The sequence below is a fragment of the Stegodyphus dumicola genome, chromosome 8 (assembly GCF_044657685.1).
Source record: "Stegodyphus dumicola isolate Sdum_Otavi_A_Nest chromosome 8, ASM4465768v1".
Classification (NCBI taxonomy): domain Eukaryota; kingdom Metazoa; phylum Arthropoda; class Arachnida; order Araneae; family Eresidae; genus Stegodyphus; species Stegodyphus dumicola.
The window spans coordinates 89662730-89723068 of record NC_140775.1 but is presented as its reverse complement, the minus strand read 5'-3'; the positions used below and the strand labels follow the sequence as shown (position 1 = coordinate 89723068).

Genomic DNA, 60339 nt, shown 5'->3' with positions numbered 1-60339 from the left:
GCACTCTGAATAATTAATTACTCACCTAACTCCACTAATGAATAATGAAAAATGCTCTTGCAAACAAATTTTTTAATTAATTAAAGCAATATAAATTTCATGCAATATTTAGCAACTTTTGTTTATGATCTTCGCTGCGATTTTCATACCTTCGTAAAACCTTATGCACGCTTTTGTGAAAATCATTTTTATATAAATCTTTGAAAATGTTATTCAACGGCGCTTGTATACAAATGATGCTCAACCATTGTAACCAAATGATGTTAAAACAATTTGCAAGTAAAATCTGATAATGGAAACTTCTTGACCTGAAATGCCATTAGCATTTTTCTGCGATAAACATATTTATGATATACTCAGTGAAACTGATACCTGAATGGATCCCGTTTCTTAATATTTTTGCATTCTTCTTTGTTGAAATAAGAATGAAAGCGAATAATTTTTCTCATTCTACTACCGTTTAAATAATTTCTTTAACAAAACTGGTTGAATGTATCTATGCTTCCAAAGTATTCAATTATTCAACTTTTTACACTGCTTTCCTTCTAAGCGCACGTATTTCAGCATAATTCTTTGAAGCTTAAAAATAAAACGTTTAATGCCTGAATTTTACATGGCGAGAGCTTTATTTCGAAATAATGAATTAAACCTATGAGACTGAACTTTATCTGGGCAGTCTTGTAGACTCATAGGGTTTATTGATGCAGGAGATAGAAAATGTGCAATGCCTTCATCGGGATTCGAACACCGGACATCCAGATGCTAACCGGAAGTGATATTCATTTATCCCTTTTAAAGGGCGACTGAGGATGAGGGGACCCATTCACATATTCATACTTCAAATATGTAAGAAAATAATGGCAGAAAAATCTGACAACTTTTCAAATGAGTTTTTTAATCATCGTCAAAGTTTTACAAAATAAGAAATGGATAATAAAAGAAATTACAAATTCGTGCTTCCAAGTGGTCATATTCGAGTGGAGGACTTATTCAAAATTTGATGGCTCTAGGTACCGTCGTTTTTTCATAATGCGAGAAATATACAAGCATTCATGCAGATTCTTTATTATTTAATTTCTTAAATATAACACAGGGCGATAATATCTGACGGCAACAATCTGAAAAGTGATTCAATGCTTTTACTTATTCTACGCAAAATGCCTTTTCGTGACTAATAGTCCTTCTTGGCCACTGCGCGTTTCGGCTAACAAGAACCTTTATCAGAAGTATGAGTTAAAAAATTAACAAATTTTTTCTCAACATGGCCTAATGACTTCGTATTTGATTTGATTACCGAAGATATCTTATTTACTAAATAAAATAGTAAAAAACTGCTTAAGCTATATCCGCCTTTACGCAGATATACCTGGAGGGTCTACTTCATTAAGATAGCTAATATCCATGCCCTCTACAGTGCGATAATTTAGTTGGCAAAGCCCGAAAACCAATCATCTGAAAACTATTTCAAAATCAGATTTTTTTCAATGTTTTATTTGTTAGAAACATATACATATTTCATAATGAAAGTAAATCAGTTCTATTACACTGTAATCAGAATATACATCATCTATTATTTCATTAATATTTTTTTCATGAAAATGACTTTCAAATACCTTTATTCTGTCATGTGTTACGTGAATTAATGTTGTATTGCATGAAAACATTAATATGGAAATGACTAAACGAACGGAAATGGGCGCTTAACTCCATACAATTATCAGGGAAATATTTAGAGCTTCTCTTTTATGGCAATATTAAGATATTCTTCAGCACATTCCGAACGAAATTTTGCTTTTTTATGAGGAAATTTGGGGATGGCCAACAAAACTGAAGCTAGCAATATATTTAGATAAATATTCTAAAGAATTAAAGTAAAATTTTTTAATAAGATACATGAATTTTTTTTAATTTTGTCTTTTTAGAAGTTACTTTTTTTTTTTTCCGAAATACTTATACTTTTACAGCATATCGATTCTCGTCCATGAAATATTAGTTCAGAAATTACAAAGTTAAAATTGTAATTAAAATTTAAGAGATTTCTTTAATTAGAGTCGTACATTACCTTTTATTTTTAATTGCAAATGGAATATTTAAAATGAAAACTTTTAAAATAATAATTTTTGTAAAATGCGTTTTAAGATACTGTTTTGATTTTTAAAAAAACTAATAGAGATAAAAATGTGTTATTTCCATTTGGCAAGACTATGGATCCCTTTCATATAGAAAAGAGGCGACATATGGCATTAGAAATATCTTTTAGTAATTTCAATAACTCTGCATGCATTTTAATTTATATTAGTTTGATATATTGTTAAAAATTAAATGACGATCTAAGCTATTAAGAAACGCGTTTATTGCTTTTAAATCTAAGAGACAGTAATTTACCATTTCCTGGCCTCAAAAATTCTAACGCCCTCTAAGTATCCTGGAGGACTTATTAATTGAGTTTGAAAGATAAGTGCAAGATCTTATGTTTCGTCGAATGGTAACACTCTGAGAACCTGCTAAGCACAAAGATTCGTATAAAATAAAGTATATATAAAAAAAATCTTAAATTATACTAGTTTATCTAACCTTTATATCTCTGTTATTAAATAATGAAGAATCTGTACATATTGCGTATAAAGTTATCGAATGTTAAAGATTGGTTTCTTTTTTTCCCATGCAGAAACGACTGTATTGCTCTTTTCTAATAGTAACAGCCGAGCAAACAGAATCACAATCAAAACACACGTGACTAAGAATGAAATTGGAATGTCAAATGCCAACAGCAGCTTGATGTATTCTATAAAATACTAAAAATTTGCAGTTTCAAGGCGAATCAGCAAGAAAAGAGCTTAATGAAAATAACATTTTAAATAACCTCTATCAATCATTTATTTACTAAATAAAACATACCACGGTCACGCATTTTTTTGAATCAGAATGATTATTTGAAAGGCAGCGAACAGGTGAAAAAAATTACGATCATTCTAACTATTGTAAATCTGAACGAAACCTGTTCCAAAGATTTTGAAAACGCAAATTTCTTTTGTGTATTTTATTTCTTAGAGGTAATATCTTTTCCTTTCCTTCTTTGTAAAAAGAATAACTTCAGTAAATTTTAATTTGTTGAGCCTTCAACTCGAATGTCAAAATTTTTTTCATCGTTGGAGTAGAATGTGAAGATGATTCAAGCACCCACTTAACAGCTGCTTCGCTGAAAAGAGAAAGAGGAATACTTCTGTGAAAAGAAAGGAATAAAAATTGAAATTAGTGAAATTTTCTTAACTTGATTTATTTTTCAAATACTTTAATTATATTTTTAACAACAGTATTTATGGAATTCTTTTTTTAAGGAAGCAAGTTGTAGTCGAAATTTAGGAGATTAAATTTTCGAGAAATGAGAAGACTGTTTTCATCTGTATGATAATATAACACTGTTTATAAAAGATTTTAACTAGAAACGAAAAGTACGAATGAGTCAAATAATTTTAATTAATTGATCGTAATTAAACTTAGCCTGTTCAGAGTCTTCTATAGCTGTAACTAAAATGCGCATTGATTCAAAATTTTGCAGATGGACAATTCAAAGGATGCGCTGAAAGATTCTGGGGGGGGGGGAGTTTGAAAAAGTCCGCTAAGGCACATTATCGCTAGGCAACTGCATTTATTAAAAAATGTGAAATTGGTTACCTGCATTCTGAGACTGTAATCTGCCCAAAAAATATCCGAAACGCTTGATTCTAATGACAAGTAGAGAATTTCTTTTTTTGTCATTCCAAGTTTCCAAAAAATTGCATTAAATATATCTAACACTAGTCTTGCAAATTATTTAAATCGGATATCATCTGTTTTCTCTTGAGATTGAAAATAATCTTGCACTTAAATTTATATTATGTGTAAATGCCAGCAGCATTCATAACTGATAAGTGATATTAAAATTTTGAAAATATCCGCATTAATGTATCAGCATTCAGCTTTTATCTGAAGTTAAGATGATTAAATAATTTATTAATATAATTTATTTACTGATTATACTCGGAAATACATTATAGTGAAATCTGCAAATATCAAGCCAAACTGAATTATAACTCTAGGATATAAAGTGCTAGGAAACCTTATCTGAAAAAGTTCTTGTTTTGGTATTTCAGAGTTAAATGTAATTAATTAAAATTTTTATTATGCACATTTCACTATTTTAAAGATATACAATATGTAATATTATATATATATGTGTGTGTATATATATTATATAGTACATTAATATGCAAATATTATAGCCAGCTTTCGAATATATGTAATCCTAATTTCCATCCATTAATATTATTTTTTAAGAAAATTGGGGCTGAGCAGCATTTCCTTTATGAAAATTCAAGGCCCTGCTATAAATATTATCGGTTTTCCGATCCACTTATTTATCAGACAAATTGGCTAAAGTTAAGGCATCTTGAATGACCTTAAGCTTGGTTAGTGATAAGTTAAGGCTTGATTGCATCTGTAATTTTTATCAGGTGTATTTGAGTATGAGTCAGTTAACATTAACTCCTTTAAAATGCCCTCTGAGGAGCCATCTTCCCAATTAAACACCAAATGTGTGCTTTGGCAATATTTTAATCTAATCTAATCACCCCACGATCATGGATAAGGTGGGTTGCGCCATGAGCAAATGGAAACTTTTCACTCTCTTACAACGTAACATAAAGGCAATGCAATTGTTCAAACAGAAAGCATTTGGTAAACTTAGCGATAACTTTGTTACTCATATATTTATTCTCCTCACGTATCTCCCCCCCCCCTTTAGTCTTCCCAAGATATGAATTAAGACGCATTTATGGTAACAACTAAAGATATGAAAATATATTTTTAGGTAAAAAAAGAATATTATCGGAAATAATAACTTCAATTCACTTCTTTTTAAACTACAGAATAATTTATTCATACATGCTTTCCTGATATGTTCTGTCTTTATTACCGAAATAGTATACCCAACGGAATTTATGATATAAAGAATTTTTCTTCTTCTACACAGTGCGCCTAGGCCTTCCAGCGGCTGAGCGGTAAAAACACTGAACACTCTTAGTTCGATTCGGGGTTCGAGTTCCGGAGAACGGGCTGGCACAGGGGCGTTTTCGTGTTTTTCCCATGTGTAACATGGATAAGAGACAGTTTCTTTTAAAAAGTCTTCTACGGGGCATCTCTTCCTTTCCTTGTAGTACCAAATACCGAAACAAGTAATAAATAAAAATGATAGTAATAATAATATACAGTGCGCCTTCATTATGTAACTGAAACCACGTCCGGCTGCATCAAATCAAGGAAAGAGCACAGTTTATTTCTCATGTTCCCTGTTCCTGTCATCGTTCTATAACGCTTTCTAAGTTTCAAGAACCAAAATTAAGAGAAAAAAAGGGGTAAAGAAATATGCTAGTGAATATGATATTACAACGAAATCTTCCATCCCCGTTTCCAAAGTTGTTTGCCTTCTTCTAGAGAGTAGTCAACTTATAAAATACGGCTTTTAGTAACACTAACTAAACACACTTTAACACACAATATTTATATTTTCAGAAAATCTTCAGAACCTTCAGAAGTGATCACTATAAGAAGCTTCATTTTATTAGCTATCGAAATGCAATTTTTTTTTCCAAAATTCAGTTATTAACGTTACAGGTCTGCAATAAACATGCTTGATCTGCAAGTAGGGAAAGTATACATATATTTGTCTTAATTTCAGTTTTATGCTCTGATAGTTGTTTCATTTTATATTTCGTATACAATACAGAATTTTAAATACAGAATTTTATTAACTTATTCTACGATAACTCTTCTTAGTCGAAATATTCCGTTTTCTTGCAAAATTTAAACTTTCGTCGTTGTTTACTCATTCTCCAATATTTTCCATAATTCATAAGTATAACATTCTGCCGGTAATTTAATCGCTTTTCCATATTTCCAAGTATTATAACTAAAAGCTCTTTCATAAGCTAATTCTTCTTGCTGACATTATGAGTTTCCCAAAGCGTATACTTAGAACTTACTAGAGTTTTATTATTGAATGTATTTCTGATAGCATAAAAATACCTCCATAACCATAATAGTAATAAAATTCATGTCAACTAATTTATAATTAGGGATAACGGAAAATCATTAATTATAAAATCGGGGAAATTTTTCAAGACACATTTTGATGGGCACACTTCACTAAAATCCGAGTCAGTTCTGAGTATTACGAGACACTTTATCACTTTATTCTACTCGAAAACGTTCAATTACTATCATTCTTTCTACTTACAGATGACATGTGGGAGTTTCTGTACAAATCATTTCTGCTTAAACAGAAATTCCTTACTCACATTTTTAAATAGAAAAAAAAGGGTGTAATTCAGTTTTTACAATTAGAAGCTAGGTAATTCAGTTTTTACAATTAGAAGCTACGTTATTTCTAATTAAAAAATAGGTATGGAGTTTCATTTTTGACGATGAATTCGAATAATATTAGTGCATTAGCTAAATGATCTGCCCTTGACAATTTATGATAAACAAAACGATGCAAAACTCAATGCATTACAACTTATCATATTACATAATTCGAACTCTCTAAAACTTACGTAACATTCCCAGCGTCATTTATGCGTTTAAGTGAATATTTGGTAGATTTAGAGTATCATCATGTTTAATTGTTTAAATGCTATTTTTCCACTTTACTGATTTTTGATTATTAAAATAGTGGTTTTTATTTAAGAGCCACATAAATTAAAATGGAGCTTATCATGGCGAAATTTCCCTAAGATGACCACTCATAAAGGGTACTGGAGTTTACTATAATAATTATAATTAATAAAATAAACAAATATTGGTATTAAACGTCACTTTTCTGAAACGACCGCCTCCACAAAAGATCACAACTATCTGGAATTGTTGATAACGTCTTAGGAGGAGATCACTGTAATTACAAATAAATACCTTCAAGGAATTCTCACTTTTGAATATTTCACTGCTGCGTAGTTTCATAAAGCAAAATTTGCATTTTTTATTTCGCGAATCTAAACATGGTATTTAATTTTTAAATATCTAGATGAAACTACAAGAATTAAAAAAAATCTATTTTTAATGGAATTTATTTGCTGTTTTGAGTATGATTCTTAAACATTTTACTTCAGAAGGTGGTCCGCTAGACTGGTAGGCAAGTGTTTTGACATTATAGTTCATGAAGCTAATTGACAGCGCCTATCTTAATTCTTTCGTATATTTATTTGCTTCAAAAATGTTGAACCTCACGACTGGTAGACATCACAGCTATTGAAAACACCTCTATTAATTTTTTTTTTTTTTTCCTTTTAAGGGACGTCATATTTTTATAAAATATTTTTCCTTAATTAAAACTGAACTACGTATAAAACAAACTATAATAATTATGTACAGTCATTAGATTATTTTGACGTTAGAGACGTGAAAAATGAGCAATGCCCTTCGCAGGGACTCGAACTCGAACCTCTTGAATACTCGCCGAGTGTGCTACCGTTACACCACGAAGACACGCAGAAAGAGGGAAGAAAATACCTTATACACTTCTCCTTTTAAAGAGCGACTGGGTATTAGGGGACCCAATCGCCAAATCCTGGTGGTGAAGAATCATCATCCATCACCTTTTTTAGTCTGGGCGCCATTGTAGAGTCATTGGGGTATTTTGAAGCAGAAAATGTGAAAAATGAGCATTGCTCTCTCCAGAACTCGAACCTCTCAAAAAAGAGCCGAGTTTGCTACCGTTACACCGCGAAGGCATGCTGGAAGAAGGGAGAAAATACGTTATAATTATTTGAAGAATTCTATGCTATTCTGCCAATCAACCGCGTTACATATAATTGAAGTAGCTTGTAAAATGTATTGTATAAAATATTCTAAGTTATTTTCAATAGCTCAGAAATGTGCATGAAATATGCTAATTTTAAAGTTATCGAGAAAGCTTCCGCTGTTTCTATGACGCTCTAATTTCTTTCCCGTCGCAGTCTTGGAACAATACGAAAAATTTTTGGAGTGCCTCAATTCGTTGTGATTTAAATTACTTTGTCCTCAAGAGACAATTTTCTAGCTTTATTTCTTAGGTTAATACAAACTGGTCAAAACCAGAAAATGTTAAGTTTTCGACTGCTTAGACTTCTTAACTTTAGACTGTAACAGTCAAGAAGAAATTTATGCATAACTTTTGAAAATATGTATCTAAAGAACGAATATTGCGAGAATAGTGGAGTTAAGATCCAGAGATAGAAACGTGGAAGATGACACACAGAATATTATTGATTGTCCTCAGTTCTGAAGATAATTTGAAGGATTTTAAAGCTGAAAAGCTGCATTATCCATTTAGAAATTCGTCATTGACAACAGGAATGTTCTCCCGTGGTAATATTAGACCCCATGTTGAAAGCATGATCTTGGAAAACCTTCAAAAGTTGATATCTTAGCCCATTCTCCATTTGCTCTCGATTCATGACAAACTAATAAAATCAACTGATTTCTTTCGACTTCCTGAAAGAGAAATACTTTTGAAAAAAAACGAAGAAAGTTGAACATCTCTGAATTATAAGGAAGCATGCCTTTTACTTCCGAAAGATAAATTTCTCTTGGCATACCATGTAAAATATTAACTGAATATCATAGCGCCAATTTTGATTAAAAATATTAAATCAGTGCTGTTTTATAAAGCAGAAGTTCAGAACACCTTGAGAGATACTAAAACAGTTAGAAATGCTCATAAATTTCACACATTTAAATTAACAGTTAAATTTGTAGAGACATTAGGTTATTTCGGATGCAGGAGAGATATGAAAAATGAGCAATGCCCTCGCCGGTACTCGAACCACGAACCTCTAGAATACGCGCCGAGCGTTCTGACCATTACACTACGAAGGCATGCAAAGAAGGCGGGAGAAATAGCTTATAAACTTACTGAAAACTTTTCAATGATGCAATGTTGATTGATTGAAATATTACCATACAGCTCAGCTTTCAAAACGATCATCAAGAAATTATTTATAACTCATATTATCCAGACACTGGACTTCATACGTGACTATTTCTTACACAATTCACTTGTAACCATTTCGACTAAATTCGTTGAGGTATTAATTGTTATGAAAAGAATTATAAGCTTTTTATTATCTTAATAAAATAATTTAAAGCATTAATTACTATACTAGAGAGTTGTAAGGTATTTAGTATAGTAATGAATGCCTTACCATTTTAGTTATAGATTGTTTTGACAGCTCTTTGATCATTCTCGTGGGTGGATACGTAAAGCTGTATACCTAGACTAGCTGTTCATTAGGGACTACACACTCCCCAACAAACTGAATATTAGACATTTCAAATTTCATACAACTGAGCATTTTATCATTTATGCCACTGAAAAACATTCCTCCTCTCACGCTTCAGAAATCCCAAGCTAAGTTTCATTTCCTTTCCAAAAACATTTTTTGTTGGTTTCAGGTTTCCTTGAATTATATAATAAAGAAAATTTGCAAAACTTTCAGTTCCTGGTATATGCTTGCTTTCTTAAGAAATGTCGATCTATGTATTTTTTTATTTAATAACGGTACATTTCTTCCTTCCACTTAAATGGACGCACATTAATTTGAAATTACATGTTATCTAAAATTAGCAATAATTGTTTAAATAAAACTAAGAACGTAAAAGTCTGAAATGAAAGTAGAAACTTTTCTAGGATAATATGTCTGTCTTTATAATGAATTTGCAATGAAATGTCTATGGAAATACGCATCAAATTATATTCTTTTTTTTTATAAACAATAATTTTAATTCATTTTCATAATTTTATAACCATAAATTATCTTTAAAAAGAGGCAGGGATCACAAGTAGCACGGACGGGAAAGAGAGGGGCTTTACTGCAAGAATCAATACTCCTTCAAAAGTGATTTTTTTTTTAATTCTTAGTTTTTGCCTTAGTTTGAAAAAGAGCTTAACAGATAAGACTAAGAACGTTAAAACTTTAGTTTGAAAAATTCGTAATAAACAAAACATTTGCCATCAGTGGATCCATTTGTATCTCCAAGTTCAGGAACTCAGAAAGATCAGGAAAGGCCTTACCTTGAAGAAATCCATAATAAGTAAAATATTTACCATCAGTAGGCCAGGAGATAATGTGTTTATGTGTGTGTGATTATGGCAAAGCCTCGAGGGCTATCTGCCTAAGGGGAGGGATGCCTTCGTGGAGGACTTTCTAAAGGGAACTGGCTCGTATACACGTTACACATGGAGAAAACCACGAAAACGCCCATGCAGCCAGCCCGTTCGCGGGATCCGAACTACCAGTGTTCAGCGACTTTACCGCTCGGCCGCTGGTGGGCTGCCAGGAGATAATAAACAGGGACGGATGCATTTATGTCTAACAACAACCTCTGGAGCGGCTGTACAGTATTTTAAGTACCCTCAATGTCTCAAAGATATAATACATTTATAAGTAATCTTCTTGGAGATTTGAACCTCGGTTTTTAAGACTAGGTAGAACCTTACTGCCAAGACTCTCATACCACATCCCAGCAGGACGACTAAAACTAATATTCAGTTAACTAGTCATAGTAAAAGATCTCTGTCAGTTTTAGGGAATAAAATATACATATATCATTATTATTATGAATTTTTAATCTGAATTTCATTAAATGGTTAATATTCAGCTTTTATAACAAAACAAAACAAAAAGGGATAGCTTTAAAGATGTTGCGGACCGTAAACTGGAAATCAAATGTGGAGTTCTCACTTTCGGTTCAGTAATATTGTAAATAAATTACTAAAACTTACCCTAATCGAAAAAGGTAATGATTGTTGTTGGGTGGTCTGCTTGCTGTCGTATGAAAAAAAACATCATGAATTTATAGCTGTTTACTCAGCATCGAATTTTGCTCTCAAAGTGATGAAATATCTCAAGGAAAGCACTTACAAAAAGACAAAAAGGAATATCACGTAATCAAAACATTAATTTCTTAAATCGTGTAAGAATTTGATGCTAACTTAATGAAAATGTTATATATTTAAATCATAAAAGTTCTATTAAAATATTTTGAAACTTCAAATGTTATTTCTACATTGGAAACAAAAGTACCTAACTTTATTTTCGAAGTAATACTTGTAGAGAAAACAAAACAGCATAGTTTCAAACTTCAGTCATAGGGAAGTAACAGTACTCACAGCCTATAACCACGAATTTCCAAACATTTAACTTTCCACCAAAGCGAAATTTTAATATCTATCCGCACACTCGAATTTCACTAGCCCAATAAAATGCAAATACGAAAGCTTTACTATTGTTGATATGCGCATTATTACATCATAAACATTGTTCCCTGATTCAATGAATGTAATAAAGAGTTTTCTGAGTTAAATAATGTGATGCTAACAAAAGAGACTGCCTGCCCTTGGCCTCTGCACTTTCCTCCCAGAATTACGACCGGCGTTTTATCAACTCTAAGCAACCGTCCATCATCCCAAACGAGTCAGAAATTCTTCCGATTTCCAACTCGGAGAATCCAGAATCTGTTTGTCAGAGAAAGCAATCAGCAACCTTGAAGAAGGCTAAAGGCGAGGGTAGTTAGGGGTAGGGGGTGCGAACCCGCTTCGAGGTACTGGATGGACGGACTGGTTCTCCAGCCGACTGGAACTCCGTATAAAAAAGGTTGATGGCTGAGTGAGCTTGCAAGAGCCATACCATCTCAGCAGTGAAAGTGTCTCGCGGTTTTTTACCGGTTCTCCAGCTTTTCTTTTCACTTCAAGTCACTTCATCTGGTGAGCCATCGGTCTTTTCATATTTCTAAATCATATTATTTGTCACTTTTCTATCTTCTAATTACATTGTGTTAATATTTTATGTATTCTACTGCTATTTATAACAATAATAAATTTTTAATAAAAAATTGAAAAATTGTAATTAGTATGCTAGAAATATGTTAAGAAGTTTAAGAAAATGTTTTTATAAAACACAAGCAATTCAAAAATCTGACATAGCAAAAATTAGTCTTAATGCATATAGCTATATATCTAGTTCTGATATTTTTTTTAAATTACAATGCACTTATTTTTATTTCATATTCAGAAAGAGAACAAAAAAAAAGAATAAAAAATTTTGTTTTTATTAGATACTAATAAGTTTCCGATTCTCTAACTAATCGAATAACCGAAAGCGTGAAACTTTGGTACGGTAAAAGGAATAGGAGAATACTTAAAATTATTCCAAGTTTAAATGAAGGTGGAGGAATTATTTTATTGTTTTATTTTACGATATGACTCAAACTTTATGCAACAATGAATAGTAAAGTTAACTTCCAAACTGCAGTATACGCAATGGTTCGGGGGAAAAAAAAAAAAAAAAAAAAAAAAAAAGCATATCAGCTGAGCGTTTTCACACCACACTCTTTTTTTTTTTTTTTTTTTTTTCTCTCTTTGCCTTTTCTAATATAAGATTCGACAGAGATAGAAATTTAGTCCTGCTTAGGATCTCTTCATTCTACTTTGACAACAGATATGACTAGGGTACTTAACATTAAATTTTTATTTCTCTTTATTTTAAGTTATCAGTTTGATTTTGGATATTTAGCAAATCATTCGGAGTAAACCTACAATCAGTCGTATGTAGTATAATATATCAGACAGAATACTAATACTCCTTAAGAATGTAACGAGCTGCTATCGGATATGAAGTTTAGAAAAGAAATATAGAAAAAAAGTTCACATGGTTATTTTTGCCTGTCATTGCTATTTAAAAATATGAAAACTAATTAAACCCTCCAAAGTGAAGAAAGTTTTACATAAAATGTCTTTATTTTATCTATATATATATAATTTATTTACTAAAGAAATACTTGATTATATTACCTCCTAAGATTAATTTTAGTAGAATTATCTTAAAAGAGTGAATCCATAGTTAGTAAGTTCAATTCCGAAAATTGTTTTAAAGTAACTTGAATGTAAATTGTTAAAAATGTTTAACGGGGACTTGAATTAAATCATGAATAACAAAATTTCAATGTAAAAAGAAATAAATCAAAAGCAAGTAATTAAATTAAAAGCAAGTAATCATTGCCATTGATTGGAAATGTATCAATGGAAATAATTACTTGCTTTTGTAATTACTTGCTTTTGATTTATTCCTTTTTACATTGAAATTTTGTTATTCATGATTTAATTCAAGTCCCCGTTAAACATTTTTAACAATTTACATTCAAGTTACTTTAAAACAAAATTACATTCAAGTTACTTTAAAAAATATGCGCATTTTCTTAAAACTTTATTAAAAAAAATCCTTTATGTCATATATTTTAAACAATATCTTACTCTGTCTACTGAATTTATTACCCAATTATTCTCTTTCATAATTATTTCGTTCGTAAATAGTGGCACCAACAGCACATAATTAAAAACCTTTACAGATGAGGATGTAAAATAATTTTCGAGGGATGTATTAAAAGTTTTAGGAATACTTGGAGTTCTGGTTGAATTTCTTCTGAAAATAACTGGTATGTTAAAATTTTCTGCTAAATATACAACTACACTTTCATAACCATTTTCCGTTTCCTTTATATTAGTGCTACTATTAATTATTTTGTATTGTTTAATAGTTTATTTGGGAAGTATTATTACCCTACCTGTGGAAATACAAATTCGACCTTTTGTGTACTTGAAAGGTTACAGTTATTACGAACTACGGTGTTACTGAAAACTACGATAAACTGCATTTCAGGACTTTTAATCATTGTTATCATTTGTTAAAAGCAAACCAGCTTGCTGAACAAAAATTATTTTATTTTCTTTTAGTTTCTCTATACTGCAGAAAGTAGTTTTAAAAATGATATCAATAATTATCATGTTGCTTTAATTTGTCTATGCATGCAATGAATCAAGATCATAATACTTGTAATTAACACAGTAATAAGCATTTTAGTTGAATTGACATTTCTTTCTAGCAAGAGGATTATCTAAATCTTTGCTTTTCTGACGTAGCAAAGCTTTCAGGAGGGAAAAACATATACAACGGTTAAACAATAACAAATTTTCCGAAGAAAAACACTTTTTCTTTTAACACTAGGGATATTTCCCAAGCATATATAGTTTTAGGAATTTAGGTATATTTTATTTTTTCAGTTTTCATCACTATCACAATGAAGTTTTTCAACACAATCCTTATTTAATTTGCACATATCTCAAAGAAAAACTATTTTTTTTAATCACGTCCTGAAGGAACTTTTTCGGCGTTTCCTCAAGCCGCCTATTTATGGTATGGTTAAACTCTCAAATAAAACAGGCCATAAAGTTTCTTAATTAATTGTGGAAACAGAATACTCTTCACAGACGTTGAACAATTTTTGAAGTTTTCATATTCTCTTTTCACAGGGAGAAAATGCTTGTTCTTAGTTTTTTTTCATAGTTGCAAAAACAGTACTACAAAATGCGCCTGTATCAGTTTAACAACTGAATCATACTAAACAATATTGCGTGGGCTACATAAACATGTCAAGACTTGTCTCTGGTCAATAACGTTGCCTACAGGTTCTAGAAATTGAACTAGAGCTAGTTCATAAAGCTTTGGAAACACCCTATTATAATTAATATAATGGATTGAATGGAATACAATTTACCTCAAGAAGCTTTCTAAAAGAATTCATTACAAATTTAAGTTCTCAACATAAGAATTGGAATATTTTTCTTTGTTTAATTTTTGCTTTAAAGAAGGCAGAGTGACACAGAAAACTCTGATGCTAAACATTCCAATAGAACAAGTCAATTTCCAAAGTGTTTAAAATATGCAATTCCATTATAATTTTTATGACATACTTTGCAACTATTAGACAAATGTTCACTACAGATAAAAGCAGGGCTTAATTTCAATCACATAATATAGTTTCTAACACTTTTTCATTTTAGTTAACACCCAAATAAATCTTTTAGTGAACAATTTTCTTTCTTTGCGTACATTTTTTTATTTGTTTGTTGACTTAAATAAAGGATAGCATAAACGATGGCTATCTGCTCAAGAGAAGGATAACCAATGATTTAAATACCCTTGTTGCAGACATACATTGGTCAGTTAGTAAAATTGGATTTATGGTGTCGCAAATATATTCCACAATGTTCCCAAATAACAGCTTCGTTTTTAAAAAGAGTAAGCATATTATATATCTTAAGCTCAAAGTTTCTCAAACTTTCACGTCAAATGGACTTTTAACTACATAAACCCATCATTATCAGTCTGCATTTATAGACTCAATATAAACATAAAATATCTCTATAATTTCTTTATTGGTGTAATAAAGCTCTTGCTCGATGAGTTACATTTGCATTATTTAAAATCAGAATAAGCTTATATAATACAGGGTGATTCAAAAGTACCTTGCAAAAATGTGAAGACTGTTACATCAGAAGATTTTGCAGTGGAATGTGTGTGAGGAAATGGCGTGTTAAAGTGGTACACGGCGTTTTCGAACATAAGATAAAAGTCTCCTGCGGGCGTAAACCGTTATTTTCCGTGCCAATATCGAGCAATATACATCGATACGCAAACATCGAGTTTATCGGCATGTATTTTATCTATGAAGCTGCGGATGGTAACGGAACAGTTGCTCAAAAGAAGTACTCAAGAATGTTTCTGTGTACCTCCTTTGATTGTCTGCTCCATTCTCTAGCCACAGCCCCATTGATAAAATGCATGTCGGGACTTCCCAGCTCGTACAGCGATACGTACCTATTGAGATTCATTTGAGAAAGGCTGTTTAATTCCAATCGGTCCCCTCTACCTGTGTTTACATGTCTTCCAAATATTTTTTAATCACCCTGTGTAAGATTCTTACAGTCCTTCTAACTTTGCAGCATGAAAATAACAGAAAAAAGCGTTTTTAAAACGTTCTGCAAACAGCACATTCAAATTAATATATGTATATGTCTACATCATTTAAAAGTACGAAGAAAAATCAAAAGGTAAAATCATCCAATCAAATATTTTATTAGACTACTGTTCATGTTATTTCAGTTTGGAAATTTTGTTTAAACATAAAGCTTAGACTGAGAGAAACGAAATTTTTTTAGTATCATTTTATTCCTTAATAGCATAATTTTTTATTTGAATATGCTGGGACTTTTTTAACATTCATTCAAATTTAACTTAGCAACTTTTAAAACTGTAACGTAAAATACAGCAATTGCTTAATATATTTCATTTCCTTTATTTGTATTTATTTAATTTAATAATTTATTTTAAAAAAATCTTAAGCTTATTTTAGCTGAAGATAAATATTTTTTTATAAACAGACATTACTTAGAAAGTAATCCAAAATTCATCTTAGTGGGTCACTTGGTTATGTTAATGTTCAGAATTCACTCCATGCCTATCTTTATTACGCTTGACTTCCTACTGAAGTTGAACAGATTATGAAAGTCCGTTATTTGAGATTCCAGTTACAGTTTCTGTTTCTAGCAGCTGGGTAAATATTACTCAAAAACTGTTGTATAGTCAAAACTCGATAATACGCTACTTTAGAAACTGAATAAAAGATAACATATTAATCAGAATAACTTTTAAAGCAAAATTAAAAAGTTTTAAACTGACCCTTAGAATATTTCTTTAAATTCAAACTTTGTCTACAAAATAACAGAAAATACACACATCGTTTTTGCCTGTTTTGGGTACATGATTAAAATGTTTTTGGAAAGTTGAAAAAAAAAATGACGTAATAAGCTGTACTGAACATAGGTCAACTAACAGAAAATAGGAAATATCATGGGATTTAGCTACGTAACCTACCCACATAAAATTCCTAAAAATGTTCCGTTTGACGATGGTGTTGCAGAAAGTTGTTTGCAAGTTGATTGCAACTTTAGGTGCAATTCAGATGATGAACTTCCTACTATTACATGATGCTGTCATCTAGGTCTTTCTACCTTCTTCTTTGCTGCCTCCCATTTCTCATATTTCTTTTCCACTTCTCAAAGCTATAGTATCCATTTAAAGTTATAGTATCCATTGTGTTGGGAATTCGGGAACAACCTCAGGAAATTGTACAGCTGAACTTGGAAACCAACCTTCAAAACAAAAATCCGTAATGAAACTTCTTCGAGAACATGAAGCGACAGTACAGTATCCCTCAGTCAATTAAAACTACTCATGAACTCGCTTACTCAAACGAAGAGAAAGCAGAAGCTTTCGCCAGCCATCTCAGCAAACAATTTTCCCGTGGATACGGACTCTAATCTAACTATAGAAAAACCTGTGCAAAAATAGCTTATTCTTAAGCTCCTTTCTCTATTAACATCATCAAACTACAACTACTCTCAATGAGATTCAAATTTTATCAAGCACTCCAGCTCCCAAAAGATGCTTAGGAAGGACAAAATTACTAATAGATTGCTAAAATGCCTTTCCATCTGTTTAATCACCAAGCTTACTAGCATTTACAACGCATACATCTCAAATTCGTACGTACCTCGACCATGAAAGCAAGCGAATCTTTTCCTTATTAAAAAGCCTGGCAAGCCATCTGACGAATAGTCCAGCAACAGGTCAATTATTCTTCTATCATCAATGGAAAAGATTTGAGAACGCTTAATCTACAACAGACTGCAATCTGCTTTTACGCTTATCTCAGATGAACGATGTGGATGCCGGAGAGGGCTCTCTACTACCCTTCCACTTGTTCGGATCTCCGAGTTCATTGGTATGGCAGCCCACAATAATATGCTTAAATATTAAGTTACATTCTTGATGTTTGAAAGCCCATCTTATAAGTCCTGGTGATAAATTCTTCCCGGAATGCAAATGAACCGCGGCACCATAGTCCGTATAAGTTTTTATAGTTTTTCACCCAAAATAAACTCGAAATTTCGGAACCGCTAAAAGAACTGCTAACATTCCCCTTTCTGTGGCCGTATAATTCCTCTGAGTTGGATTAAGTGTCTTATTAAAATAGGCATCTGGCTTACCGTCTTGCCACAAAATCTGATGCATTAGCAAAGATTTCTAATGTTCCATAGGCATCAGGGAATTTTAATACTGGTTCTTGGATCAATGCCATTTTTAATCTTGTAGAGTCATTAGGAAAAGTAATAAAAAGTAAGTAGGAAAGGTGAAAAATGATCAATGCCCTCACCGGGACTCGAGCCCTGGATCTCTCGAATATGTGCCGAGTGTGCTTACCGTTACATCACGAAGGCATGCTGGAAGAAGGGAGAAAATACCTTACAATCTTTCGAAGGCTGTGTTTGTTTCGGTCGAACAGCTAAACCTAGCTTTCTTTCTTTTTAAGTTCAATAATAGCTCAGCTAAATGGGCAAAATATTAGATAAAAGCCCTACAGGAGCACAAGTCCAAAAATGAGGACTACAGTTTTCCTGTATTAGGAAGAGATTAGTTTTTTTATCGCAACTATTTTTGAATCTTTGTTTTGGATTCCTTTCTGAGCTATATTCCAAGTAATGAAGGTCTTCAGCGGCAAATTTTCATATGGACGCATTTATTTTTAATCCTGCTTCTTTCAGAACAGAAATACTTCTTGTAAATATCGTACATGTTGGTTTATAGTTTCGTTGGTTTATAGTCATGGGATTATCTAGGTAAATAAAAGTAGATTATCTCAGGACAGGTTTTAATACAATATCCATGTCGTTTTGAAACGTGGCAGGTGCTGAGTGCTCCGCATAAGCCAAACGACATTCTCAGAAAGGCATAAACGCCTCGCTAGGTAATAAATGCGGTTTTAGACGCATCCTCAGGTTTCACACATATTTGAAAATACCCAGAGGTGAGATCTAGCGTGGTCATCTATTTGTGGCTTAATCTTTCCAATGATTTCTTCAGTTATAGGTAATAGAAAAACTGGATATTTAGTTATACTATTTAATTTTCGGTAATCAATTGCAAAAATTCTATGATTTTTGGTATGTCGGTGGGATATTATTTTCTTACGGCATAGTACTACCAGGATATCGTAAGGGCTACTTATGAGAATTAAGATTTTATTTTTTAACATCTCTTCGATGCGTTTTTCAATTATTTCTTTTTTAACTTTATCATACCGGTAGGAATTTGCTCGACACGAGGGACTATTTCTTATGTCAATGCAGTGGTTCCCGATTTGCGTTAATCATGATGCCTCATGAAAGAAAGCTGCTAAGCTTCTTAACAACTGCTCCAGCTTCATCTTTTCTTCTGGCTTTAATTGCTGCAAGTCCAAAACAGGAGGCTCCATTTGCTGTTCTTTCACCTTATTCATATCGAGCTGCACCATGGCCTCCTGCAAATTAATTTTCTCCCCCGTCGCCTTAAAAAAATCCATTCCAAAAATACAGGTAGCTGAAGATTTTTTCACAACTAATAAAAACCACCTTTTGGTTTTCATTCCTCACTTGCACATTTAATGTAACCTTTCCTATACTCTGATATTGTTTGCAGTGAGATGCAATAACCCTCGTTCCTTCAATACTAAACAATCTGTAGAATTTAAAATTCTTTCTAAAATTTTTTTCTGCCAAGAAACTACTTTTAGCCAAACAATGCGTTCACTGGTACATTATATTTAATAAAAGTTGAATGATTGACAGGGTCAAATTTTTTATTATTACCATATTTAAGTGAATATGAGAGGGTTTTTTTTTCCTTCAGAAGTGACTGTACTCTCTGTATTTCAGTATCCTTTATTAGTTTAAATTCTTACCATCCTCTCTCTGTTTCCTCTTTTGTGATTTCTCTTGGCGAGCGCAATTGGTAGGTGAAATTTTTTTCTTATTCTCAAAACGCTTACTGCCGTCAAATTTTGGCCTTCCTTGCACTACAGGTCTATGCAAATATATTCATTTGACCTCTTGTCATATCCTAACGTACGCGTTCTTGCTGATACCCTTCTACTTTAAAATTTTGATTCAAATTCAAGCAACTGTTTTAACGTGCTCGGATTTCGCAACTTCACAAAGTATTGAACTGAGTATAATTTGGATAACCTCTGCGTCGAGTTTCTTCACATGCAAAAAGTTTACCAGTTGTATTTTTCTCAACATAAACTACATCAGTTATTCGACCTTAATCTGTTATCTACTAAACAATTCTACCTCTAATTTTGCCCTATCTACCTTTACATTTGTGAAACTTTGCATTTATTAGCGCGATTTTAAACACCTCGAATTTAAAATTCTCACTGCTTGATTTCCCCAATAACAATTTACGGAAGCCATTGTACCAGCTTAGTGTTTCTCTTAGTGTGCTGGTTGCTATTTATTTATTGTGATCTTTTGTACTTCCCCAACTGCGCAAAACAAAAAAGCGAATATCCAGTTTTTCCAAAACGTTCATTACGTAGCTTCTACTGTCGAAGGTAACTGCCGGTTTCATTGATGCTCGCATCGTATCCATGGTGAGTCCAAGAATTTCCATAGGATTTACGGATGCCGGTGGAGCATTATGGAAAGCCAGTCTAAAATTTGTGTTATGTTCAGACATAGTCCGGACCGGTGGCCAAAAACTTAAATAACAGTCAAATTCAAGATTAAAACTAAATGTAGTAACGAAAGGCTACACAATGGATTTTACCAGAAGTTGTCTAAAAATTTCTCCCCGGCATAACAATTTAAATGTCGGCAATTATAATGCAAAGACCGGAGACTATGCAATCTGATCTGAGCAAGTAAACCCCAGTACCGTTGCTTCGAGAGGCAGAAATACGCTCTTTTTTACAGTCTGAAATTTCACCATATATACTCTAGAACTAATTTGCATTCTGGAAGAAAAACGAAATGAGAAGTAAAGATCTAAATCATAAAATAATTGGTTATTCAAAAATAAATAAATAAATAAATAAATAAACTTACATAGTTAACAAAATCCTTGTATTTTGTTTAAATCACAATTAAAATATTCTTCACTTTTAGGTGAAAAATTCGCTGAAGTAAGCTTAATCATTTTCACCAAAACTTTGGCAGCCAGTTGCAAACTTAACGCTATTTTATCTAAGGCAAAAGTATTAATAGCCAAAATAAGCCGCTCTTTTTTTGCGCCATCAGCTTCGTAACGTTGTGATAAAATGCTTGGTTTCAAACTGGTGGTCTTGCAAGCGCTTTATTTCGAAAGTTCTTGCCACTGCTCGCTTTCAAATTCTAGAGTTTGTTAATAAAAATTTATAAGTTTTACGATGAAACAAAAATAACATTACCAAAATTAAATACATTATTTCCGACTACTCTGAGTACCGCATTGGTTCTCAGAAGCTACGCCTACAAGTTCAAGTTTTTCCTTTTTCATTTAAATATTATGTTATAAATAGTGCATCTTGTCTCATTTGTGTCATTGTGTAAATAGTGTCAATCTTATCGCTACGGGCTATGTTTTAAAGGAATATACATAAATTTATTACACTGTAAGTGTTTTTATCGTTAAATTAAGAACTTTTAATAAACTTTGCTGATTTCGATGTCGACCAATCAGGTGCCTTCTCAAGATCACATGACATCTCTTCTGACTGCTTCCACGTAGCGCAAGACGAAGAACATCTTTCGCTCTTATTTTACATACTCATGAACTCTCATTTTAAACTTTCGCCTCGTGCGATTGATTTCTTTTAAAAGGAAGCAAATGTTTAAATGGTTATAATTTTCAGAATACTGGTTAGAACTCTTTGTAGTTAATGTCAGCTGTAAAGATAAGATCCAAGATCCAAAGTGTTGCTATTGCTCCCTTTCAAATCGTAGAATTTGTTAATCAAAAATTTGTAAGTTTTACAAAATCTATACGTATAAAGAAGGATGGCTGTTTGTGTATTTGTTTGTTCGCTTTATTGATTTCTGATCAATTATGATAAATTTTTTGCCACATTTAATCGATTAAAATTGAATATAGGTGAAATATTAGATGGAACATGAGATTTTATGATCATTTGATTAGAAGGACGAAAATCATTCAAAACTGCGTGCCATTGTTGTTGATATAATGAGAGAGAATTAGCTTATTTTTCTATAGAAATTTTTTATGTGGGTTTCATATCGCATCAAACTGAAAGATGTATAACTACGAATCGTATTTTTTGCATCGTTATTAGAGAAGGATTACAGCAGTATCTTTCTCTCTGTTGTTATATGCGTTACTCTCAGTCTAACTTAACTGGCATCGGATACTTCCGCTAGTATATATATATAGGCCAAAATTAAGAACAGCTCTGAATTGGGGTTCCAAAAAAAAGGATATAATTTCTATATTTTTATATTTTATAATTTTTATTTTTAGTCCAAAGGGGTTTTGTCCCTTCGTTTAAAAGCATTGTTTTAGTTATTTTAGCATTATTACTACCACTTGTAACTGCTTTCAGCGCGCAGTCGGATTAGGTTTTGAGCTGCTTTTTTATTTTGTATTTATTCATTTTTACTTTGTAGTTATTCACATACATATTAATCCTTCTCTCTCTTGTTTAGATCACTTTAATAAAATTTTGCATCTTATTTTAAATAAGTTTATTTTTAATTAGAAATATAAATATATATATAATCTTTAACATATTTTAGAAGAAGGAGATCATAATAATGCCTGGCCTGCTAAGAATAAATAAAAATTTAACGATTAAACCCGACTTACAGTACATGATGCTCTTTTCATTACCTTTGTTTTCGTATCGTCTTGAATATTATTAAATTGTTTAAAGTTGAATGTTTCTAACATAGCATTGCTTATTTGTTTCACTCGATTAAAAATCTGATCTGTACACTACATACATCCTTGTACGGAATATTAAATATGCACATTTTTTTCCTGCATTTCATTTATACTTATTGAATCGAATTAAATCTACTTCGTCAATAGCGCATAAACCACAACAGAATAAAGGCATCCTTTAAAATTCACTATATTTATTTACTATTGCGACACTCTGGTGCTATGTTCACTTAACAGCGTTACATTTCTTTCATTTTATAACTCAGAATGCACAAAAATTGTATCATTTGAAGAATTATCTAATCGTTGCCCCATGTTCTATTCAAATTCTATAATAAATCTAGAACGGTGTATAAAAGAAATTAAACAAATAAAAAAATAAATAGTTTTTCACAGACGATTCAGCGCTGCTTGCCTAATGCGCATGCACTACTCGTAAACATTCTCCTCTGTCTGAGACAGACTGGCGACAATATTTGCTGCTAATCCGAAACACATATTTCTTCGAACTTCGTTACAGATATATTTCTCATCCAATTAATTCAGTTTATATTTCTCATCCAATTAGTTCAGTTCTCACTTCGCGGCAAGGCAAAAATGCGTAAAAAATCAAAATATTTTCGTTAAAAATTGAAAGATATAGAGACACATAAAACACCAAATACAGTTAAAACAATCAAAAAATAATTTTCACAGTTAAAATTACAATTTCTACACAAAAACAGGCAATTCAGCCAGCAGGCAAAATGGCAGATTTTTCATTGCACAAAATTGAAAGTTTACTTTCGGTCTCACTTGGCAAAAACACATTGAAGTCGCATAAACTGACTTAATTTGTTGTGGACGCTATGCTAAGTCAATATATGGGATAATTTTAATAACTTCAGTGATAATTACAGAATGGATTAAGCATGGCATAAAAACCTCAACCAGAAGATAAGAAAAACATAATGCAATCATTTTAAAAGCACTAACATATAAGAATGAAAAACTAAGCCGAATAACAGAGTGGATATACATATATTCATATACTTTTGGTGCGGCCGATTGCAACCAAAAAGAGAGGTGCACATCTACATGGTATAGCAGTCCTACGTACAAAATTTCAACGATCTGAGGCTATTTGTTTTTGAGTAACGCGAGATACATACATATGTACAGACGCCAAGAAAATATCTCTTCTGAATCTATTTTAAACCAGTTTTATAATTCGTTTGGAGAAATAGAATCCTTTATTCTGTCCTTACGTACAGATATAACGCAAAAACATCGGTAAATTGCATTCGATAGCGGTCAAAATGGATATTTTTGTTGAAATATGGTACTCGGAATTTTTTGTGATTACAATACGTCTTTACTTCGCACAAGGAAATAAAAAAAAATTGCTGAGGATGCTGTCAGTCTTACTGTAAGAAAGTTATCAAGTTGCAAAAATATGCTTTTGGTTATAATTATAACTTATTCTATAAAAAAAATTAGAATTTCTGCTTTTAAATTATGTGCTATTCGTTTTCAGTTTAAGAATATATTCACCAATATATAAATTTTAAACTTTTTTCTTCTTTTATTTCCTGTAATTCAGCAGTTCAGTAACAAAAATAGTAACTCAAATTAAATTTAATAATAATTTCATGTATGATTAAATTTAATTTAATCTTATTTCGCTTTAAAAAAATATAGATTTTTTTAAAAATTTTCTTTAACATTATTGAAAGTAATTTAATATTACAGGCAAACGAAAAATTTGACAGTAATCATTCGCAATTCATTCATACTACTTGTCTCAATGGTTATAACACTGTACTATACTAGTCAACGTGCGTTATGTTATACACTGTATCATTATCAATTACATTAATTAATAATTTACAATATAATTAAAATTAGACAGAGACCAAATCTTCATAGTCACATACTCACAGTCGTTACTGGCTTGACACTATGCAAATACATTATGAACCAGTCATTTATATTATATATGTGAACTACTAGCTTCACAGTAAAGTATAATGCAGTGCTCTGAGCTGTTATGTTTGTATTTAATTATAATATTACATTCATATGACAGTAAATTCATTCTTTTCATACAGACATATTTTAATCAAGTGTTTATTTATTCAGTGATTTTCTGATTTTTACTTTTCCTTCTGGGACGAATAAGGACTAAACGAGATGGGAGAGTCACAAGAGAAAAAAAGCTAACTTGTTTTAAAAGACTGAAAAATAAAACTTAAGTGTTAAATAAGGAGTTGCTTTTATAACCTAAATCTCATTGCTAGAGTGTCCCAAATGACTTAATATGTTCGAAGTATTTATCCCTTTATTATGTCATACTCAACTGTGCGGAAAATCCTGCGTAAAATGAATTTTTATTTGTACAAGATTTCTCATGTTTAAGCATTGCTTAACAGCGAAGCAGAAATTTGAAATCGGTTTTGTCTGACAATATTAACTTGAACTGAAGTAGTTTAAGCATCACCTCAAAAGGATTTGTAAAGTGAAAAGTCACATTTTTACAGAGACAGCGGTCTTGGCAAACATATTTGTCATATTTGAGTACTCGTGGTAGGTTGATATATTGCTAGGTTCTTGCATGGAACACCAAAAACCTGAACTTTTGCGCAAATCCTGAGAGAATGGCTTATAACATAGGTTATCTGTATCCCTAATATGATGTAATTTCGCTGCTTATTATATATTTGCCTCAGCATGTTTTTGAAAACAATTACCCAAAAAGATGAGTAAGGCCTTTCTTGTTCCACTTTCAGACAAGATGGGTTCGTACAGGATTGCCGTAGAAGAATATTCATCAAAATTTAAAAAGAAACAAAATAATTAGTTATGCATTTTGTACTTCATAGACGCTTCCTTCGCCTATGACTTTTATTACAGGAATCTTCTAAAATGAATGTAACATCAAGTACATATTTGACTCATCGGAGGCGGATTTATGTAATCGCAAGGGTCCCCGCTTTCAAAGAGTCCCTAAAATTGAGCTAAGTAATTTAAGAAATAGTAACTGTGCCTTTTAAGATGAAACAGCCTCAAAAATTCAGGTGAGATGAACCTCCATTTCATAAATCCAACATTGCACCAAGCTTTAAAAAACAGAATAACACTAGACATAAAGCAAATCCTTTCATATCTGTTACGCTCTATTGATCTGCTTGTTTAAAAGTTGCAGTTCTTAGAGAAATGATGTAAGGGTTCCCCGAACCACATCAATAAATTATACCAAAAATTAATTGCAGTTTGCAGGAAAAAAAATCTTGTCTATTAAACAAAATTTTAATTACAGTGCTTTTTTCAGTCTACTTTTTTAAATAATCCCTCAAAATATGAACTTTCTTTAGAGTCAAAGTTGTGGACTGAGTTTATCTCTGTCCCACTCCATTTAAAAATCTGAACCACATGTTTCGAAAAGTACATTTGGTTTTATCAAATAAATATTGTGCTGTCAGGCTTTGAATAGTTTCTTTTAAATTATCCAATTTGTATTTTCCTTCCCACACTCAGTTTCTTTGGAAATAACTCATCCATATCAGACCTAAAAGGTAATGCAATAAAAAATACAAAAATCTGTATCAGCTTGTAATGAATATAAACAGAATAATGAATGTGCATTTCATTCTTTAATGTTAAATATTTAACCATTAGCTTCAAATTTTCATTGTTCGGTTTTTATCCTTAAGTTACTTCCAAGGATCTTTACAAAAATGCTTATTTCTCTGATGCATTAACCGCTGATACGCGTTCCTAAGTTTTAACGATAGAAGTATTTCCTATTTTACCGTCAATTAAATTTGCGAAATTATGCCTGCAAGTCCTATAATAAGGTAAACACGTATTGCATAATTTCTTTTGCGATAAAATTAGAATGTTGCAATTTCCTGCACGAGCATCAAAGCGGAATGCACAGGTTGGAATGAAAGTAATGCAGATTTTACATTTCTACTACCAAACAAGAACTGTCAACCTTCGGCAGATAGTCACGCAAATGTAATCACAGTTAAGGATTTGAATGAGTGAAGAAAAGTATATGAAACAGCTTATTCCTCTCTATTAATTATGGTATCCTTGATTGTATGGTGTTATCTGCTTTTTGTTCGAAAGGGAAATTTCCAGAATCAAAGATAACAAGAAAATTTCCTCAAGAATTACAACACAGGAATTTTTTTTTTTTTTTTTTTTTTTTTTTTTTTAATCAGGGTGACAAAATTTGGCATGAGAAAGAAGAAAAAATAGGAAAAAGTTTCCAAAGAGGTATATATTTACATCGGATTTATCATAAAATGGAACAATATATATCTTCAACTAAGTTTAATGCCTGTTTTTATACATTGAATTGAAAAGAATAAGAAACATTTCTCAGGAGCCTTCCTCGAAGTGCGTTGAAACTGAAGTTTACTATCATCATTCGTGATAAAAATTAATCAAAATCCCAAACCTCTAGCCATTTAAAAAAAAAACAGTACTTTTATTAGATTTGCGTAAACTTTCAAGAGAAGTGCGACAGAAAAATTTTGCGAAACTTCCCATAAACCATCTTGAAATATTCATAACAATTTCATCTTCTACGGATAAAACGTTACGAAGTGGGTCATGGTCTTCATTAAGAAGCCGTTCCTATTCTGCTCTCCATTTGGTCAGTTTTCCACTTGGTAATTTTATAATTTTAAAGTTGCGAGGTTTATTTATTTATTTTTAACTAATAGTTCATTTTAAGTTGAAAGACTTTCCTATTTCTCACTTTTCACCCATGCTTTTCATGCCAGAATGTGAATGAGTTAGCGAAAGTTTATTCAGTTAAATTAGAATGAAGTGATATTTAAGCAAGAGTTCCGGAAGTTAGTTTTAGAGTGTGTCTGCTTATTCCAGGACACGTTGTGCTGTGATTATTAGCAACTTGCGTTAGGGGCGTTGACAATAAATTGCTTGTTAAGATAGTAGCCTTGTGCAATGAGAACACTATTATTTCTCATTATTAAGTCTTTCCTTGATTCCATAATAAGAAATAGTTGCATGATATTAAAATAAAAAATTTCTGTTGAAATCTTTTAATAAAACAAAAAATATTTTTAATATGTAATCATTACCAATAGCATTGACAAGAACAAAATTATTCATTTCTACAACTAGATAATCATTTAGCAGCTATATAGGTTTTGGAGAAATAATTCAATTTAGACTTTGTAAGCGCACTGTATATCTTTATAGAGGCACCCTATTTTAAACCTTCCGTGAAAATCGAAAAACAGCTGTCAATTAAATATTAAATGATTAAAGATAAAATAGTCATCATAAAAATACCTCAGAAACTTTTCCTAGTTTTAAACTATGCATCCACCTTTATTTAACTTGAATTCAGAGTAATTACAGATACTAGATTAGGTAATTTAGCCGAAATATATTATAATGACTGTAAATGGAGTAGCTAATTAAAAGGGACAGGCAATGTGGTAAAGTAAAAGCATAATTTAGTTTAATGTAGATAAAAATAATGTTATGCACTATCTTGCATTAGAAAAGGCGATGAGGAAAAAAATGTGTATGTCATGGATGCAGCTGGTCTAACTGACTGGGGCATTTTCAATATAGAAACCAATTCATTTTTCATCGTAGTAAAATTGTAGAGTCATTAGGTTAATTGGAAGCAGAAGAGATGAAAAATTAGCAACGCCTTCGCCAGGAATCGAACCACGGACCTCTGAAATACCGGCTCAGTGTGCTGACCACTACACCACGAAGGCATGCTAGGAAGGCGGGAGAAATACCTTACATACTCCCCCTTTTAAAGGGCGACTGGAGATTTTAGGGGACCCAATCGCCAAATCCTGGGTGTGGAGAGTCATCATCCCCAACCCTTTTAGTTCGGGCGCCACTATAGAGACATTAGTGATTTTTGGAAGCAGAAGAGATGAAAAATTAGCAACGCCTTCGCCGGGAATCGAACCACGGACCTCTGAAATACCGGCTCATTTTGCTGACCACTACACCACGAAGGCACGCTAGAAAGGCGGGGGAAATACCTTACAAAATTTATTAAAATAGTTTTCGTCTTTAATAGATGATGATTATTAAACAAACGTTCCAAAATGGGATTTACAATTGTAAAAAATCATAAGCATTTCTCTCATGGTCAATAAATGTAACATCTGGCTTTAATTTTAGCTTAATTATCAAAACCTTTTAGATAATACAGAAATTTTGCATTTCCATTAGCAAAATAAATTTTCTACTCAATCTTCCCATAGTTCAAAGTATAGCTACAGCTATGTTCTCTTTTCTTCAAACCCTAAAGGATAAATTTTATGCATTTACAATGCGTTACTAATTAACTTTCTTTATCAAGGTCACATAATTTTATATCTGCATTGCATAAATGATCATCAAAAGCTATGAAACGTAAATTTCTGAAAGCACGCTAGAAGCTTTCGAAACAATGGAATATAGATCACAGTCGGTATTTGTTACAAGAGGTTTTATGTGAAATTCAAACGCTGGGTCTTTCGTATAAGCAATAAATTTCTAGCACTCGAGTAAATGGCATTCAAGGTTTTCCATCATTTAAAGTACTGGCGGTTCATATATCAAAGAAAAACAAAATTTGTTGCACACATGCTAAATGTTAATTACTCTAGTTATTACGATATATAGAAGCTAACTCTTTCAGTATGACATGTTCAGCTGAAATATGACATGTTCAGTATGACAAGTTCGCATATTTAAAAGGATTTGACATCGTATATGCGCTTTCCTGCCCAAAGCATAACACAAAGTCTTTTGTAGGACTCTTGAATAACCTTCTTATGCAGTTACGTCATCTGCTTCAACAGAGGAAATGTACTTTACAACACATACTGTGTAGGTGCCAAAATGTTATTACCAAATGTTATTTCACTATGAAATATGTCACTTACACAGGTAGTTCGATTTTTCTATTTCTTGATTAATTAGAAAATATAGCAACTAAAAAAAACTAGCCGTTACAAATAATAATATAACATACTACAATACAACGACTAAAAATAATACTTGAAATTTTCAGTAAAATGCACGTTGCTGACCTTAAACGAACTTCTTTGCTTAACATCCAAAACAGGAAAATTTCCACATAGCTAGTTAGTTAGTTATACATACATATATATATATACGACTATGTATCTCTAATAGTATAGTCCAGGGGTTCCCAACACTATGTCCACGGGCACCATGGCGCCAGCCGATCGTTTAACGTGTGCCCGCAGCTGTACGATCACAGTAAAAATGTTTTAGTTTTCAATAAAATTCAGTGCGAAAGTTTTCTCTTTTGTTAATGAAATAGGAATTACGTTCAACACAGATACCAGCACAAAGCAAAATGCGACCGATTTTTTTTTTTTTTTTTTTTCGCATGTATTATCAACTTCTTCCGTCCAACAGATACTCTCGAATGTGCTCATAGGGACAAAAAGGTTGAGAACCCCTGGTATAGTCACTTTGGATGGTACGACGTACGGCTGGCTGCTAGTCCGAAACGGGAGGTGCTATCACGCTTGTTGTTTAGCGGTTGCAACATCGGTCACTCATTTTGGACAACATTGTCATTGATGTGACCTCTTAATGACTGATGTTTTCCGCCATGATTCCCAACAAATGCTTAACCAGCGAGTGTGCAGCAGTTAGATTTCTTTAAAAGAATAAAATTTAGATTCTATATTGATTTTATACTTTATATATACTATATATTTTATGATCTCATTTAAGTTCACACAAACTCATTTACCGATCAAAGCTCAGGAAGCTTTGTAATTGTATCTATTTACACTAGTATTATTTAACACCATACAACTAAATCGTCATAACGCATTGAGTAGTCGCTTGAAAAAGCTGACGAAAACAACTACGAGTTACTAGTATTTGACCCCCGCTAACGCAACTTTGGATCATTCCTCCAAAAGATTTTGATTAGCTCAGTAAGGTTGCTATGCCATAACGAGTGATATCCTAACTCAATAGATTTAACTCTCCCGCACGAATAAGTACCATCTATCCTATTTTCATTGCTATCGTACCACAATCGTACCATCTATTCTGACACGAGCTCTTCTCTTCATTTATTTATAGTCATTTAATCAATATATTTCAAAAGAGAGACATTTAGCTAAGTTATTCCTTAGCTAATAACTAATTTATTACATCTAGTTACTCAAAGAAAAGGAACATAATTGAGAAATTACATTAATGTTTTAAAAAATTAAATTTTCATTAATCAAGTTAAAAGCTATAAATGTTGCAATGCTTTAAATATGTCATGAAATTGTATTTCAAAAGAGAGACATTTAGCTAAGTTATTCCTTAGCTAATAACTAATTTATTACATCTAGTTACTCAAAGAAAAGGAACATAATTGAGAAATTACATTAATGTTTTAAAAAATTAAATTTTCATTAATCAAGTTAAAAGCTATAAATGTTGCAATGCTTTAAATATGTCATGAAATTGTTATTATTGGCAAAAGCAAAGACAATTCGAGTAATAATGAAATTAATATTAAAAGTATACGTGTGCATGGGGCTAACTTTTAATTATCATATGTTTAAGAAAATACAAAAAAATTACGATAATGTCAATTCTTAAATTACACATTATAGTAACAAATGTTCGAATATAGTGTTAGAATCAAAAATTTATTTTTAAATTGAAATTGGTTGTATTTTTGTTTTCAGGTTAACATGATTAAGATATTCGTTGTCACTGGCTTGGTGGTTGCTGCAACTTTGCATCTCAGCGAAACTAGTAAGTTTTAATTTTTTTTAATGACTCCTATTTTACCAAATAAATATATAAATTCTTCAAGAACAATGACAGGAAATCGAAACCCCGTCGAATTACTTAGATATTGAGAAAGCATTAAAAATTAGAAACAATGCATCTTGGGAAGACGTAATATGGTTTGAGGATGAGCATTTCGAAAGCAGAGATACCAGCCTATTAACACAAAAATCGAAATATTTTTTCAGAAATCGGGAATACAAAAATATTTCTCTAAAAAAAAAAAAAAAATTATCAGAACAAAATTATCAGAACAAAATTTTTTTCAACGAAATGAGCATATTTAAAAACATCGGCTTTTCTATCAAACGAAATTTTGAAAGTATTTTTGAACTTTACTTTTCTCACAAACTTAAGTAAGACATAATTTTACAAATTCTTAAGCTATTTCTTGAAGCACCAGAAACAATCGTTTAGTGACGACAGAAACGCAACGATCTTGGTTTATACTCTGAGTAGCATCGGCTTCGCTGGAGAACTGGACACACAATTGCTCTCACATGCATAGCGATAATATCATTTCATGGATAATCAATGTAGAGAAAAATAAACCGATTTTAGACACCAGGAATCAAGTTTGGGGGCACAAATAACGAAATATTAAAACAAATAACGAAATTTAAAAATAACAGAATACCGCGAGAAACACGTTATAAATGGGGCAAGGAGTAGTAAGGTTGAAAATCCGGAATCTCTTTCCGAAATCGGAAGAGTTGAGATTTCTAAGAAAGCAATGAATAGTTCTTTTCCTGTTAATCAGAAAGTTAACAAAATAATGTTAAAAAAAACACACAATCCTTTATTTTTAAAAATTTTACTTTCCTTTTAAGAAAGCTTCACTTCCTCGCTTTATTTTTGGGCTGCGTAAACAATGATTATGACAGCATTTTAGAAAGACGATTTTTTTTACTATTATTAATAGTCACAAGAGAATTTTCATGTTTCATTTATATTGCTAAATCAAATAAGTAGATAAATGTATATCGAAGAAGTATTTAACTCAGATTCACTATATCATGCAGAACTTTTTTTTTTCGGGGGGGGGGGCAACAAAATAAAAAATTCAACAATTCAGCTAAGGCAGAAGGATAGTTGAAAAAAATCGACTTTCACGTGCTTATTTAGTCATCATTAAACAGTAATCAGCAAGCATTCAAATATCAGATTGCACTTCAGACCCCCAACCTTTGATGAATTTCCTTTAATAATTAAATTTTTAAATAAAATAAAGTAAATACAGAAAAAAAAGTTTTTCTTAATTCATTACCAGAATTGAAGCTTGAAAAAATAATGATAAATGTGTTCACACACACACACACACATATATATATATATAAGTTCCAAAATTAAAAACAATTTCTAACTCTGTGTTTTAGATTCCAACTTAACACATGAAAGATGAAGTAAACCAATATCTTTAGTTTTAAAATGTAAAATTCTGTCAATCATAAAACTCAAATTTGTCTTATAATAAGAAACCCTTATTTGTTCTCGCATATTTTAAGCATAATAAGATTGTTCTTATTATATTTTCGCCTTACAATTAAAAAAAAATCGAGTCAGTTAATAGAATAAAATTATCCTCTGTTAACTAAAAACAGAAAAAATAGAAATTTAACAAGTTTATAATTTTCTGTCGCGTATTTTTGTGAGACAAAAGAAAAGAGAAAAAGGTTTCAGAATAGAACATGTATTGAACTTCTTTGTTGTAAGAAAATAAACGCATCATTAGTGAAGCGACGTTAGTGGGAATGTTTATATCAAATGTATGTGAAAAACAATGAAGTAAAACTTCAGTAATTTCTATTTGTTTCTATTGCTAAAATTTCATGCTGAACTTTAAAAGCAGTTCTTTCATTTTTATTTCCTTTTATGAAGTCTATTAAATCAGTTGTACTGCCTCCTTCCAAATATAGCCTATGATGTTCGGTCGTAAGCATTTCATAAAAATAGAAAGTTGTTTCAGAGGCTTCGAAATGTTAAAGCTTAAAGATAAAATAATAATAAAAAAAAATGATTAATTTGTTTTGAAATATAAAAACTATCGAAATAGTTTCCTAAATTCAATTCCATATTTTTTACACTTTACCAACAGAAAGTGCCATATTCCTATAAAAAAGGCTTTTATATTTTGATAATAATTAGTTCATTTTATTACATATAACTTGATTTGCGTTAAATTCGACTTTCCTTTTAAGAATTTTTACATAAAATGATAGAAAACTTTCATAATAATTTCTTGTACATAACATATAAATCTAATTTGATTTGATTCTTATATTTCTATAATACTCTTTTATTTATTTATTAATTAATTATTATCTTACCTTATAATCATCAAATAATAATTAAATCCTTTAATCACGTTAAATGTAACAACTGCAAATATAAATAAAAATCAATTATGCGATTAAAATGAAACGAAAAAGAAAGAATTATTTATATAACAAATAATAATCACATGTTAAACGAAATGTCACAATATCATTTCTCCTGTTCTATAAAGGAACAGTAAAATGTCTATACCTAAACGAAAAAAAAAAAAAGATAATGTAATCTTCATTTTTCAAATGTTCTAAAAATAATTCTTCGTAAAGTTATGGTACATTTATTTTTGCATAAAACACAATAATAATAATATTAATAATAATAATTAATATTTTGCTACTGGTCATTGAACAATTCATCTGAGTAACTAAAAGCAATCCACACCAGTAAAAGTTGAAAGATTAAACGATAGTTTAAATTGAATAACTGAAATTCCATTTAATTACGTGATGCTTGCCAATCGATTCATCGAAACTAGTTTCATTTCTGGAAACAGCTTAATTTAAAATTAGCTCTAAACATAGCTCGAGGGCTGTAACCTTTTAAATATCTTTGAAAATTTCAAATCTTGAAAAATTCTTAAATATCCTTTTATTTATACAGCGATTAAAAATTAAAGAATGACATTTAGCTGCTCCACATTTTAAAATAAGCTGAATGAACACAATGAATGAAATTCAATGCCATAAATGAAATATCTCGCTGCCTTTTAAATCACAATCTTCGAACGTATACTTTTATTCAAATATTAGGTAATTAGGGAAAGTTTATGCAAGTCTCGTAGTAACTCCTTCCCCCAATCGCCATATCTGGCATGATGAAAGTATTTTGTTGTCTCGTATTTAGCTTCGGGCCATTGGAGGTATGAAGCAACAGAAAGTCAGTGGCATAAGTTCTGAGGTCGTCATCCTAACGTACCCAAAGCGCTCAATGTTGTCCTTGAAAAGTTGCGTGGAGGGTCTCGGATATCTTTTTTGAAGAGGGAGGACGAGGAGAATGAACTCGCACGTTTCTTCGCTCCTGCCATTCCTGCTAAACAACCTTCCCAAAAAACTGTTCTAGGTATTTCGCATTTTATGGAATCGGTCAGACAGTTATGGTTAAGGTCATGGTTTTACGGTTTGAGTAAGCTTCAAATTGGAGGTATTCTCATGTTGAAGGAAATGATGACTCATTTTGACAAAAAATATTTCAGAGAACTATTTTAAAGTGAAAATTTTACATTTTTAAATTTTTATATTTATAAAATTTGAGCAACGAAGACCTAAAAGTCATGGTGCATTCTATGATGATAGACAAAGGTAAATAATAAAAACTATGATCCCCTTCTCTCTGGCTTGTTTCGGTATACATAATAATTTAAGAATATACACGCTTCTATCCCCATTTCGTTTTTAAGCAAAAGATTTTGTTAGAAGCTCGTAATTCTTTTTTTAACGTCATTTTTTATGTTACATCATAGAATCAATAGCACATTAAATTTTCTCATTTATAACATATTTGAGCAAAAAGGTAATTTTATAGATAAAGAGAGAAATAAAAATTTCTTTATTAATCGAAGTAGAAAAAAAAAGACATTAATGTAACATTCACGTTTGCTACTTTTTTTTTTTTTTTTTTTTTTTTTTTTTTTTTTTTACTGGAGCATATAAATTGGTGTCCAAGAATTAAAGACAATCCCTTGTGTCTCCTCAGCCAATTTGATAGAAACTAAACTACTTTAAACCGTTTAAAAAATCATACTAAAAATTATCAAGTGCAGATTAACAGAAAATTCATTAGCTCTACAAAAGTAGTCGTAATAAAGGTAAATAGCTCGTTGATCGTTATCTGCAAGGAAAATTTCCTGTATTCCATGAATATGCTTTTTTTCGGGGGGGGGTAATATACTTACTCAACGAATGCATACAGTGGAACGAACTCACAAACTGAAAGCAAGATTTTCCAAGATAATACGCAGATACAGTAATTTTGCTACTTGAAGCTCTGTGCCATTCTGTTCTTAATATGAAGAGTTTTTCTACTACAACTAGTTCTAGTTGTTTCTTAATTTATAAGTTTCCAAGACCTTTAGTATGAAATCCTATATTATGTTTTTAATACCATCCACATGTGAAAATATATAGATGAACATTCAATATTTCGCCAAGTGCATCTTAGACGTTTCGATCGGATTCAGCGGCCGAGCGGTAAAGTCGCTGAACACTGGTAGTTCGGATCCCACGAACGGGCTGGCTGCATGGGCGTTTTCGTGGTTTTGCCCATGTGTAACGTGTATAGGAGCCAGTTTCCCTTAGAAAGTCCTCCACGAAGGCATCCCTTCCCTTAGGCAGATAGCCCTCGAGGCTTTGCCATAATCACACACACACACACACACGATCGGATTTAAATAAAATAAATGGATTGAAAACTGCAGAAACGGGTACACTTTACTTTCATGCTTTCATGTAATACGCTAATTTTATTTTGAGCTCCTTGTCATTCATTAAAGAAAATGGATCTATTATAACATTAAAAATTCTGGCGTAATGTCGAAGCATCGTATAGCATTATGATGGAGGTATATACTACGTGAATTCAGTTTAGTAATAGCCTCTCCAGTTCCATTTCAGTCAACTGAGTTGTACTGACGATGTGTTCATCCCAGGAATACATAAACCATTGTGTAGACTAAATATGCATTATCAATTACAGTACAAAACCTAGATGATTTCAAATAAGCATAATACTTTATGCATCAGGTAAAACAATATGTCACATAAGCAGCGATCAGTATAGTGCATATTATTTTCAAAGCATGCAGTCCCATTTTCATAAATCATCTGTAAACAATAAATGAAGAAACAATGTTCCTGCAGAATCTAATAACCATCTATAGCAAGTTTTTGATTGCTTAAAAAATACTTAACATTAACTTAAATAAGTTACCTGTCAGTTTTAAGCAAGCAAATATTTTTTGATGCACTACATTCCTTGGGTATCTTCCAAAGAAGAGATAACAATAATATCCAACATTTTAAATTTGGTATCAAAATCTTCTTGTTGTTACTAAATCTCCATGTCTAGGAATATACTAGACGAGGTTCACGAGTCCATTCACCTTCAGAAAATCGAAAACAAGCTTAGGAGACTCGTAAAGGTTCTCAAGAGACAACTCCAGGCGCTCAAGGATATGCGCCGGTGATGCCGGTGCATTTTGACATTTAGAATAAATTGGGCGCATCTTGAGACCTCTCTCAAAAGTAAGTCCTTTCAGGTGTCCACTGAAGAATCGGGAAAGTGTTGTCTGAACACAACTATCGCAATCAATAGCAAGAGATCTTCCAGGGCAATCAGCTTGATACCAGGGTTGATTCGGGGGAACGAGCCAAATTTGCCTGTCTGCATATCTTCTAATGACATACAGTTCAAGATATGTCAATTAATTGGTAACTGGTAATGGTTCTTCAGAACCCTCCTTCGCCAGAATGTCTGCTATTTCATTCCCCCATATGTCAACATGGGAAGGAATCCACTGAAAGCGCACTTCACAGAGTGACGAGAGTTGCTTAAGCTTGCTAAGAATTGCAATTCCGGTCCTATCACCAACTCTTCGCCAGTTTGAAAGATATTGGATGGCGCTACGACTATCAGACAAAAACCATACAGCCTTAAGATCTGTAAAGGACGAAACAGCGTTTAGTCCCTCTTCGAGGGACTAAACGCTCACTCTCGCTATAAGCTCACTCTTAAAAATCGAACTGAAGTCAGAATTTCTTTATTTTAACAATATTTCCATTTGTGCCTTTAATGACAACTCCACTACCGGAAGGAGAGTCCTCGCTTTTACTCCCATCAGTATAAGTAAGGGTAGCTTCAGCGGAAATTGCGTGTATAGTTTCTAAGGCAGATTGTCGTAACAGAGCCGGAATACCATTTTTCTTGGAAACTCGAGACAAAAAACTGTATGAAACTGGAGTCCAGGGAGTCTCTCAGACGGATCTAAGCATTGTTTCAAGGAATGCTGCTCAACATTACGGTTAATTATACCAGCATACTTAATTTGACTAAGTGGGCTATTTTTCTGAAGCCTTTGGTTATTACTCCAGTGCTGCAGGAATTCTGCAGTTCTATTTTGGGAGGCATAACTGAAAAGTTTATTATAATATTTTGCAAGGCCAGCATTTCTTCTTAGGCTAAGGGGTTGAAGGTCTGTTTCATAGAACGCAGTTTTATTCGGGCAACTGTTGCGTAGGCCAGTTATAATACGAGAAGCACTAAGTTGGACTCTGCAATTTCTGGAGGTTGGTAGAAGAGGCACAAGAGTAAACGGAGAAACCGTATTCCAAAATAGGTCGTATGATAGCTGAATACGTAGTTCTCAAAGTGCAAGCATTGGCTCCTAATCACGTCCCGAGATATACTTTAAAATGTTTAGTCGTTTTCTGCCCCTAAAAACCAGAGCATCACAGGTTTGTTACTAGTGATCTCTGGATCGAGAACGAAGCCCAAATATTTGGGATGTTTGTCATACGTAAGAGGCAAGTTATTCACAAAACCTTTTGGATGATAATTATAAAACTTCCTATTGGCGGTAAAAAAACTAACAATAGATTTAGTTGGATTAAAACTCAATTTGTGGTCTTTCCAGAATTTCCACACTTCTTCAAGGATAAGATTTATATTGGTCTCAGTTGAACTCACATTTGGGCCAGAGCTCCAAAGGGCGATATCATCCGCAAATAGCCCAACCTCACATCTCCTTGATATAATCTTCTCAATTTCAGCCAAATACAGACAGAAAAGAATTGGGCTCAACACAGAACCCTGGGAGACGCCTTGGCTCAATTTAAAGGTGTTTGACATAGTAGAATTAAGTTTTACTTTTATCAGTCTATTTCTCAAGAAATCTGCGATCCAGGTCAAGGCTTTACCCCTGATGCCAAAGTCTTCGTAGAGTTTAATAATTAGTTTATGTTTCCAGACACGGTCAAATGTCTTTGATAAATCTAAAAAAGCAGCCATACTATGATTGGTAGGTCGCTTGTTTTGGGCATCTCTAATCTTCTGGCTGAGATAAACCAATTGATCAGTGGTGCTATGACCTCTTCTGAAACCGTATTGTTCTTTTGGTAGGAGGTCATGGGTATCCAGGTGAAGAACAACCGCCCATAATCATTTTTTTTTTCATGACTTTACATGCAATGCTGGTTAGGGCAATGGGTCTGAAGCTCCCAGGAGATCCATCGGTTTGGCCAGGTCTCGCAAGAAGTATGATTGTGGCTCTTTTCCACTCTTTAGGAAGGCGTCCAAGACTCCAAGATTGATTCACTATATTCAGAAATTTCTTTCTTGCATGAACGCCAAGATGCCCAATCATTTGTCCATGGATGACATCAGGTCAGGAGTTTTGGTCAAGATCCTCGAGTGCCATCTCCAATTCATGCATGGAGAATGATTTAAAGAAAAGGGGATTGCCCGAGACAGTACTACGACATCCATGTGCAAGATCTCTAGACCTTATTGCCACTTTCTTATCAACCTCTGTAAACGTCAGATTACTTATCTTCTGGTAATGTGCCTCGAGAAGATCAGCCGCAGCTTTATCGTCTATAGGGATGTTGCCATCCGTATCTAAAATAGTATTATATCTCTTAATCTGAGGTTGTTCACTGCTAATATTTTTTATCAAATTTCCACAGTTTCGTGTCAGATGATCTAGCATCAAGTCCCTCACATGTATCTATCCACTTTCTCCTCTTGAGTAGCACATAGATTCGTTTTATTTCTGCATTGACCTTGTTCATCTCTGTCCTGTTTTGATCTGTATTATTGTTTTTCAATTCGAGTCGCAGGTTCTCTCTCTTCCGAAGCAAAGGCGGCGAATTATGAGTAAACCTATCAAAATCTAAAAATGATCGCTTACAAGATTCGAATCTTCTGTATTCACATTCATTATTCAAGTATTTCAGGTGTAGAGATATCCTTGATTAGGGAAACGTTGATCACCAAAATTCACTAAAGAGAAATGGTCATCAGCTTCAAGTCGCTTTTTTTTTAATTTTTTCCTACATAAAATCAAATTTAAACTCATTTAATCATATCTGCCTAGTAAAAAGCATCATCGCGTTGCCGCGAAGTTAAAATTTGCATTTTGTTGTTTAAATGTAGAGATATAATGATTCAAATAAAGCTAAAAGACAATATATCTACTAGATTTCCTCCGAAATTCAGAATCATCATCCTTGTTTGAGAATTAGTAACGGCATATAGACAAATACGCTAATTAAACCTTATAAAAGCAAAGAAAAAAAAAGGTGGATAAAATATTTTACATAAACTTTAAGATAAAAAAAATGCATTTTTTTAAAAAAGACTTTTTTCATCAATCCTTAATTTAATATTCTCGAAGCCTTTTAGTTTTTCAATTTTCTTTTGAATATCCTTGTAGTTTAATTCAAAATGAATAATTTATAAATTTTATAATAACAATGATTTTAAAAGATAGAAAAATTCTAAGTGTGAATATACATTAAGCAGCAATTTTAACTCGCAATAAAGTAAGAAACAATTTCAGAAATAAATGTTCTTTTAATCATTTATAGGTCCCTTGCGAATTCAGAAAAGAGCTGCATTCTACATCGCAAATGAAACAGGTAAGTTCTATAAACATAAAATCATAACAATATAAAGTTTAAAAAAATAAATATGAAACGATTTTCATATCCGATTACACAGCCTTTAAACGCATTGAAAAAGCTTTAAATCTAAGAGAAAATTGTTATTAACAATGTGTTATAAACAATTATGCATAAACAATGCGTAATAATGTAAACAATTCATAATATCTAGCATCTATTACATTTTTCATATTACTTCTATGGTCACAAAACTTTACTTTTCTACTAATAATTACGCATTTCCTAATTCATAATAGTACATTTTCTACTAATAGATAAATAATAGATACATTAAAATATGGTTTTTAAGGAAGTATTAAAATTTTTAAATACTATAAAAATATGTTCTTAAAATGAACTCTCAACTTTCATAATCACATTTGTGTCATTATTCTAATATTTATTGCACTCTTTCTGTATACAGAAATTATTTTTTACTTTTAGACAGAACAGGTGACTGATAATACGTGGTTTAAGGTATAAGTCTGTTTTGAAAATTTGCATTCTATTTATCAGTACCACATTGCAAGTTTCTCTCCACAACAACTAGTATTTAGCATCTGTAATTATGCAAATAAAGATTGTGGAGTCTTGTCTTCTTTGGTAACATAGATGAGAACTTCTAAGACCTAAGTGACTTAGCACTACGTCTTTTGAAGTACAACAGAGACTGAGAAAGGGTGTAAAACAGCCTTTTATTTGATTCAAATAAAAGTCTAACAGAAAACACTGCTCGTGCTTAAAGACAAGCTAGCATTTATGATTTAAATCAAAAGAAATGAATTTGACTTTAAATTAGCCAATGTAAGTTAATCCAACGGCTACACAGACACAGAAACCCGTAAGTTGGCTAGGACCAAAAATCGGCGAGAATAACGCAGTGCCGCTGAATACTGCTCTCAAGAGATCAATTAGTAAACATGGCTTTCAGCAGGCGAAACACGCTCTGATTAACCTCCCTTTAAATACGATCTCCTTTCTACCTCATCCGAATACAAGCGAACTAGAAATTTACATTCTGGCAGGAAAATGGGAAGCGAGAAAGATAGTAAAGTAAATTCATATCAAATAACTAATTAGTAAAACTAAAAGAAATCCTTATAATATATTTAACATAAATTTGAATGCGGTTTTGTGTAACATTAAATTCTAATTTCTTTACATGGCAGTTAAAACGACCAATAATATTGAAAACTCCAAGCAGATAATAGAGCTCCAAAGATTAAGGTTTAAGTCAGGGCTATTGAAGAAAACATTTTCTTCCCCAGCTCAAAATTAAACGCTGCGTTAAAGTACTTACCATGCGAATTCTTGAATTCGATATTTATTTTCAAAGCCGTATTTAATCAACAGTGCATGCTGTTATTAAACAAAACGTTCAACATCTTCTAAATTTTAGCCATGTAAAGAGCAAACATATAATACCAATATTTTCAAGATTAATGAACGACAATGTCTCAGTTACTTAATCATGATTGCCCGTTTCCCCTTGCTTTCGCATAATTTATAACACAATGTTGATTTCTCAGTAGAATCTTTATATTAAATGCGTTTAAAGAAATATGATGCCATAAACTTTAATCCCTGAGTTGCCACTAAATGAGTTGCGACTGCCTAGCAGTAAGCTCATATTTACTCTTCTATAGTACAGTGGCTGAGATCGACTAAATGCCAACTAAATAAAACCAGTGAGCACAGTAGTTGATCCTCGGTTTGGTTATTATGAACTGTCATGCGTTACTGTCTGTCATGAACTGTCATGCCGGGCGGATAAAAACCATGAATACTGTTAGTTCAGCCTTGGTTCGTAAAAAGGAATTATTGCATTCCCCGTGCGTTCTCTCGTAGTGTAACTAGTAGCATGTCTGGCGAGCAATCAGAAGCTCCGTGGTTCGAAACCAGAAGAGAGTATTGCTGAAATTACGTGCTTTCTGGCTTCGGAATAAACCCTGGCTGGAATATTGTTGAACTTTCGTATTTCCTGGCTCCTCATGGCTGCGAGGGAATGAAATGTCTACATAAGAGTTTTCGTAGTATTTCCAATGTGTTACACAAATATTATAAACCAGTTTTCAGAAAGTGTTCCACGAAGATATCCCTTCTAAAGCAAACATTTCTCATAAGCTTTGCCGTAATTAAACAACCAACCAAACAGCTAAAGCATGAAAAATGTATGAAAAGTACGAATTGTTGATCATGATTTTTTATCCATTTCTTTCTACTGACTGAATCCCATAAACTGTCTCCCCCCCCCCAAAAAAAAACTCGAAAAACAAAACTTTAATTAATGACATTAATTTTAAAAGATATATAATTTCCAATGAGAAATTCTTACAATAGGAAAATCTTCATTTCATCCTTCATAACATTAGTATTAGAGCACCAACCCTGTTTCGAATTTAAATAGGATATTCCAAAACATAGTCCATTCATTTAAATTTTATCCTATTAAATACTACAAACTATTTTAAATGTAAGAAAACATATACTAAACAAACTAGTGAGAAAATGGTAAGAATAATATTACAAAACTTCTCCGGCAATAGATTTTTTTTTATTTATTTATTTCTCTCTCTCTTCCCCCTCCCCCGTAGTACTATGTAATAGTTTCTTAAATCTTCCTACGATGAGTTTTTACTTTTACTTGTTTGCTACCGAAGAAGACAGGATGGAGTTTTTGCTTAAAACCATCTTATATTTTCTTCGAAACACTGTATCAATTTTTGTAATTATTTTTGCGTCTTTTTCAAACTATAATTTCCAAAATTGTTTACAGGTAGATTATAAAGCACATTTACTTATTTTCCATTAAAAATTTTTAGCGGCAAATTCAAACCGTATCCTCCAATTTCTCTTCTCTTTTTACAAACAATGGGCTGATTTCATCAAAATAACTTTCAACGGTTTGCATTAATTATTTTTTATTTGAAGGCACACATTAGCCTCTCTAGTCTAATTCTAACTGAATATTACCTTAGATAACTGTTATTATTATTTTGAATAGCATGTGTGGTGGATAACACGGTCTACTTCAATGGTGATCCAATTCCAACGGATGATCCTTGCGAGGCTTGTAAATGCAGACCTCCAGGATTTGCTTGTGTTCTTAAAGAATGCGAAGTGAAACCAGGATGCCGAGCAGTCAGACGAGCTGGACATTGTTGTCCAGATTATATCTGTGGTATGTATAAACTTGTTAAAGGGACTGGGTACCTGTTAAATGAATTTTTTTTTATTTAAGAAATTTCATCTATTTTTATGAATATTATATGATGATTATGGCAAAATAATTATACGCTGAAACAAATGTTTCTGCCGGTAATTTTTTTAATTCAATTTTTCTCCTCCTACAATTTTCTATGCTTATACACCAATTTTTTTGTTGTATTTATTAGAATGTTCTTAATAACTTTACTATTCGATTTTGCAATTAATGAATTAAATTCCAAGAAAAAAATTAAAAGCACATTTATATGTAAAAACTCGGAAATACATTTTTATTTCCAAATTTTTTCTTTCCAACATTTTGCTTAACCCATTTTTGTTTCTATTAAGTATATAATTTTAAACAAGCATTAAAAATATTAAATAATTTAGTTCATATCTGTGTAAGTTTTAGGGCATTAAGTAAAAGGATTTGTCAAAAAAATGCAAACTGAGAAAAAGCAGTGCAAAACTATAAACTCTCTGAATGTTCATTAAATCATTTCAGATTTCTTAAATACTGTTATTATTAAATTTACACACACACACACACACACACACACACACACATACACACATATATATATATATATATATAATAAAAGCCTATTATTATTCAGTTGGTGAATATTAACATCAATTATAAGCTTTTATCTGACACCTTATCTGACCGGAACTACTGCAAGAAAAATTATAAAATGCAAGTAGAATTTTTATTTATCTGTTTTTATTTTGTAAAACGCATTCAAAAGGGGAGCCTACTACGGTACCAAACGATCCAAGTTCGAATTCCGGAGAAAACATGGATGTTTGTAAATGTATAGTGTCGGTGCGGCATGGCGGCACTCTAAATATGAGGCGAGCCAAAATTCCTCTCGTGCGGATTGGTGGAAGGGGAGCAGCCCCTGAGTACTCTTCCTCAAAATTGGGGGTGGAAAATAGAAGTCCAACCGCTCTTGAGTAGGCGCTGGCATCGATTGTTCCATATACTATGGACAAGACAACAAAAAAAAAAAAAAAAAAAAAAAAAAAAAAAATTTAGCTTCAAAAAAACTTAGTTTTTAAAGTTTAAAATATATATTAAATATCATAGAAATTTCACAAAATAAAAAGTAAATTTAACTATGCAGTGCAATTTATGCCAGAAATGTTTTCGTAAAAGTTTTTACGTAATGTTTAGAATTATATTCTCTAAAGGTTTTTCGCTTAAGGGTACTGTCATTAGATTTCATAGTATAGTGTACAGTCAAAGACGGTCTTCTGGAAATATTGCTCATTGAGCTGAAAGCCCGTTCAGCTTTAGCGCTGCTAACAGCCATAATCTCTATAATCACTTGGGATTTCTTTTTACTGTTAGGAATTTCGATCGTGCAGTTTTTCTGTTAAAGCCATTTCAAAGAATTCCGAAAATCATTTCTTTTTGTTTCAACTTTTAATATGAAATTAAATTTTTCTTATATTTTTCTCTCCTTCTGACCGTGGGCATACTATTTATTGCTCCTTCTATTTCCCATGTTTCTATATTAACAGACATTAAAAATTTGCTTTTAACTCTTTTTCGTTCAGCTCTTCATCGTTTTCATCTTTAATTTTATAATTACTTTACTGCATTAATCTATTTTGTAAAGATATCGAGATGTATTTAAATAATTTTTTACGCAATTTTTGAAGTTTATTCTTGTTTTTCGGCAAGGAATCCTTCAAATTCTTTTGATTTTAATATAGAATTATTTTATTTGTTTTAAGCAAACAACCAAAAAAAAAAAGGGGGCACGCGCAAAAATTATAGGCAAGTTCAACAGAAGGTTCGCGCAAGCCCCCTATAACACCCGACTGGCTGTCATGGACTTTAGATGTCATGGAAGCAAACATCCTATATTCTTCTCAGAACATCCGTTTGGATTATAGAGGTTAGACGTTTACTTCCTATGTCTATGGTTTGGACTGTATCTTCATGCTTCGATCACCCTCTGATCCACCCTCTCAGGTGGAAATATCTCTACATGAGGAATTTGCAGCAATCTAAATGCCTTCTTACTTCCGTGACCTTCAGAAACAATAGCAGTTACAAACAGAAAAAAAGGGGATTACTTTGTACTAGGACTAGGATCACATTTTTCTTTGACTAGGAATAGGACCACTAATTGATAAGCAGAATAAATTATTTTTTAGGAGTTCAGTCTAAGAATTTTTCTGACAAAAAACATTCCATTATGCTGATAAAATAGTGCTTATATGTGGTACATACATTTCCTTATCAAACAAATAACGTTTCTAATGTTTTTATGGAAATGCTGAACATATTTTGAAATAAAAACTCCGGGGAATTTATTTTAAGAAATTCAAACTTATAATAAACGTACTAATGAATTCAAATACTAAACAGACTTGTATGTAGCATAAGTTTTAGGCAAATGCCTAAAACTTATGCTACATACAAGAAGACTTAACGTCTACGCGATGGTCTCAAACTCAAACTACATGCTGGCCGAATGCACGACCTGATAGCGACTCACCAGTTGAACTTTTTTTTAGAAAAAAATATTTAAAAAATGAAATTTTTCAATACACATTTGCTGAAACATCCATAAACAGCAATTATAATGTCGCAAAGGAAAAATTCAAATTCCTACTTATTTTCTGTTTGAAATCTAAAGCTTCGTACCTGCAAGAAATTTTTGTCGGTTATCTTTATAACTCAGGAAATATTTTATAACTGGCAGCTGAATATTAAAGTTAAGTGATTAAAATAATTATAATAGTTTAATTAAACACTAAATAACTTACTTAAACCAAATATAAATAAATTACGAAAAATTCTCAACAGAGACAAAAATAAATATTGACAAGCAATTCTCTTTCTTATACTTACTACATTTATCTTTGACGCTTGCAGAAAAAAAATGCATATCTATAAGCAAATAACTATATAAGCTTCTTTATCATTCATTACAGTTTTCATATACATCATTCCACATGGCATTTCGGTTTTGATAAAGTTTTTAACCTTGGAGAAAAATTACCAGAAAGTACCTTTCACGAATTATAGACACTCATCAGCAATTTCGTTCTTTCCTTCACTTCTAAATTTTTAACTGCAGGGGAAAATGAATTGTTTATATGTAAATATATTCCGAAACGACACAAATATTATTTTTGCAAAAATTCGTAACTGAGGTTATCAGGTTCAATGTTTCTTCTAACCTTCTTCGGAAACATACAATGACCTGACTAGAACAGAGAGCTTACTAAAGCTATGTTCACTAATTGTAGTAAGTAGACAGGATACAGACGAAGGGTATACAAAACCCTTTATTTTTTTCTTTATATACAATGACTTCCGTACTTCGGAATACAATGACCCTCCACTCGGGGTCTAACTTAAAAGATATCAAAATAAAACTAAACTCTAATTTAACTTTAGAATAAGATTGGCCTTATAATAACAGAAAGCGTATGTAGCACAGAGACTGTGAACACTACAATACGTTTAATTTATCAAGAGGATTAAAACCTCTGGCCTGGAAGGCAAAGTAGCAACTGCGTAACTTCTAAGGTAAGCGGCCTGCTTCGAACTCACGGCTTCCTCTCTTCTGCTTGGCAAAAAGGCCACACTTAAATACTTGGCGTTCGCCAGACAACTTTGCATAAACTCCTTCACGCTTATAATTCTGGCCGGAAGTAGAAAATAAGAAGTGATAGTAAAGATTTAAAATAAAATAAACGTTAGTAAAACTTAAGATCTTTACATACTTCCCGCCAGAGTTAATTAGTTTGAAACTGAGGTCTAAAACGACCTTGTTGAAAACTTTTAGCTCTAGAAACTAACGCGAGGCCAAACTTTTACAATCATAACTTAGCTAGAAACTAGAAAATTTTAAAAGAAAGAAATTTGTTACAATAGCAGCTCCCGGAATATACAACAATCTTTTTTCTTTTTCATCTGTACTGCATCAAAACAGGAGCTTTATTCAATTCTGGTTCCTTCCAGAGATCTGGAAGGAAAACTAGTTTAATGAAATGTTACAGAATGACATTGCAAATAACATATAGAATATACTTTTCTTAACATTCTTATTTCATTCATGACTATTTTAATTATCTCTCCCCGTGCTCTCTGACATGTGTTGTAAAAACACCAAACACGAATGTGTTTCTGTCTATGTGTTCAACACTTCCTCCTACAATCAAAACACTAACGTGTTAAAATTCAACATACGAGACCTCTTAACACACCCTAATTTCAACTCTAGACCCTGAGGTACTATTCTGAAAGTGGCTAACTCTAAAGTGTAGCGTCAGAGAGCCTAACTACATCATTCAACCTTTAACACATATTCACCATGATTTAATCTTTACAGTCACACGAATAACAAATTTTTTAACATTACTTTCACTTTTACCATATCACGTTATTTCTAAACATTCAAAATAACAGTTCACATGTATACAAGAACATATCAAGATGCCGTTAATTTTACACATTTGAAAACATACATTAGTAGTACATTGTTAACTTCTATTCTTTTCAAAGCAAGTGCCAATTCTTTCTACATTGAAATAATACTACATTTCAAAAAGTCTTTCAGACTAAAACTTCTTTCTTGTTAGAATGTTTTAAATAAAATTTATACAATAACTTTTTACAATATTTAAGTCTTTATACAACGCTATTATACATCAACTTTAGTTTTACGCGCGAGTAATTGAAAAACATAATAAGAAAATCGGTCACAACTCATTTCTCGCCCTTTTGGCGATAAAGGTAGACCTCGCATGAGGTAAAACTTCTTGAAATCTGCCACTTGCAGTAAGAATGAAAGATTAACTTAAGTTTGTAAAGTAACATAAAATTTTACTTATCTTTGTAATATTCAGACATCCTTTTCTGGGCCCAGTCTTTAAAGGTGCTGCAGACCGTAGCTTGGTTGATCCTCCTTCTTGTACGGGCTCGCCCTTCAGTGCTTTCCTCTGGAAGCTTCCGTTTTTCACCACTACGGCCACCCTTGAACATCTTCCTTCTGTCCTCTGCTTGTGGTCTTGGCCGTTTGAAGGCAGCTGGTCTTGGTGGAACCGGGAAACTTCTGTCGTGATCCTGCTTGGACCTCGTTGTTGGCCGTTCAAATTTTTCTTGTACATTTTCCTCCGCCGCTGATGGCCCTTCCGCAGTTCGGCGACTTTTGCTGCGGAGAGTTCTGTCGGATGAGTCAATCTTCCGTTTCACAGCCGGGTTATAGTTGCCGTCCTTTCTCCCGGTCTTTTCCACATACGTCGTCCTTCTCCCTTCTTCATTCTGGGGGTGTTCGTGAACTCTGTTTTTTGGACGGTGGAACGGCTTCTTTTTCTTTGTACCTTCAATTTTTCCGCGGGGCAATTTTCTTTTCACTTGCTTCTGTCTCTCATTGGCTTGCCCTTGTACTTGTCGTTTTCCCACCTCTGGAACTTGTACCTGCGGTGTCTGCCGTACCGGATCCTGCAAAAGATCTGAAAAGATTTGCATTTTATTACGGTCATAGAATGGTTTTATCTGGTCAATGTTTGCGGAACAGGTTTCACCATTTCTTGCCTTTAACACTACAACAGCGTGAGTTATTTTTTCTATAACATATGGTCCTTCAAAGCGTGGAAAAAATTTGGCAGTTTTATCTTCTGGTGCTGAAGAAAGTGAATGCTTAATTTTTAGTACTTCATCCCCTACTTTATAAGTTACTCCCCGTCGTTTCAAGTCATAATACAATTTTTGTTTTCTTTGTGCTACTTCCGTATTCTTTTTTGCTTCTTTTATTAGTTTTTCTATATCACCCATTTTAAATTCTGGGGCTCTTTGTTGCACATAAAATAGTTTATCTAACGGTGTTATAACCTTTCTGCCTAGAAATAACTCAGCAGGAGTTTTGCCCGTTGTATCATGTTTTGCGGTCCTAAGGGCGAAAGCAAATTCATTGACATAGTTATCCCAGCTTTTATGAAAATTTTTAACATAACTACGGATAATTTTCACTATATTTCTGTTGACCCGTTCCGCTATATTTGATTGCGGCCGATACGGGACCATTTTTAAATGACGTATGCCCAGTTTTTGGCACATGTCTTCAAATATATTACTTACAAATTGAGGACCATTATCCGATATAACTTTTAGGGGCGCCCCGTATTTTAAAATATATTTATTTAAAATAGAATCAGTAACTAATTTCGCGGAGGCTCCTTTTAAGGGAACAATTTCGGTCCATTTACTAAAATGATCAACTATAACAAGGAGATAGCGACTTTTGTTTAACTGACTTTTTGGGAAAGGGCCCAATAAATCGATGCCGATTATTTCATTTGGAAATTGGGATTTAATATTATTTAGAAACCCGGCCGGGCGGAAATTAATATAATTAACGGCTTGACATGTTGGGCAGGACTGGACATACGCCCTTGTTAACTTTTGCAGTTCAGGAAAGTAGACTGCCTCGCGTACGCGTTGAGTAGTTTTTCGAATACCAGCATGAGAAGCTAAAGGGCTGTCATGGAGCTCTTGCAGGATATTTAATCTAAGACTAGCTGGGATAACAGGTCGAAATTCGTTGTTGGAATTCGTAGTTTTTGTATAAAATAATAGACCATCTATTAGTTCGTAATGGGCCGCCCTATTTCTTATCGCCACAATATCTTGGTGGCTAAAATTTTCAGGATCCTTCAAATACTCATAAATACTTCCAAACTCAGGATCCTTACCCAGTTCGGTTATTACAGTTTCTCGGGAATTTATTGTACACGCTGTCAGCATTGCAACTTTTACGGTATTACCCTGTTCGTCTAATTTAATTCGTGACAGGGCATCTGCTACGATATTTTCCTTTCCGGGGGTATGCTTGATTACCAGATTATATTCTTGCAGCTTGAGTGCCCATCTTATTAACCTTGGGGATAAATTTTTTCCAGAGTACAATCTAGTTACCGCCGCATGATCAGAATATACTGTTATCGGCGCCTTTCCAAAATAGACTCGGAACTTTTGCACTGCTAACAGAACTGCAAGTGCCTCTCTCTCGGTCGCGGAATAGTTTCTTTGTGTTTGATTTAAAGTTCGGCTAAAAAATGCTACTGGCTGCTGATTTTGCGATAGTACCGCTCCTACCGCATAATCCGAAGCATCCGCTGAAATTTCTAAATTTTCATCCTTTTCAGGAAATTTCAACACAGGGGCTTGCGTTAATGCTTGTTTTAATTTTTCGAAAGCACTATTGGCTTCGGCCGTCCACGAGAATCTTGCCTTTTTCCTTTTTAATTTTAACAATGGCTCAGCGATAGCCGCAAAATCTTTTATAAAGGACCTATAATATGAAGAAAGTCCTAGAAAAGAAGAGAGCTTCTTTGCCGTGTTTGGAGTCGGATACTTTTGTACAGCGATTATTTTTGATTCATCTGTCTCGATCCCTTTTTGCGATATTTTGTAACCTAAATATTTTAATTCAGGGGCTGCAAATTTGCATTTTTCGACATTAACTTTTAGACCGGCCTCATTTAATAAAGAAAACACCTGTCTTAAATCCTGTACATGTTGGTCTAGATTATCACTAGTAATAATGATATCGTCTAAATAGATAAATGTGGACTTTCCGAGAACAGGTCTTAACACAATGTCCATGCATCGCTGAAATGTTGCTGGGGCGCCTGAAAGGCCAAACGGCATTCGCAAAAATGCATAAGTGCCAGACTTGGTTATAAAAGCAGTCTTAGGCACGTCCTCAGGCCTGATCCCTATTTGAAAATAACCATTCTTTAAGTCTAAAGTTGTCATAAATTTGGTTGATTTTATGTTCCTTAAAATTTCTTCTATAATCGGTAACGGATATACCGGATATTTCGTTATGGAATTTAATTTACGGTAATCAATAGCGAATCTCCACCTTTTTGGATGCTCCAAAGGATAATCATTATTTTTCTTACATAAAACCACTGGACTAGCATAACTACTTGAGATAGGCGTTACGATCTTTTTACGTAGCATATCGGTAATATGCCATTCTATAATTTTTTCCTTATTCTTATCATACCGGTATGGTTTTTGACGAACCGGCAATGCATCTCCGGTGTCAATACTATGGTTAGTAACCTGGGTAAATCCTGGAATATCACTAAATAAGGAAGCAAATTCACTTACCACTTGTCGGATTCTATCTTGCTCGTCATTAGGCAGGTGGTCGAGATTTAACCTTGGCGGTTCAACCTTTTCTACACGCACTGGTTTCATCGTCAGCTTAAGAGACGCTTCATTAAAATCCAGTGTAGCTTGTGCGTCTGAAAGAAAGTCTATTCCTAGTATTAAGTGTGCTTGCAAATTCTTTACTATAAAAAACATCACCTTTACTTGTTCGTCCTTGATACGGATGTACAAAGGTACTTTACCTACGCACTTACATTGTTCTCCTTGCGCCGCTAATACTGTTGTATTATCCGCATTATATATGCGGTATTTGCGAAAATACTTTCTAAAAAAGACTTCTGCCACACAGGAACACTGCGCGCCGGTATCCAGGAGTGCGGTGGCCGGGATATTATTTACCAAGACTTCAATCTTCGGAAGAGTTAAATTTTTCACCATTACTGTATTTAACTTGTAGGAAGAGGGGTTTTCGTGGCCTTCGGATTTCCGCACCCTCTCGTCAGCAGAAATCCGTTTTAGTTTAAATTATTTTTCCTTTCGGTGCTTTCCTTCTTTCTCCACTGGCCTTGAGACTTTTTTCCTGGGTTGCTATTGAACTGTCGACGTTCGCCGGCTGTTTTTGAATGCTCGGGTTTCCTTGCCCACTGATTCGCTTTTTCTCCGTAGCCATGTGCTTGAGTTTGCTGTAGTCTTGGCGTACCAAATTGGTTTCGCTGTTGATATTGGCGTCTTCTTTCGACGTCCGCCGTTCTTCTACTTTCAAACTGGATTGCTAGCTCAAATAATTTTTCCAGTGTAGTCGGATTTCTCAATTCAATAAAGTCTTGCACTTGGGGTAGTAACCTCGGCAAAATCACTTGAATTATTTCAGGATCCGGACGGTTTCCATACAAGAGCTTGAAAACGTGAATTTTTCTTAAAATAAAACTCGAGATGTTTTCCATTCTTTGTTGATATATACTGAAAAGTTCTGTTTCTAATTTCGCACGATCCCTTACAACAGGGAAGGCTTTTAGTAGGGCAGTCTTGAAATTTTCGTAGGTATAGGTGGGACTTCCTGCTTGACCCAAGAGACTTCTGCCGATACATTTGAACCAGTTAAGCGCTTGGCCCCTCAAAGCGCTGGTAGCTAAGGTAACTTTTTGAAACTCGTGCACGGGGTAGAGCATGAAGTGGTCATCCAATTTTTCCAAAAAACTGGTTACCTGTGAGTTTCCATTAAACGTTGCTTCTGGTTTCATCGAAGCGCGCATGGTCTGGACAATATACCCAAATCCTTCCAGGGCGGCAGCTGGCATTTCTGGATTCTGAGCTGTTTCTGCAGGCAGCACAGGTTCTTCTTGAAACTCGGCCATGGTTATTCTTCGTCGGGCGCCACTATCAGGTTCAATGTTTCTTCTAACCTTCTTCGGAAACATACAATGACCTGACTAGAACAGAGAGCTTACTAAAGCTATGTTCACTAATTGTAGTAAGTAGACAGGATACAGACGAAGGGTATACAAAACCCTTTATTTTTTTCTTTATATACAATGACTTCCGTACTTTGGAATACAATGACCCTCCACTCGGGGTCTAACTTAAAAGATATCAAAATAAAACTAAACTCTAATTTAACTTTAGAATAAGATTGGCCTTATAATAACAGAAAGCGTATGTAGCACAGAGACTGTGAACACTACAATACGTTTAATTTATCAAGAGGATTAAAACCTCTGGCCTGGAAGGCAAAGTAGCAACTGCGTAACTTCTAAGGTAAGCGGCCTGCTTCGAACTCACGGCTTCCTCTCTTCTGCTTGGCAAAAAGGCCACACTTAAATACTTGGCGTTCGCCAGACAACTTTGCATAAACTCCTTCACGCTTATAATTCTGGCCGGAAGTAGAAAATAAGAAGTGATAGTAAAGATTTAAAATAAAATAAACGTTAGTAAAACTTAAGATCCTTACAAGGTTACTTATCTTTTGACAAGTATGAATAAACGTTAATCAAATTTGTGCCTTTAAATCTTTGAATGAGATTTACATCACAGTGTAAATTAATTAGCTCTATTCGTAGATTTTCTGGGGCCTTTACTCACGCTTGTTTTTGGTAATGAATATGGTGTAAAACTGGATCCAAATCCTTATTAATCCTATTCTTTTTTAAGTTCTTGTCATAATAATGCCAATTAACTTACGAGGAATGTATTCGAGGACAGATTGGCCAGAGCGCTGCCTGTTTGAGACCACTGATCTAGGATAAAATAAACGTTAGTAAAACTTAAGATCCTTACAAGGTTACTTATCTTTTGACAAGTATGAATAAACGTTAATCAAATTTGTGCCTTTAAATCTTTGAATGAGATTTACATCACAGTGTAAATTAATTAGCTCTATTCGTAGATTTTCTGGGGCCTTTACTCACGCTTGTTTTTGGTAATGAATATGGTGTAAAACTGGATCCAAATCCTTATTAATCCTATTCTTTTTTAAGTTCTTGTCATAATAATGCCAATTAACTTACGAGGAATGTATTCGAGGACAGATTGGCCAGAGCGCTGCCTGTTTGAGACCACTGATCTAGGATAATTTCAATATAAGTTAGTCCCAACCCTCTCTCTTAAAAATCCTATTCTTTTTAAAGTTCTTGTCATAATATTGCCAATTAACTTGAATTAACCGAGAAATGTATTCGCGGGACGGATTGGCCAGGGGGCGGCCTGTATCAGACTACTGGGTAATTTAAATATAAATTAGCACCATCCCTCTCTCTCTCTCTCTACTATTTTTGCAATCCTAACGGAAAATATTTAAAATATTTTTCGATCCATCCTTTTACCGTGTTTTAATTAGCTATACTCTAACTAACCTTAAAGTTTCTAAACGCTTACTCATTCAATTTATAAATATGTATGAAAATAGTAAAAAATAATTTTCATTTTATAAAAATCTTCACTATAAAAAAGTTCTTTTCCCATTCCATGCTGAAGGGAAAGGAAGAGAAACCTATTTTTATGATAGCAAATTCATTCCCTTGATCTTCAAAAATTTAAAAAAAAAAAAAAAATTAGATAAATAAAATGACTTCACATTTCCCAAAGGTATGTTAAAATATTGGTGTAGCGAGAAAATAAACAACTTTATATTTAGTAACAGAAACTGTTAAATAAAGATAATTTTACTAAATGCATTCTTTGAGCGAAAACAAATCTTTACTATCGTAAAAGAGCATTAAATATAGATTTCAGATGAAAACGTTAAAAACACAAGAAGTTTACTATCCAAAATCATTTTATTGTTACGTTATTACGGAAACAAGCTTTTAAGTTGAAACAAGCTTTTCAGTTTATTTATCATTATTATAATTATTCAAATCTACAAGGGGAGATCAGATGCAAGTAGCAAAAACAAAATAAAGCACATAAATATACTAATTCAGAAGTCAAACATCAAAAATCAGCGTTATACTTTCAAATTTTCACAGGACTAGTTTCGATGGTTTTACCGAACTACCATCTTCAGCTGCAATAGCGCAAATGAACGAAATAGGATACAATGATCAAATAAGATAAGAAAGCCGGGACAGAAAATAAGCTAGTGGTGCCATTTGTTGGTGAAACCATAACTAAAACATAATTTCTTTAACGGCCGAAGGCAAAGATGGATCGGAATTAGGATCGTTAACTAGAACTGAAAGATTTTTTGATTTGAAATGCCTCTAGAAAATCCAGTTCTCCAATGGAAGATGTTTTTTGAATAATTTTGGCAGCAGAAAAATTAAAAGTGTGATTTTTGGACCAACAATGTTGGGCAACAGAAGACTTCTGTGTTTCCTTTTTTCTAACATATGCCTCATGTTCCTTGACGCGAAATTTTAAGGCTCTCTTAGTTTGGCCAGCGTAAATTAAACCACACTGGCAAGGAATACTGTAAATACCCCAGGAATTCATATCCGGAATGGGGTCCTTGAGTATGGAACTCGGAATTTTATTGATGGGAGAATAAACGACCCGAAAGTTAAATTTCTGCAAAATATGTGCAACTTTACAACTAATTGATGGAAAGAAGGGAATGACAACAGAATTTTTATAATCTCCTAAAACAAGAGTGTGCCTTTTAGTGTGTTGAAATGAGAATTTTTTAACTGCATGATTAATAATGTTGGGTGAAAAGCCCCTGTCAACAGCTATTGCTTTTAAATACTTTAGTTCTTCATCAAAGGATAGTTTGGAGGAGCAAACTTGAAGAGCACGGGAAACATAGGAAAAAATGACGCTAAGTTTTGTTTCATGTAAGTTTATAATCATGTCATCCGATTAAACAAAAGTTAGCTTCATTTCAGTCTATACATTCGACTGCATGACCGATTTGAAGCATTTCTGCATGAAGTTACACATAAAAACCTATTCCCATCTTTAATTTCTGCACACCAGTACACATTTCAACTTAAATGTAAAAAATCATGATGAGAAAAGCTGCTGCCGTAGGAAAATTGGCTTATCTCATTTAGTTATCCTTAAAAATTGTTTAACTGTTTAAATTCTGAAAATAAAATACTATTTAAATTTTAAAAAATTTTCTTATTTCACGTCAAAATACACGAAATGCATAGGATTGCAAATTAATTACAATAGTTTTCTTGCTCTTAATATGATTAATAGAAGGACATCTTCCGTAGGCTGCGAACACAATGGAAGGATGTACCGCGACGGAGACGTAATCCGTGACAGTCAGAATCCATGCTATACTTGTCACTGTCAAGGTAGTTCCATCGCCTGTGCCTTCGTTGATTGCTTTTTTCGAGTTGACTGTGCCCCAGAATACGTACCCGGTGAATGCTGTCCACAGTACAATCGCTGCACTTCTATAGGTAAGGGAAAATTACCATGATCTTTGAAGGCCTTCAATGAGCTATTTACAAATTTTTACGATATATCAAATGCCTATTTCTTTCGAATCTGTTTAAAGTTTCACAAAAATTTTGGAAATTAAATAAATAAATTGTCGAGCTTGAATTGCATTCAAAACAAACTGATTTTATTTCAATTGATATACTTATTGCATAAACATTTTAATCACATTTTTAAATATAAAATTAGTTTACTGAGGCAAATTAGCTTTTCTTTAAAAGAGTACTTTTTTGCTCCGCAGAAATCTGTCATTCCAAGTAGTTACCATTTAGATCTCAAACACATTAACAAAGAAATCAAATTCAGATTAAACTTTTTTTTAACTTACTTGCTGTATGTGAAACTGGTGTAGATATCTTAAATGAATTATTGAATTGAATAAATGAGAAGTACGTGTGCTCTATTCTGTACAAAATTATAATATGGTTTATGTTCCGATTTTATGTATACAAATTCATACTACACCTATAAAATTCATTATATTACCGAATTTTCAATAACATTTTATTTAATGTAAAATACAAAATGTTCTCACGCACGGAAAGTATCAGTTTTTCTTTTTTCTTTTAGGTATATCAAATACTACGTTTACTGGAGATAATGTTTTTCCTTCAACAAGTGATGAACAGACTAGCTCTGAGGCTAGTTATTCATCATCCGTTCCTCAAGAAACAGAAGTTCTACTAACTGTTGAACCATCAGAGCCTACTAACATAGAAATATTCCGAGATGAAATATCTAACAGTCAGTCAGAAGAAGTGGATTCATCTCAACCAAATTCTGAGGAAGGTGATCCTCAAGAAGCAACTGCCTCGTATAGTACTGAAGATCCAGAACAAGAGTTGGATAAAAGTGAGCAAACAGAAAAACCTAATTTGCTACCAGCTACACAACCAAATTCAGAAATCATAAGCTCGAACGAAGAACAGTTTACAGTAGTAACAACTTCAGTTCCTGAAGACTCGAACGTTATTTCAGAAGAACAAGAATCTAAGGAAGAAAGTTCATTACTGAATACAAATTCTGAAATTGAATCCGAACAAGTAGAAAAAGAAGGAACTGAGAAAGCATCGAGTTCAACAGAAACGTCAAGTTCAGCATCTCCTGAAGAAGAAATCCGTATCACATCTGAGGAAAGCTTGATAAGTGTGAAAACAAATGAAGACCTTATTTCAACAAATAATGCTGCTGGTGATGACCAAATCATAACAGAACAAAGTATCCAAACAAGTGCTTCAGACAGCAGTTTAAGTTCTACAACAGACAGCACAGAATTTGTTGACAAAGAAGCAGACCATAGCAAAAGTTTGAAACTTCCAAATGATGAAAATGATTCTCAGGACTTGCGTACAGAAATCACAGACAGCAAAGAAAAACTTGATGACAGCAATTCACAAAATTCGAACAAAGATCGTATCGAAAATTTAAGTATGGAAAATGCTTCGGAAGAAAAGCAGTCTGAGCAGTCATCTACAGCAGAACCAAAATTAACAACAGAAGATTCATTAATTACAAGCTCAACAGTAAAAGAACTCTCGGAAGAAGCAGACGAAAATAAAAATGAGAAAGTAGAAACTGATGAAGTCAAAGATATCCTTACACTAAATAGCGACCAAAAAGAAAAAGCAAATGAGCCACAAGAGGTACTAACAACGAATGCAAAAGAAGCAACTGATGAACCATCCAATAGTCATGAAACGGAAAATATAAACAGCACAAAAGCAGATGAAACAGCAGAAATATTATTTAAAGCACTAAATGAAGCCATTGAATCAGTTGTTGATCAAAAACTCTCATCAGAAAGTTCCTCTCTATCATCCACAAGTCAGGTAGAAAGCTCAACTTCATCGATAGAGAAAAATTCAGAAGAGTCATCTTCTCCTCAAACTACTGCTCCTACAACTGGAGAAAGGAAGACTCGGACAGATAAAAGTGACACAACATTTCAACGCACAACTTCAAGCACTAAAAATGCTAAAAGTGAATCTGCACAATCTACAACAATAAGTGAAACTCCCGAGCAAAAAGCAGCTAAAAATATAACCACATTGCCAAGCAAAGAACCTACCGAAAATATTAAATTAATTACGGAAGCAACAACGTCCTAAGAAACCTCAAGTAACTCAAGTAAAATTTTAAAAAACACAGGAACTCGGAATTTCTAAGAGGACAGTGTAGGCAAAAAAGGCCTTGCGATATAAGAACTGAGGGAACATTTACATGTGTAAATCAGCTCAAACTGTAACTTACACATTGTAAATGTTTACAACTTTTGCTTCGTATAATTCTCTAACATGCTTATGCGCTACTATTATACATAGCATACAAAAAACTGCATCTCAGAGAATTATCAACAAAAAATGACATTGACCAACAATGAAAATTATAATAAGAATGAGATTATCTCTTCCAATTAATAACTTATTTCCATAGTGAAAAGACAGACTAAAATTGTGCACAGATTCTGCAAAGCGGAATGCTAAATAATTTAAATGAAATTATAAAGAAATTTCATAATTTCTCTCAAAATGTTTATATTTTCCTTTATTGTATTAAAATTTAATACATTTAGTCATTTTTGTTGAATACATTTCCTCAATAAAATTTTTAGCAGCTTTTTTTTTTTTTCTTTTTTTTTTCCCATTTTTTCCCTTATTATCTGAACCAATATTTCCAAATAATTCCCTTGGCCACTGGCTGAAGTAACTATATAGTAAAAATATGAATTTTATATTAGGATAAGGTCATTCGAAGATGCTGGATGCCCAAAAGCACAGTCCAGCACAAGCAGAATACTAAAAACAATTTCACTTCTGAACCAATTCAAGAACCTATCTTCAAGCATGGCAAGGGAGCTATTTATAAGTATGGAATGCTAAATTCAGGACGACCGTTACCAGGCGCTAATTATGTACATAAATATTCATATTTATCATTTGCATTATTACTGTTACTAAAAATTTTATACTTGTTTACAATATCAAAAAAACATTTTGAATTATATCTTGAATCTCCAGCTGTACAACTGTATTAAATTTTAGCAAACATACAAAAATTTTAAAATAACGTCTACAAAAACCTTTTCTTTGAAAAGCTGCACAGTTTTTAAAATGCACTTTCTAAATCAAATTAACAATAATCTAGTTTTTGTTAAAAAAAAAAAAAATTTTTAAAAAAATTATTAATTTTTTTAATTAAAATACTCTGTTAGGTATGAAAATTTATATATTTCACATTGATTTATATATATCAGGACAAAGCTGAGAAATTTTACACATGAAGAAAATCTCATAATTATATCCCTTATATATTTTATATTAGTACTTAATTTATTAAACTATGTACCGCGACTCTTTTCATTTTTTACATGAGTCAAGCACCTTATTTGTGCTCCTATGTACACGTCTAATATATATAACATTTGATCAAAACCTGTATGATCTTAATCATAGTCTATAGGTCCAACACATATTACCTATAAACTCTGACACAATTGCAATTAAAAAAATCAAATTCTATTAGTAATTTTTTAACTATTTTCATATAATTTTGATAACATAAGAATTTTTTTTATTTATCACATATAAAAGCTTAATGAAAGGATTAAAATTTAGCTACAGTCTTA

General features: G+C 32.7%; 1 protein-coding gene across 2 annotated transcripts; it reads left to right on the top strand.

Moving 5' to 3' along the window:
- The first annotated feature begins 11601 nt into the window (after positions 1–11601).
- LOC118183824 (uncharacterized) lies at positions 11602–59332 on the top strand. 2 transcript variants are annotated; one of them, XM_035353434.2, is made up of 6 exons: positions 11605–11776; positions 31373–31442; positions 40391–40441; positions 43470–43646; positions 56483–56674; positions 57285–59332. In XM_035353434.2, the coding sequence occupies exons 2-6, from the start codon at positions 31379–31381 to the stop codon at positions 58820–58822; spliced, it is 2022 nt and encodes a 673-aa protein (XP_035209325.1). In that variant the 5' UTR covers positions 11605–11776; positions 31373–31378; the 3' UTR covers positions 58823–59332. The 2 variants fall into 2 exon arrangements, with proteins under 2 accessions (XP_035209326.1, XP_035209325.1); XM_035353435.2 differs by lacking the exon at positions 56483–56674 and having other exon boundaries at positions 11602–11776.
- The last annotated feature ends 1007 nt before the right edge of the window (positions 59333–60339 follow it).

Excerpts from the sequence above, each read along its gene's own strand:
- LOC118183824 (XM_035353434.2), top strand. The coding sequence starts at position 31,379 with ATGATTAAGATATTCGTTGTCACTGGCTTGGTGGTTGCTGCAACTTTG. Across the intron at positions 31,443-40,390 it reads TTTGCATCTCAGCGAAACTA|GTCCCTTGCGAATTCAGAAA; the intron begins GTAAGTTTTAAT and ends AATCATTTATAG. Across the intron at positions 40,442-43,469 it reads CTACATCGCAAATGAAACAG|CATGTGTGGTGGATAACACG; the intron begins GTAAGTTCTATA and ends TATTTTGAATAG.